The sequence below is a fragment of the Rosa chinensis genome, chromosome 7 (genome assembly GCF_002994745.2).
Source record: "Rosa chinensis cultivar Old Blush chromosome 7, RchiOBHm-V2, whole genome shotgun sequence".
Taxonomy (NCBI): Eukaryota; Viridiplantae; Streptophyta; class Magnoliopsida; order Rosales; family Rosaceae; genus Rosa; species Rosa chinensis.
In genome coordinates this window covers 6907876-6979964 of record NC_037094.1, presented here as the reverse complement: position 1 = coordinate 6979964, position 72089 = coordinate 6907876, and the positions used below count along the sequence as shown (strand labels likewise).

At 37.0% G+C, this 72089-nt stretch overlaps 2 protein-coding genes, 1 long non-coding RNA gene and 1 other non-coding gene across 5 annotated transcripts; 2 read left to right on the top strand and 2 right to left on the bottom strand.

Moving 5' to 3' along the window:
• The first annotated feature begins 15376 nt into the window (after positions 1-15376).
• Positions 15377-16938, top strand: LOC121050376. Its single transcript, XR_005802789.1, has 3 exons — positions 15377-15496; positions 16540-16605; positions 16903-16938. It is a non-coding gene; the product is annotated as an uncharacterized LOC121050376 (long non-coding RNA).
• A 22783-nt stretch (positions 16939-39721) lies between these two features.
• On the top strand, positions 39722-42428 carry LOC112180550. Its single transcript, XR_005802980.1, has 3 exons — positions 39722-39772; positions 39866-39969; positions 42328-42428. It is a non-coding gene; the product is annotated as an uncharacterized LOC112180550 (transcript).
• Positions 42429-44636: 2208 nt separating this feature from the next.
• LOC112180575 (transcription factor MYC2) lies at positions 44637-46603 on the bottom strand. 2 transcript variants are annotated; one of them, XM_024319128.2, is made up of 2 exons: positions 45699-46603; positions 44637-45390 (listed from the first exon to the last, which is right to left on the bottom strand). In XM_024319128.2, the coding sequence occupies exons 1-2, from the start codon at positions 46462-46464 to the stop codon at positions 44753-44755; spliced, it is 1404 nt and encodes a 467-aa protein (XP_024174896.1). In that variant the 5' UTR covers positions 46465-46603; the 3' UTR covers positions 44637-44752. The 2 variants fall into 2 exon arrangements, with proteins under 2 accessions (XP_024174896.1, XP_024174895.1); XM_024319127.2 differs by having other exon boundaries at positions 44637-45393; positions 45699-46602.
• Positions 46604-64621: 18018 nt separating this feature from the next.
• LOC112180334 (aldehyde oxidase GLOX1) lies at positions 64622-66563 on the bottom strand. The gene has a single exon (XM_024318866.2). The coding sequence runs from the start codon at positions 66470-66472 to the stop codon at positions 64835-64837; it is 1638 nt and encodes a 545-aa protein (XP_024174634.1). The 5' UTR covers positions 66473-66563; the 3' UTR covers positions 64622-64834.
• Positions 66564-72089: the final 5526 nt, after the last annotated feature.

Genomic DNA, 72089 nt, shown 5'->3' with positions numbered 1-72089 from the left:
TTATTAAAAGCTACTTCTGCAATTAAAGAGAGCATATTGACCTAGTTAAAGAAAGCTACTGATATAGTTAGAGAAAACACATTCACTATAAAATCAAATTTAATGGATTCATGCTCTCTGCTACTGGAAAGCTATGCTAGTAGCTTCTTGTATCTCTGTCAATAGCTTTTTAAAACTCTAGCAGTACCTTTCCACAATCAGATCAGTAGCTTTGCACATTTTGTTATTAGTTTTGTGTCTTGACTGTGGTTTTTTTTTTTTTGTCAAGTTGATAAAGTAGATGTTTGCTAGCATGCTATCTTCAATTTTGATCACAAAAATCAATCTTGATCATATTTTAGTTGCAATCAATAGCTATGCTACTAGCTTTCTATAACTATTCTAGTTGAGTTGTATAACTGTGATAGTAGCCTTCTATATTTTGATTTTGACTTTGATTTTTGTTTTTGTTTGCCTAATTGAAGGTCGCTAGAGAAGACATATAAAGTGTGGTTGGTGTAGTGCTGTGGGCCGCCAAAACAAGAAAACATGTACAAAGCAAAACTGGTAGTAGCACTTCAACAGTTGAAATAGCTTTTTACAACATTGGCAATAACTTTCTACAATATTGGATAGCATTGGTAGTAGCTTTGTACAGCAGTGGCAAAGTTTCTTACATTGAAAAATGATAATAGATTACAACATTGACAGTAGCTTTATACAACTATTGTAATAGCTTTTCACAACAATGGTAGTGACCTTTTACAACTATGAAAGACAGTTAGTAACTCTCTATAACTGTTATAGAGGCTTTTCAACATAGTGATAGAATCTTTCTATGTCTATGTTAGTATCTTTTCAACATGATGTCAATAGATTCTATTTTCATTTTCATTATTTCAAGTTAGCAACTCCGTGTAATTGTTCTAGTGACATTTCAATATCGTGATAGTAGCTTTATGTGTCTATGTTAGTATATTTTCAAGCTACTGTCAATAGCTTTTTTTTTTTTTCAAATCAGTAGCTCTCTGTAACTATTATAGTGGTTTTCCATCATAATGATCTTAGCTTTCTGTACCTATGTTAGTAGCTCTCTAATGTTAGTGAGAGTAGCTCAGTGTTGGTGACAATAACTTTTGTTGTTGGTGAAAGTAGTTTTTGGTGTTGGTGAGAGTAGCATTTGTTGCTAATGGGAGTAGCTTCTGGTATTGGTGACAGTATCTTTTATTGGTGGGGATAATAGCTTTTCGTTTTGGGGAGCATTGGTTTTTTGGTAAGGAGTAGCTTTTGTTGTTGGTGATAGTAGCTTTTGTTATCTTGCCGGAGGTTGCTGGAAATCTCACCAGCGTAGCTTTTGTTGCTAGTAATAGTAGCTTTTATTGCTAGTGATAGTAGCTTTTGTGACCTCGCAGGAGATTGCCGGAATTCTCACCAGAGTAGCTTTTGTTGCTAGCGACAGTAGCTTTTGGTGTTGGTGATAGTAGCTTTTGTAGTCGCCGGAAGTTGGCCGGAGGTCAGCCGGAAACCCGCCGGAGTTGGCCGGAGGTCGGCCAGAGTTGACCGGAGACTTCGCCGGAGAGAAGAGAGAGGATGGTTGTTGACTTTTTACTCTAGTGGCATTTATGTAAATATATTATTTTTTATATCCAAAATATAATACCATTTCAAATCTAGTGGCCTTATGAGGGAAAAAAATTAGTTGGTGGCCTTATGGCTAAAAAAACATTCCAAGATGCACTTATATGTAATTAACTCTATTATTTATTACGTGCTATGGTTATTACTTGTTTAGAATGATATACAAAAAGAATTGCGTTTTGCCATGATAATGAAAGTTCATGCGCATTACAAATACACACTTACTGTGATAAAGTATTTTCACATAGCATCGAAAAATGTGACCATTACGAATCTCGGTCTTGAAATCTAATTCATACGTTTGGAAAATAATTCACGTTGATGTCTTTATGACTGCGTAATTTATATCTTCCCTCTTGTTTTATGTAGATGGCTGATCCAACTCGACCTGAGTTTGACATTTAGGACTCAGAAGGACTTGAGTACCATCGTTGGGTTTCTGATATGGAAACTGCCTTTGTGGCAAAAGACTACACTACCACCATTACTGACCCCAAAGATGATGAACTATCTAATAAGGTGAAAGCAGATGCCTTAATGTTTCTGAGGCGACATATTGATCCTAGCCTACGTTGGGAGTACCTTTAGTTGAAGACACCCAAAGAACTGTGGGATGCCCTTAAAGGACGTTTTGGGAACATTCACGATACTTTGCTCCCAGGACTGGCTGTTCAGTGGAATGGAATCCGCTTGCTTTACTATGAAAAGGTCAATGACTTCAACAAGGACATGTTGCGCTTAAAGGCACGTCTCAATTTCTGTGGAAGGGAAATCACAGAAGATGATATGATCTACAAGACTCTTACCACCTTTCCTACTTCAGCTTTTATACTAGCGAACCAGTATCAGTTGGAGTATGACAACAAAAGAATCACAACCTTCAATAAGTTGATAAGCCTACTGCAAGTGGCTGAGAGACATAATGAAATTCTCTTGAATAACAATGCCAGGCCCACTAGGACAAAGAAAATTTCCAAGGCTAATTATGGAAAAATGAAAGGTGAAAAGAACTCCAATGCAAAGGGGTTTAGACGTGCTGATCCCTACCCACGTGGAAACCATGGACCACGTGGAAAGGGATATGGGGATCATGGAAACAAGATGCAAAAGGAAAGAGTTGACAATGAACCATGCTATAGGTTCATTAGGCATTGGTACAAGAACTGCCAAGCAAACAACAGAGTAGCAGCCAATGACAAGAGGTATAGAGAGTCTAAAGAACAAGAGGCTCACTATATGGAAGAAGGAGGTCATGACCTAGACGTCAACCTTACAATTGCAGACTTCAATGGCAAAGAGGAACTTGCTAAGTCAATGGATGCTCTCAATCTTGACTGATCTACTTTATTTATTTTCCAAAGACAGTTGTGAAGGCATAATGCCTCATTTTTAATTAGACTATTGCTTGTTTGGTCTTAAAGTTTATTACAATAGTGGTTTGATGAATTAGAACAAGAGCTTGATTTGATTATCGTTGGCTTATTAATAAATTTTGAATTTTATTCTGAAGCACTGAATTTATTCAAATTTATTTCTATACACATATTTACATGGTTCAAAATAGCACTATAAAGATGTAAAGCAATACATCTAGAAAAGAGAAAAATTATTAGAATAAAAAGAATACCATTCTACGCAAATAGAAATACTCTAAAGAATATGAGTTATATTTTCTAAATACCTCCCATTTATTTGTAGGAATGAATGGAGGAGAACTTGAGTGCTTAGATGATAGTGAGACTACCCACACAATATTAAGAAATATGCAATTATTCATTGAACTAATAGCCTATAATTCCTCTATGACTACGATGATTGGATTATCACAACTAATAAAAGGGCGAGGAACTGCCAAAAAATTTTGCTGCCTAATGGCACAACATTTAAAGTCACAGAAGCTCTATATGCACCAAGAGCTAATTGAACCTTGTTAAGTTTCAAAAATATTCGTGCCAACAATTATCATATAAAAACACACCGTGGGAATGGAACTGAATATTACCTGTAATGAATGTGGAAGGAAACATGTAACGCCCCAAGCTGCACCTCACCAGCTTAAGCATGTCACAGTGCCGCGAGCCTCTAAAACATAAACCGATCGCTCGATTTACATTCTAGAGAACCGCTAGGCATTTTGTTTGAAAACTTTTCGTAGAAACACAACGGAAGCTACAAATATTTTTGAGGTGAAAATAATTGAGTTGCTAAAATTTATTTCATTCGTCTAGAACTTGAAATGAGTTCTCACACAAGAGGTACGAACTCCAAGGAAATGAGAACTCAACCAACATTGACACAAGGCTAACTATTAACAAGTCTCGAAATACGAAGTTCGAGAAATAGAATTTAGAATAAGGTACAAAAGACGATTTACCGAACTTGTTTCCGCACACCCAGCTCCTTCCGCTATTGTCCAGTCACCAGTGCACAGTACCTGCATCCACTCTGTTGTAGGGGTGAGCTTTCGTCCTCGCTACTCAACAGGAACTCTATCTCGACTAGATTTGAAAATCAATAAATAAATTATTGAGGCCTCAGTATGAAAACATGTTTTAACCAAATATTTCAGTGAACGACAAAACTTTTTAATAATGCTTTCTGACTCACAAATCAATGCAAGGTACTTAAGTAAACATGCGCGCTGAAACTTACCGGATGGCCGGTCCCATAGACCCACTACACGACCTTACCTCAACTAATCTGTAAACTAGGTAAGCGTAGCGAGAGCGTCCACTACCTAGCTACACACACGTACCAGGCCCGTCATTACGATCGGAATACCCGGACGACTGGCGTAACTAACCCTCCGGAGGTTTTAGGGATCGAACCCAAGGAAGTCAGAGCCACCCTTCGCTCTCAAGCCATCACATTTCTCACATGGTTTGGTTAGTATGCATTGCATTTGAACATAACCAAACCATACCAACTAACATGCATCATTTAATAACAATATAAGAAAATCACTAACCGAGGAGAGTCCTGAATCCCCTACCTGGATTTCGATGCTTTCTCTCACTTACTCCGAGAGTCGCGAACCTTCCGTTCCTCGAGTAACTGGAGTCCTAGATTCCGACATTTCGACCGTTAATATCTTTTGAACAATTATACGAAATCTCGACGATTAACAAATCGTACAACCAACTTTTCCTAGTTTGACCAGGAGTTGACCAACTTTGACCATTGTTTGACCAATCGAGATAGGTTCGATAATTAACTCAGATTATCGAACATTCACTTGAAGTTACGTTATCCACCAAACATATATTGAGTGCACCCGATTTACTAAGGCCACCCAATACATGTATACACATTAATTTCTTTTCTTTACTTAACGATTGTGTCGCACAATAATTCGACGGAATTACTAAGGACACCCATACACTACTTTAGGCCACTTTCCCCATATAATTTCACTTCAACACTAATCCCAAATACTAGTCTTGAATAAAAATGCATCAACAATATCGTTCAACCAACAGCCAAGACAATGCTAACAAAACATAAACTTGATCATCCAAGTCCATTCAAATAAATACACAACAACCCATTCTGCCTATGCACTCAAACTTATAACCAGGATATCTCAATCTCAACCATAGCACAACAATTCATTCAATCTGTCCTCCCAGTTCAAGCATATTGTCAAACCACCAAAACTACACAATTCAACCAAAACCAACCAGCAACAGTAACCAAAATACCAAGACGGAAATAATTCAAGAACCCTTCAGCCCACAAGTTCGAATTCGTCACAAGAACAACCTTTCAATTCCAGGTTTGAAATTATACCTTCAAAACTCTACGCTGATCAAGCTCAGGTTTACAGAACCTCTTGCCGGAACTGGAACGTTGCTGAGCTGAAGATTTTGATGCCAACAACCCAGCAAAACTCTTAATTCCTCGTCTACGGGTGAACTCGAGATGGAAACTAAGCCCAGAAGTGCCCGAAATGTCTCCGGTGTCGAAGAACACGGCGGAGCCGTGGCTACCCAGAAACGAAATAGTCAAAACTTGATTAAATCGAAAAAAATAATTTTACTAGGGTGTTGAGCATGACGAGGAGGTGAGTTTCCATACCAAATGCAGCTTAATCGGTCGCCGGAAGTTGCAGAGGTGGCCGGAGAAAGCTCGGGGCTTCCCGTCGTTGCTGCTCCGTTCATCATCGGTGCATGGACGATCTGAAGAGGTAGGGAGGTAGGCGACGCGGAGATGAAGCAGATGGTGGTCGTCCGTCAGTGATCGGTGGCCGGAGGAGCGGTTTCCGGTCGGACCCAGTCGCGGGTCGCGTTCCCGGTCGGAGAGCTCTGGTTCTCTCTCTTTGTCTCTCGATCCTTCTGGATCTCCCAACAGAGCAGCACCTAGATATATAGACTGATCCAATTAAGGATGGACGGCTAGGATCTAGCGGTGGGTGAATCAATGGTTGGGATTTCACCACCTATTTTCTATTTTCTTAAATGATTTCCAAAATCTCAAAACTTCATAAAATCGATATAAATAGCTCGGGTAACCGGAAAATTCCCCGAAAATTTCCACGAACTCGTCGTGTCGTGCACTTTATCATTCAATCCTTAAATCGAGGATTTCACTTTACGAAAATTTCTGAAAATTTTCTCGAGCATCTTCACCTTTATCGAGATCGTTGAATAATTTCTCGTACGATCTCCGCTAGGCTCGATATATTTTTCCGGGGCTCACAAAACACATTTTAGAGAAACTTATGAGTCAATCTAGTGGACTGTACCTCACTATGATTCGGATCATTGAATCCTATATTGTCACCAACAGTGAAATGTGGGACACTGACTCATACAGGCTTTGGCATGACCGCCTAGGGCACCCCGGTCGTGACATGATGATCCGTATTTTAACGAACTCATATGGACATCCCTTCTTTCGAGTGAAAAATAAAATGGGACAAAAATCCTTCACACTGCACGGTGTCGGTCCTAGTATTGCTCAAATGCAGTCATTGCCTTCTAAAGTACCAGAAGCACTACCACTCTCCCATTATGCCTCATGGACTATTTCAAAGGCACATCACTCGTTTTACAAAGCCTGCTCTTTAGCAAAAACAGGATCGAGACCTTCCTATGCTAAAGATATAAAATAAAACATTCCATTCTTACAAAAGATACAAAGAGATGTCTGTGGACCTATCCATCCAGAATGCGGACCATTCAAGTACTTTATGGTTCTGGTGGATGCTTCGACAATCTGGTCACATGTCATTTTATTGTCCACAAGAAATGCTGCAATACTCCTAGCACAGATTATACGTTTAAGGGCTCACCACCCTGATCACCCTATCAAGTTTATAAGGCTTGATAATGCTGTAGAGTTTACATCAAAAGCATTTGATGATTATTGCATATCTATTTGGATCGATGTAGAGCATCATGTACCCCATGTGCATACACAAAATAGTCTCGCAGCAGCCACCATCAAAAGGATACATATGGTGGCTAGGGCATTGGTTATGCGCACCAACCTGCTTATATCTACATGGGGTTATGCAATATTGCACGCAGTTTTACTTATTCGTTCCAGACCCACAACTAGCCAACCATTTTCTGCGTACCAGTTGGTAACTGGATATGAGCCTGACATTTCACACTTACGCATATTTGGTTTAGCAGTATATATGCCTATTGCCCCCTACAGCGCACCAAAATGGGTCCTCAGAGACGATTAAGTATTTATGTTGGATACGAATCCCCAACAATTATCCGCTATTTGGAAACCTTGACATGCGATCTCTTTACCGCTAGATTTGCGGACTGTCACTTTGATGAGACAGTCTTCCCATCGTTAGGGGGAGATAGGAAAAAGGATTTTCCAAGGGAACGACAGGAATTGTCGTGGTTTGTTCCCACTCTGTCTCATTTTGATCCCCACACTTCACAATGCGAAAGTGAAGTGAAAAGAATAATCGATCTTCAGAACGTAGCAGATTCAATGCCTGATGCGTTTACTGATATCGTAAAAGTGACGAGATCACATATACAAGCTGCAAATGTGCAAGCAAGGTTAGAAGTCCCCAACAAGGGGCACGGTGCCGCAGATAGAGGCACTACAACCGCACTTAGTGGAGGTGTGGTTGAGGCCGTGGCTGCCCAAGGAAGAGGGGGAGGTCACTTGGTTCGATTGACACTCACCCAAGGAAGAAGAGGGTGAGTAAGGCACAAACCAATCATCAATGTATAGAATCCCTCTCATGAGATTGTCTCTGATTATAGTTATGTCCATTAATCAATACTGGAGGACGCTCCGATGTTTGACATGATTCCAGAGAACAAAGAAATCTCAAAGGATTATAAGAGTGTGTATGAGTTGATAGAAAGATCTTCCATACACATTGATGATATATACTGTTGCTCAAGGAATCGTAGAGCACGATGATATCGAACCACGCTCTGTTGAAAAATGTCAACAAAGAGCAGATTGGCCTAAATGGAAAGAATCAATCCAGGTAAAATTAGATTGTTTGACAAAGAGACAGGTATTTGGTCAGGTAGTGCTAATCTCACCAAGTGTAAAGCCTGTAGGAAATAAATGAGTCTTTGTCAGAAAGCGTAATGAGAAGAATGAAGTCCTGAGGTACAAGGCTCGCCTTGTGGCGCTAGGTTTCTCACAATGACCAGGAATTGACTACTAGGAGACATACTCTCCCGTAATGGACGTTATAACGTTCCGCTACTTAGTTAGCTTAGAAATTTCCGAAGGACTGAAAATGCAGCTCATGGATGTGGTTACTGCATATCTCTATGGGGATCTAGATTCAGAGATATATATGAAAAGTGCCTGATGGTCTTACATTACCCTAGTCAAGTGACTTTAAACCACAGAGTGCGTTTGCAATTAAGTTGAAACGCTCACTTTACGGATTGAAACAATCTGGGCGGATGTGGTATACCCGTCTAAGTGACTACTTGATTGGGAAGGGATATAAGAACGATGAAGTATGCCCCTGCGTATTAATAAAGAAAACAAGTTCCGGATTTTCAATTGTTGCTGTATATGTCGATGATATGAACATAATAGGTACTCTTGATGAAATAAGAGAAACCGCGAGCTACTTGAAATCTGAATTTCAGATGAAGGATCTTGGGAAAACTCGATTCTCTCTAGGCCTTGAACTAGAACACCGAGTTTGTGGAATACTAATCCACCAGTCTGTGTATGTCCAAAAGTCAGGTGATATAACATGGACAAAGTGCATCCTGCTAGCACTCCCATGATCGGTCGATGCTTGGATGCAAGGAAAGATCCATTTCGTCCAAAGGAAGATGACGAAGAGGTGTTGGGAGCTAAAATTCCCTATCTAAGTGCAATAGGCGCATTATTGTACCTAGCCTAATGTACTCGACTAGACATTGTATTCTCAGTGAACGTGTTAGCTAGATTTAGCTCAGCGCCAATGCAGCGTCATTGGAATGGTATCAAGAACATTTTCCGATATCTAAAAGGAACCATTGACTTGGGACTATTCTTTCCCTACAGAGAGACAAGAGGGACCGCAGATGGAATTGCAATCCCTAAAGGAAATGTTGATGGCAAAAGTGCCACTCACTACACCGAAACGCTAAATGACGTTTTGGCTGGTTCTGCTGATACTGGGTACCTCTCTGACCCACATAAAGGTCGTTCCTAAATTGGTTATGTATTTACCTTTGGGAACATGGCGATATCTTGGAGATCAACCAAGCAAACCCTTGTGGCTACCTCCTCAAACCACTCAGAGATCATTGCTCTACATGAGGCGGTTTGTGAGTGTGTATGATTAAGAGCTCTCATCACACATATTAGAGGGACTAGTGGTTTGAATTCTACCACTGAAGAGTCTACTTGCATTTATGGAGATAATGCAGCTTGCATCAAACAGATGAAGCTAGGATATATCAAGGATGATAATACAAAACACATATCGCCAAAGTTTTCCTACAATCAGCAACAACAGACCCTCCTCAAGATTCAAGTGAATCAACTAATGTCTGAGGAGAATATGGCAGGTTTGTTCACCAAATCACTGCCTAAGGTCACATTTGAGAAACATGTGAAAAGCAGAGGAATGCGAAGACTTTCCAAAGCTCCCTTGATTAATGTAAAAATCAGGGCTAGTTGTAGACGTCAGGGGGAGTCTAACACACACATGTCAGCCTCAAATGTAGAAGGTGCGTTGTGCTCTTTTCCTTCGACTAAGTTTTATTTTTGTCCCACAGGGTTTTTATTGTTACTTGGCAAGGTTTTTAGTGAGGCAACAACTCATGCACCGTTTCGTCTTTGACTTTGCACAAGGGGGAGTGTTAAAGGAAAATCACATTATGTGCCTTCGTCAAAGAAACAGACAAAGAGGAAATCAAGCAATTACAAATCACAGCTCAATCAGCATTTAGTATCATCAATGTAATTGATATTTCCGTTGTAATCCTATCCCTATATAAAGGGGTTATGAATGAAATGAGTAGACCAATTCCAATTGTCATTTTACTTTAACACTATAACATAAAAGAGAGAAAGAAAGAAAGAAGATTGAAAACTCATAAGCCTTACCAACAATTATAAATAACATTATTGAACATACACTACAAGAAAAACGGCCTTTTGCAAGGAATTTTTTCCTTGTAAAAAACTGAAATAATATTTGCAAGATCTTAATAATTTTTTCCTTGTAAAAAATGGTTTCAGGAGGATTCTAATGACCTTAATGAGGAAATACCTTTTATAGCAAAGCAATCAGGATCAATAATGAGGTTGTTGAATGATCTTTAACTCAATTAGGTGTAGCAAGCCCTGAGAAATTAAAAAAACCTTTCTGTTAAACCATTAACAGAGAAAGAATAAAAGAAAGAAAAAGAAAATCAAAGTCAACCATTTTCAGTCTACAATGTATCATAATTTTAACAAGTCAGCTGAACTAATCAACATAAGACCTTATATTAATTACATATTTTTACCATATCATATACACATAACCAAATGGGCAAGCACTAAACTACAAGGCTTACCTCATAAATAAAAATTGACCAGCAACTAAACTCCAAGGCTTACCTCATAAATAATCTAGCAGGCCTGGAGCCTTGTCGTCCAATTAGAAGCAGTAGAAGCAGTTAAAAGGAACCTGAGGAAACACAAACATATATCATAGATACTCCATACTTCTTTCACTTCTTTAACTAAGACATGACAAAATTGGCTGAGATACAGATAATTGAAGTAAAAGCAATCAAAATTATCTTGATTGAAATACCTGAGCTCTTTCTGAAGGAATTAGCACTTTTCCAATAGCAGTAATCAATTCATTCTTTTAAAGATGATGAAAACAGGCATTGCATAAAATCAATTACCTGAACGTGCCTATGATCTTATGATCTTAGGTGCTACATAGCTCTAATTTTACCATCTATAATGTAATCAACCACAGCACATACGGACACTTGGCATTTCAGCAGATCAACCAAAACAAGATACTAGATAAACACTTGGAATTATGTTTATGAGTTGTGCTTCAATGGATTGAGAATGCTTGTTTCAAATGTCTCTCGAGTGAATTTAACTTTAGCTCATCTCTTGTCAATTACAAACCAAATTTTACCTCAAAAAGATACTAGATACCAGTTTTCTTGCTAGAGACTTTAATTGTTCATTTGCAATTTACTAAACCAATCATTGTAGCTTATGTCTGGTTTCAATAGACTTACTTGACTCCAGTAGGAGGCCAGTACTAGCCTAAGAAATTCGAGCACCCAAACATGCATTTTAATCATTTTCAAGCAGACAACACATTAAACTTAAGAAGAGAAAATATTCTACTCCCCATCTGATCCTTCCACCACTTTCTTCTCTGGCATTCCTTTTCTGAAACATCAAAGAAATTCAAAACAAAAATAAGAAAATTGCAACCAGAATAATACATCAAAGCTGGTTTGATAATGAACATTGGTGAGACTTACATCACCATCTTCAGCATCATCAGCTTCAGTCTCTAAGTCTTTTTGTACTCAGCTTTAAGCTCAGCAGTTTTGTCCGTATAAGGCTTCTACTCCTAAACACATGATATGCAATGAGAATGAGAATTTACAAGATTGAAAATTTCCAGTCTGAATAGTTTTGAGGCCAAGGAATTAAAGGAATGAACAATACCACCCTATCTTGCACAGCAAATCATCAAATCCAACAAGAAAAAAAAGAGGCACGGGATCAGGGTGAGTTGATTTGAAAAAAATCAAATGGTGTTGGTGCTGTTATTTATGATCATTGCTGATTTGGGGTATCTATATGTCTTGGTTGGTCATCATAATCAAAGAAATCTAGTACCCAAAATACCACAAATCGACCAAATCTGGAAACAGGCCCGAAGAGAGTTGTTTCGATCTGTTACTACTTGTTCTGCAGGGGACGCATATGAGGAAAAGTAAGAAGTTTAGAGGAGAGAATGAATAAGAAACGCAGTGATTCGAAGCTTGCAACAGCAATATACTGTAAATTTGGGGAGAGATGGAGAAGGAGAGGACTTACAGTGAGTTTGATTCCCTGAAGAAAGAAACTTTCGGCTCAATTTGCTGCTGAGTTTGAGAGAGAGAGAGAGAGAGGCGGTGAGAAAGAAAATATTAGTAGGCTTTGAAGATGTCGGAGACGCAAAGACAGATCTCTCGAGCAAGGAGAAGATAGTTTTTGCAAAGGAGGCTGGGAAGAGTCAAGAGAGAATGGATACGCTAAGCAACCCTATGTGAGGTCAATGTAATTGTTAGAAAAGGATGAGGATAGAATCAGAAATTTGGTAAATTTCATTAAACATGCACTGTTCACTCCGTGTTTTTCACAGAAGTAGCTTCAAAAGTTGGCTCTTGGTTGCTTCTCACTTTCAGTTTTTGGGAGAAGCTATTTGGACCAAAAGCAGCTTCTAGAGAATTTACCAAACACCATATCATAAACCCAAAAGCAGCCCCAAAATCAATCCCAAACTAAGCCTTAAAATCCCTTAGGACCTGCCCACGCATTCGATTTTTCCGACGACCTCTGTTCTTTCTGAAACCTTTCTCCATCCACGAAAGATGAATAGCATTTCCTTCCTCAAATGAGTATCGTCGGATCTTGTATCTCACTTGCAGCGATTCGTGCATAGCTCGACCTCCATGGCCATCAAAGGCGTTGATTTCAAGTGGTCAGTACCCTTCTTCTTGCTCCGCCTAGGTTTACTGTGCCAAGTTTCTGATTTTGAATTGTGATATTTTTTGCTTTGCAAGGTACGATGGATTCTTCTTGTCGATGAATTATAAAAATTTAGTTTTGGTTTCTTCAATTTCTTCTTGAAGATGATTGAAAAGTTGCAATTTTACTATTGTACTTTATTGCTTTACAATTGGGATTGATTTGGCTCTGTAGTTCTTTAATGATTAGGGCTCAGTAATTCTCTATTCCTTTTCATGTGCTTATTGTATTCCTTATTATGGCAAAGTTTGAAATTTTTTTGGAATAAAATTAGGTTATTTTCTTCAAAGTATTTGTGTCTTGTTCTAGATACTGAGAAAGTTGGAAATATTTACGACTGAACTTGTTGATTGTTCTTCAGTGGGACTCTTGCATCTTCTATTTTTGGTGGTTCTTTCCTTGTCCAACTTATGATGTGTTCCTGTATTCAATGTTGGCAATTGTGGTTTTTATGTTATAATAAATTTGGTACAGTTTTGAATAGTTTTTATCATAAAACAATCTGCTATCTGGCAATTGTATCTGTTTTGTATATATCTTACTACCCGACTTGATGACACTGAGGAAATTAAAGCAAGACTTACTACCTGCCCTAATGACACTGAGGAAAAAGTAAATTGGCATCTTACATTTTACTCCCATGTTCTTTATACAAGTTATCTGAGACTGTTCCCTAAACTAGACTCCATTTTGTCTCAAGTGCTGAATGATAAAGAAAAGAAGAGAAAAGTAGGTAAGCCTCTTCTAGATCTAAGTACTTTATAAGTTTTCCCTAAACTAGATGATTAATATTCTAGAGGGATGGTGTTAAACCATGCTATGAGGTATTATATCTGGAGATGAGTTATTCTCATATATCAATGCAACCTTTTTTTCTCTGTCTCTCTTGAAGGAGATTGATGATTGGTTTCTGGTGACTATTTTTGAAGAGAACCAGAATCTAGTATCACTCAAATTTGAAAACTTACTTTAATTTGGCTATTTGTTTTGTTTCAGGAGTAGCTTAAGTCAGTCATCTTCCATCCAGGTAAATTTTGGCTATACTGTGCAATTTTCCATGGTTTTCGATGTCCAGATTATATTCAACTTTTGGATCAATAGTTTTTGTATCTCCCACTACACCAATAACTTCAACACACAACACTTTTTGCACAACGAAAAAAAAAATTGTTGTGTGATGAGGGAAAGTGAATCACACAACAGGTTTAAAAAACTTACGTTGTCTAAGACTATTAAAATTCAGAAGTTTTTAGCTACAAGGTCATTGTACAACACTTATAAGAATAGTTTGTTGTGTGAATGAAAAAAAATGAGCGGCTGATTTTCCGTCTACTGGATTCAAATTTAGCTCTAAATGTGTGCTACATTGTACAACAGAATAGTTATATCTGTTGTATGAGTGTAGCTTACAAAATACCATACAACAGTTTTTGTTTTAATGTTGTATGCTCTAGGAAGATATATTGGGAGGTTGGATCTGACTCCAATTGCCGCTCATTTCCCACCCAAACTGAAATTTTGATTGCATATAGCGGGAGCTTCCCCGCCTTGCTGCCTCAGCTCAAATTTAATGTGTGTAGAATCAAACGACAGAACTTCACTCATGTGTTGTTTGATTCATGAATACAAAATAAAAAGATCAGACTGCCCAGCCTTTGACAACTTAATTAAGTTAAGGCTAGCAACTTTGTTTCCCACTTCATTTATTTCCAGTACTTCAAAACACAATGAAAACGCAATTTCTTCATCAGTCTTCTTTTCTCCCCGAAACATAAGCACCTTCTTCTTCATCAACAACCAACCTTCGTCCGACTCAAAAGCAAATCCCTTATCCAATCGAAGCGCTCAATGGATTTCACCTTCTCTCCAAGGAAACCTGCATCCCTCAGATCCCCAATTGTCAACTCCTCAACTGATTCACCACTCCCTCGTACTCCAATATTGAAACCCTAACTCGCTCTCTCCAACTCATTCGCGAGCCCCTCGTACACCACTGCACTCCAACACAATTCCCACTTTGTGGCCTTAGCCTATCCTTTTTAGACTGCGCCCTTATGTTCATCTCTCTCAGATCTCAACTCCATCCCCTAATTTTTCCCCAGTGGTTATTTCTCTCCCAATTCAGAATAATGGCAAAGCAATCTGAAGCCAGAAATCAGAGAATCTGGGCCAGGGCACCTTATCCAGATTGCCTTCCTTGTCAACCAGTATCTCTCCGATAACAGGCTAGATGGAAGCCTGCTTCGTTTTCCAAACTAAAGCCTCCTTGCTCTTCTCCTAGTCTTCTATTCGAGAGGTACCCACTTCTTTTTTCCCAATCAATTTAGACTAAAATCTTTAAAAAATATATATATATATATATATATAAATTCTAATTCAAGGTTTTTAATTTTGGGTATTTAATTTGTTTTAGGTGTCAAAGAGCTTGCTGAGTTTGTCTGAGATTCTGATCAAGTACATAGCATTGAAGGAGTAGAAAGTGTTGGACCATGAGAAGGTTCAGGTGGAGCAAGAGAAGACCAGGGTTTAGAAGTTGTTGAATGGTTTGCAGAACTCGATAAACATTTACAATGCCAGTGGAAACCCCCAACTCTCCAAAGTTTCGGATGCGGCACCGAAACAGATGCACATGCTCCTCAGTCTGGCCTATCTAATGGGTCTTCTACAGGTACAATCCTAACCCCATTTGTTTGTATTTGAGAAAATGTGATTGAATTGAGAATATAGATGATGTTGATTTGGGCATCCGAGAGCTAAAAAGTACCAATAGAACTTGTAGATGCTTCATTTATGCATAAAGAACCTATTTGAACCCATTCATAATCAAATAACAGAATTTTACAAATCCATAAGTTACTATCTGTCACTTGGTGACTTGCCTGAGAACTTGAATTTCCATATTACTGGATAGCTGTTGTATTAGGCCGGGAAATATGAAAGTAACATTTCTTGAAGTTTAGTTGTGTTTAGTCTCAACAAATTTCATGAGGCAAATAAGTTTTAAGTGAAATTTCACTGCATTCATTTGTTTTTGTGCCTTGTTTTCATCAATTTTTTTGTTGTTACCAAATAATTTGGAAAAGGGCAATAATTTCCTAAACAAGAAGAGGAAAAAAGCCTGGTAACATGAAACCATAAATGTAGTACTTGGTAGGGATGACAGTGAATATCAACGTATGAACCATGAATTGGTGAATCCAAAATTGTTCTTGCAATGAGTCACATGAATATAAGAAAATAGAGGGATTGGTTATTGGTTAGTGAGACTTCCTGTACAACATATGTATAAATGGTGATTATTGTAATAGCTCAAAATTTAGTCTTGACTTAATCAACCCCGTTGTGAATCTGTTATCTCAATGTTTAAAGCAAATTAGCTAGTATACTAGTTCCATGCTTCCTGTCAACTTGGAAAGACAAACTCCAAGACGGGTGTCTTGCACAACATGAACTTAAAATGGCTTTAAAGAAAAGACTCTGGAATTATTGCTGCTACAATAGTCAAGTTTCTGTTTTCAGATTACATGGTCTTTCTTTTTTTACCTTTATTTTTTTTTCGATGAAATAGACTTGCCGAATTGGCATGCATTGGATTCCTCCTCTAGTTTTTGTTTATACCATTTTCATTTTGCAGTTTAGATATGTTCATTAGATGATTACATATAATAAAAATGAGACATATTGAAAATGTTTTGTTGGGCCCTGAGGAAGGCAAGGTCAGGATGGTGTTGAAGGTGGAACCTCTTCCAAATGGATCTGGCCATTTCTTTAACCTCAGTAATCCTCTTTCCTTGAGATCTTTGTTGTGAACATTACAAATTTACAATAGCACCTCATTTTTATTGAACTTATGTAACATAATAATGTATGTAATGCACTGGCATAATAATGTATGTAATGCACTGGCAAAAGTTTGATGTCACTTCATCATTCTGTTTTATCAACTATACATTCTATTTTCGATATGAACTTATGATTATTTGGCATTTATTCAAGGTGTTCAAAACAAGTTTCTTGCTGAACTATATACATTCAAGGGTTTTTTTAATGTCATTATTTTTCAATTTCGTGCAGCCCTTGGGTAGAGCTTGAGAAACTCTTAGATGACTCGAGTATTCGCCATGAACTTGAGAGGACATGGAAGGTCAATGACAGAAAATGAGACTGATAGCATATTTTAATGGTGCATGTTGGCCTCAGGTTCTTCCCCTCCTGCAATTGTGCTTGTTGGCCACAGGAAATAGCATTTTTTTTCCAGCAATTTAGTGAGGGTGGGAAATATGAGAAAGGATGGGAATAGCAGCATTCTTAACTATTTGTAAACTGTTATGCTTGTTACGACCGGACATTAAATGAGTTATTCAATTACAGGGTGAGGATATTACTGTGGCAGCTGTAAGGGAAGTTAAAGAAGAAACAGGAGTAAGTTATCAATTTCCATGTATCTATATTATATTTACTCCTTGTAGTTTATGATACCAATATGAATGGTGTGATGAATTCCACTGGTTTGCACCGCTTCAGATTGACGCCAAGTTTTCAGAGGTATTAGCATTCAGGTACAAGTTTCCAAAGTCTTGAATTCATGCATTTTTTTTTTTTACATAATGTTATTTTAAATCAACTCAATTATAGATGGCAAAACTAAATCATGTGTGCCAAACAAGTCATGAAACATGATCTGGATGCAAATTATACTGGTATCCTTAATTGTTGACCGATATCTTTGATTGATTCAGGGATGTGACTGAAAGGTGCTTCATCTTAAACATTTTCCTAAACCCTAGTCACGTGATTATAGGATTAACTTTAGCAATACCATCATGATGTAACCTGCTTTTGTCATTTGGGTGAATTATATCTGCATCCACCAAGTGTTCTCCAACCATAAAACAATGTCAAAATCCGAGTTTTTCAATACACCATCCATAACCTTACCCTTATGAAAACTTGTTCTTTGTTCTCCTATGCCAACACCAGTACCAGTGGGCAAAGGCCAGCACTTGGGTGCTGGTCATATCTTGTTGATGCTTAGATGTTGACCTTCAATTATGAAATTTTCACTGTAGAATTATAGAAAGGAAACAATTCAATATTTGCTAGGCAAACACTACTAGAATTATAGCCCCAGACATCGGTCAAAAACCGATGAGAAACAAAAACCCAACCGATGTCTTTGTGGGTGATGAGAAAGATCCGGAAAATGCAGACATCGGTTTTTAGCCGATGTCTAATATTCGGGTAGACATCGGTTCCTTATAATAAACCGATGTAAAGAGGTTTAAATGATAACAAACTTGCATGCTTTACTATTGTTAAACCTACATTTTATTGTATTTAAAGCTTAAAGAAATATAGATTATATAACACAAGTTTGAGTTTTAACATCGTTATTGATTTAAGAACCGATGAGTAATACTGTTACAGACATCGGTTTTCATTTTGGAACTGATGTCTGGCACTCGGTAGTATATCGTTTCTGACAATGAACCGATGTGTGGATATGTTAGTAACATCGGTGTTCATTTCGGAACTGATGTCTAGCACTCGGTAGTATATCGTTTCTGACAATGAACCGATGTCTGGATAGTTTAGTAACATCGGTTTTCCTTTCGGAACTGATGTCTGGGACTCAGTAGTATATCGTTTCTGACAATGAACCGATGTCTGGATATTTTAGTAACATCGGTTTTCCTTTCGGAACTGATGTCTGACACTCGGTAGTATATCGTTTCTGATAATGAACCGATGTCTGGATATTTTAGTAACATCGGTTTTCATTTCAGAACTGATGTCTGGCACTCGGTAGTATATCGTTTTTAACAATGAACCGATGTCTGGATATATTAGTAACATCGATTTTCATTTTGGAACTGATGTATCTGTATTACTGGACATCAGTTTTTATGGCTAAAACTGATTTCAACTTTATATCTAAACATCACATTCTATAAAGAGGATCTGTCCACAAAATAGAACTGTGATTATAAATTGCAAATTGGGGTATTATATCCGACATTCATCATCCTTCACAGTTTACAAAATGAGCAAAATAAAACCCCAATTCATGCACCTATATACTACAAGGCTAGCCTAGCAATTAGTATTCTTGTTTGTTCATAATTGCTACAAAAAGTTAATTAAAAGCTAGCCTAACTCAAAATCAAGAAACTGGTCAGAACCTACAGCAAAGTTTGTAAGTAGTCGGCTACTTCAATGCGGAACGTCAGAAATATCAGAAGTCTAGTCTTGGTGGATCTTCTACAGCCACAAAGCCCAGAAACCCAGATCACAATTCACGACTCTCATCGTTCAAGTTTGGATCTTTCCCACAAAAGTACCTTTTGCGCTGGCTGCATAGCCAACCATGAACAGCCCTCAATGCAGCTCCAAGAGAAACTGATACCTGTTGAATAACTGAACATTGATGAAGGAGAATATCTGTGTGAACACCTTGTGGACTAAAAAAGGAGGTACCTGGAAAAAGGAACAAAAAATGTGTCTGTGAGACTGTAAAAGAAGGTCCACTGGTTAAAATTTTCACAAATCATGCACCTTTGAAATAAATTTGAGAGAAATCGAGCGAGTAAGAAATCTTTAACATTAATAACAGTAATCTCCTTTTTGATGTTTATTCAACCCACAAAGGGAACAGTCAGCATAGATAAAAATGATCACAATTTATGTTAAGTAACAAAGGGGGAAAAGAAGAGTACTGACATGGACACGGCTTGTTGGCGCAATATTTGATTTTCTGATTCTAAATTGATAAGCTTCTCCTGATTCTAAATTGGTAAGCTTCTCCTCTAGCCTAATGAATGAAGTTTAGATTTCATGTCAACCATGTACTGCAAACTAGAAATGATAATTCGTTTCTCTCAAATAAATACTTACTTCTAAACAATAGGCTTCCCTAGCTTCCCATTATATAAGCACTAAGAAATTCAGTTAACTGGTTCATAGTGAAGCATTGAAACTAGTTGATGGGTTCATCATTCTTAAGAGCATAACAGAAGATTTCTTTGATAAAAGGTTCATGAGACCTACTCTACTATCATTCAGCCAAGAAATGAGAATATAGTTTACCATGCCTCAAGATGTTATATTACCTGGTCATATACAACACTACAACAGTACAACATCATTCACAGTCAAACGAGGATATAATACCTCAGGGTATATCATAATACATACTACCCAAATACAATAGGGGTAAGCCAGTATAAATTCAATGCAGATCAATATTAAACATGCCATAAATGAATGATCCAATCCATTTCATCCCTAATACTGGAATTTGGACCCTTTATGACTTTATCAAAAAAAGTTTCCAATTTTGTAGCATAACCCTCCAAAACCCCACCTCATTAAAAAGCTGCAACTTTTCACCATTGCATGATATAAACAACCACACAAGTACACAACCTGACAACCATACAAAGCTGTCATTTTAACATAGCCTTAATGCCTTAATGTCATAACCAACGGTTCAATCCATTTCATTCCTTATACTAAAATACAAAACGAGAACAACAAGCTTCCAACTTTCCACCTTAATAACCCTTCATGCCAGAAACAAACGAACCCACCTCATTGAAAAAGCTACTAAAGTAAAGCATTTCATTTACTGCAGAAACCATTTGTAGACTTTAAACAAAACTGCAGAATATCTCTAAACATTAACAAACATCCAATCATATGAGATTATTTTGTTTAATGAAAGTTGATGAGATGTGTCTTTCCAAATCCATAAGTTTCTTTGAAATTTCCAATACTCTATTTCTAGCGCTCACCTATATACACTATATACTGAAACTGATCAAACAGAAACAAACTTAACTACATTGCAAAACTGTTGCACAATACACAAACAATATAAAACTAACCCAAAATTTTCAAACAAAAAAACAAAACACACTGAAAACTCTATCTTCTAATTTTTTCAATCAACCATCAAAATTATTGCAAAGCCCAGGGGAAATAAAATACTGAAAAGATCAAAATCTGTATTTGTCAAAAGGCTAAGCCAGTACCCAAATGCAGCCAGTATCCTGATATCCTCAGATGACTGAATTCCTGCCCCAAGATCACTTCATGGAGCAGCTTAGCCTTTGATTTTGCCACTCATGTTCACCTCACCTCCTCATACCTGTATGAGCTAACAAGAGGCACCAAAAGCTGGAATGAGCAAACTTAGGTAGTAAATCACTATCATGTAAAGAAAATAAAATCCCAATTAAACAAATTTTGATGTGACAAGTTCATAAAACTCATTTTTCCCAGCAAGATTATACACACAACATCACAATAAAAGTAAGGGATATTATTGTATATACATTCAGGAGGAGGGGATTGGCAGGTTATGAGAACAGAAGTAATCCTTAAATCAACAACCACGAAATGAAATAGAAAATGAACAACAGTAAATAACTGATAATGAAAACTGCCAAAAGAACCACTAATGCCTACATTACTCATCCGAATAATTACGCATGGATCACACAAAAACCTAAAAAAATAAGCACCGATGATACCTTCCCCTTCACGTCCAACATATACAATTGTTTGTACTTGAAACAATGCTAGAAACAACAGGTTTTCCTTCAGTGAGGGTTCCTGTCTGAAGGTTGAAGCTTCGAGTGAGATTGCAGAGATAACTTCACATATGAGCAAGAGTAAAATGATTCATCTCTTTAGAGCCAGTACAATGTGTATGAGTGAGCATGATTGTGTAAATGCAAATCTACCTTGTCTAAAGCAATATGATCTATACTGGCCAAGCGTTCTATTACATCTGCTCCTCTCACAAGGAGTCCTTGCCTTGCTCCTGCTCATTTTTCAGTGCAACAAAAGTAATATTAGAACTCTCCAGAAATACCTTAGTGTTATAACTAGAAAGAATATTAAGCATGCTTGAATATATGATTGAACCTCTCAAACACCAAATTAACAATATTAAGTAAGGTTGACAGAAGTATGACAATTATATATCCAATACCCAGCACGAGTTTCTCACAGATATACAAAATCAAAGTGAATATAAATGAAGATGGTAGATGGTGTTTTGACATGTATGCAAGACCCAGTGCACAAGGGCAAGAAACTACCTGCAATAGAACACGAATACTTCATGTTTTGACATGTATGCCTTATATGAGATTTCAATACGAGATCTAATTTTATTATACTTTTCCTTTTGTAATAGTTTGACATGTATGCCTTATAATGAAGAACTATTTCTGGTATTTACATCATTACATAAAAATAATTCATCCCTAAATTAAAACTCTTGCAAATAATTAATGTTTAACTATCATAACAAGACTCACCGAGCTTGCAGAAACACCGAATCCAAAACCCAGAAATCGAGCTTGAAGAATCACCACTTGAACCCAGAAATCAAGAGTGAAGAATGAAGAATCACCAAGCGTCGAGGTTGAAGAATCACCGAGCTTGAAGCCTTGAACCCAGAAATCCAACCCAAAATCAAACCCAGAAAACCCTGAAAAGTGTGAACCCAGAAATTCGATTGAGAGTAAAACCCAGAAAGACTGAGAATAGAGTTTACCTGCGAGCTGGAGAGCTAGAGAGCTGGCCGGAGAGAGACTGAGAATCGAGTCAATCGAATGATCGAGAGAGAGCCTGTCGGATAGAGAGAGAGCGACTGGCCGACGGCCGACGGAGCGTGCAGAAAAGAGAGAGAGAGCGATGGAGCGACGGAACCCAGAAGGGAGAGCGACGGAGCGTTTTAGAACCCTGGATAAGGGTAAGGTGCTGCTCAGAGGCGGAGGAGGAAGACGAGGAGGTCGGGTGAAAATGAGTTAGGGTTAGGGAATGACTCAAAGTCGATGCAAGTGGTGTGGGAAAAAAAACAAAGTGTCGGGGGAATGAAATTTTTAGTCCCCGCGTTTCTCAAATTTTTCAACTTAGTCCTCCCGCGTTTTTGTAAATTTTTCATACGAAACTTTTCTCATCGGTTTCTTTGGTGACTGATGTCCATAATAACAATAGAAATCGGTTTCTTCACAAACTGATGTTAACATGATTTTTAACATCAGGTGCAATCCTGACCGATTTAATAGTGGTGATGTCTAATGACATTATTCTAGTAGTGAAAGTAGCAGATTTTCATCTCTGAATGAGTAAACAGCACCCTCTACTTTAGAATAAGTAGATGGTTCTTTTGCTCCCATTCAATATTTGACCCTTTTCCTTCAAACTCATATCTCAAGCCCTCTTTCTAGTAAGACAAAAATGCTCAGAGGAGTACCTCTAGAGAGATTCTGAAATCACACAATTGATTGCATAGCGTTTTTTCTTTCTTTATTGGCTCCAACTTTGATTCTCATTAGCATGGATTTATAGAATTTCAAATCTTTTCTTCTACTTTACAGACGTAAACCATGGTGTAGATTCTAATCCTACATACTTTCTTGTTTCCTACCTATAGGCAAGCACACAAGTTATTTTTTGAGAAGTCGGATCTGTTTTTTGTGTGCATGATGCATCCTCTATCCTTTGAGATCCAAAAGTAAGACCTAGAGATTGAGGCAGCTAAGGTAAATTTTTGTTGAAAATACGTTCTGATCGACATTACTTCTGAAATTAATTTCTGAAAATCAAGTTATCAGTACAATTTGTCCACTTTATCAGTTATGTTTCTTATACATGCCTAAATTCGAATGGTCTCATATATTTTAGAGTGAATCAAGTAACTGCATAAGAAAATTGACCATAACTTTGTGGCATTGTTTTTGTTTCACGTAGTGGATTTCACTCAAGGAATTCGCAGCTCAACCAGTCACCCAAAAACATGGGCTCTTCAAGTGCATCCATGAGCTTTGCTTGGCAAAAGTAAAGGGGAACTATGCTGGATTTTCTCCACTGTCTATAGAATCATTTTTGACGATAAGTTGAGTTATTTTTAATGAAGGCTAGCTTTATCATAGCAATAAGTAATTCATAGCAATTGTTATTTTTAATGACAACTTATCAATATTAATCAAGGTATGTTAATGAAGGCTAGCCTTATCACTAGACAACTCAAGAGCTATAAATATGCTTAATTAATCAGGTTGTGAGTTGCAGTTGTTATATTTGATCTGATTATGAGTATGCAACTGAGAATTGGGAATTGCTGTTATATAGGCATGCATGTCTGCTTATATTTATAGGCATGAGTTGCAAATCTCAGTTGGAACTTAGTCCTTATCAAATTAGTCTCACTGTTATTAGAATTCTTTGGTTTCACATTAGTCTTGAAATTAGATTGTCAGTATTGATCAGTAGTGTGTTCCTTGAATAAGTGATAGATAGGTTATTTGATTTTCGTCTTTTGATATTGAGATTATTCTGAAAATCAGAGGAAGTTATGTTTGAAGAAGAAAAAACTCAGTACTAGCATTTTGTTATTATGTCCATGCCTTATTCACCAAAATGATTAACTAATCTTTTTGATATGATAAACTGATTTCAGTGGGAGAGGAGAGGCAGCCGCCAATACATTCAAGCCGATATTGATCAAGTGCGAAATGAGTGGAGGAAGTTTGTTGTCAACACGTGTATAAACCATGAAGTAGCATGCTGGTTGGTGTTATATTTTGTTAAGGAAAGCATCTTTTTTGTGCTTCTCTGCTAGTACATTGTCATACACCATGCGTGACATGATTTGGAACAATAGATATATGTGTATCAGCTTTTTGATGTCCCAAGTAGATAGGCAGACACTATAATTCTTTTCTTGTTTAAAATGTTGGCTTCAATGATTGGAAAATACACTCTTTTTTGCTCTTGTATTGGTTAGATTTCTCATTTGATGGTTTGCAATGTTTGTATTTAATGACATACTGTTCGTTTGGTAAGTGGACCAAATGAATGCACAATCTAATTCAGGAATGGGATGTTCAAATGATTGCACAACATATTAGATATAATGATGACTGCCTGTTGTCTGAATGGCCAAAAATGTGACAGAAACACATGGTAATCATTCATATCACACATCGATTTTTAATAAATCAGTGTCTTCTAACTTCTACTCAGACAACAGAAGCAATTGAACTCTGTTGTCCAAAAGTTAATCACACAACAGATATAATCCAAGAACTTAAGTTTGAAGATCAATCAGACAACAGATAAAATAAAAATATGTTGTCTGACACACTTAACATACAATAGCTTAAAACTGGCACTGTTATTTGAAGACAGCGCCTCAACTGTTGCGCAGCTGCGCTTGGCATCTGCCTAGACATCTGGGCGAGCTATCACACAATAGTTATAACACATACCTGTTGTCTGTTTCTTTCTCACACAACTGTGTTCCACCGTTGTCTGAATTTTCAACAGACAACGGCTCGGTCTACAACTGTAGCCCTCCAAATCCCACAACGGTTTTCTGCCGTTGACGGATAAGGTTTTTGGTGTAGTGTCCTTTTATATTTTGCTTTTGCAAATTGACAGAATAACTGGAGGGGAATTCCTACTAAATTGAATAGCATCCCATACTCTAGTGACATCAGGAACTATTTTTATGATGAGGTACTGCAAGCCGCCAAAAGATCTATAAATGATGGAGGAATTCGGTTAAAGGTTTGCTTTTGTTTCTACTTAAGATGCATAAGTGATGTGTGTGTCTATATTTCTACATGTCTGCATCCATGTTACGATATTGTGCGCACATCTCTTTGTCAAGTCATGTGGTTATTCATGTAATGGGGCTAGATTAATTTGGCTTCATGTGTCATTCCATATTGGCAGGTGGAGATTAATATTCCAGAGCTGAACCCAGAAATGGTAAGGGACCTTTGCCTTAATTTTCCTAAACTTGTTTGGAGTTAACTGTATCTTATGATGGACAGGATGTTTATCGAATAGGCACCTTAATGGAACTTGTTCGAACTCTAGCTCTTTCATTTGCTGATGATGGGAAATCTGTCAAGGTAATTTGATCCTGGTTTCTCTTACTTAGACTAGTGCTTAATGGTCATGTGAACTTTGCCTGGCATCCAAAATTTTCATTGTCGGGTTTGTGTGTTCAAGTCTCTAAGGGGGAAGGTGCCCTTGCTGGAATACCATTGCAGCTTGCTGGGACTCGACATGCCCCTTGTTATTTTCTTATGAATTGAATGATTTGAGCTACCAAGTTAAATTTTTGTTGTGATGGTCTTTCAATGATATCCTTTATTTTCAAATTATCATCTTGAATTCAGATGTATGATGTGTGCTGCCTGGCATTTTTTTAATACAACTGGTTCTTTTGTCTTATATATTTTGTTTATTTACTTGTTTGTATGGGTGCTGAATGTATGATTCTAGGCAATAGAGTTGGTACTCCATATATGGCAGGCAACATGATCCCATCAAGCTTGGCACTCAAAAGGTGGGATATGCAAAAAATATGGAATCAACAAGGTGTGTTTCCTAAATTTACTTTCTTATATTTCCTAACTTTTGTCAAAAAAAAAAAGAAAAAAAAGGAGAAAATAAGAAACATTAACATAATTTTGCATCCTTTATGCCTTCTGGAGCATTCTATTTAATTGTCATGTGTGAGCCTTTGATTTAAGCTTCATCTTTAACGCAAAGTGTCTATTTGAACTCAATTAGCTGGGACTAGGGAAACTGGAATTAGTTAATCTGGGTAATCATAGTTTAGGTGTTCTGCAGCTTCTGCAACCTAGCTATTAGATGAACAGCTAGGGTGTTGGACTTAACATCTCTTGATTTGATATGCTCACTACTAGAATTTGGGCCATAGATCACCGATCTGGGCCACTATTTAACGTTGGTCTCCATTGTCAGTTAATATGGCACCATTGCCTTGGATTGGTGAGTCTTCACGACCCAGTCACTGAACAACAGTGCTCCATAATTTTATTCAAATATAGAATTGGGCCTTGTCACTAGTTGAGTTTTTCACAACCCAAAAAACTATGTGATTGGAGACTTTCAATATATTGAGCAAAAGGGAAAGTAGGTTTGCCGTTCTTTTCATTTTCATATAGATCTCTCTCTCTCTCTCTCATGTAGATCTGCCGTTGTTTTCAACGATCCGTGCTTAATTGGCTCGTAGATGGTTCGATATTGGTTCGTTTCCAATTTGGTGCTCGTAGATCTTCCGGTTTTGGTCCATTTCTTCACTCACTGTGCGACATGTTTCATCTTCAAACCGTAATCCATCTCCCCTCCTCTTTCTTCACACCATTTTCCGATCAGGTATATATGTGCTTAATATGATTTGTTGCAAGTTTTCTTCTTTAATTTTTTGAGTGGCTTTCACCTAGCATTAATTGGTTTTTATGTATCTTTCTTCTCTCTGCATCTGCCATAGCCTGTTTAGGATGATTTGCTTTCCATGCCTACAAACCATTACGCCTCGGAGGCAACGGTCTATTATACTCCTCAAACTCCAAACATAACCTTTAATGGATTCCTTTACAGGTGCAAAATTGGCTGACTGCAATATGTTTTTATGGAATTTATTTTCTTCGTCACTAGCAGGTATGATACTGCTGCAACACTGGAGCTTTCTCAAGCAGAACATAAGGAGCGGAAAGCAAGGGCCTTAGCTGCAGCTGCCATGGAATTGGAAAGACTTCTCAGAAAGGAAGATTTTGGTAGAATGAAGGTTGTTGATTGCATTAGCTGATTTTTGTGCACTACTTTCGGTTTCTTGATAACGGTATTTATGTAATGTTCTTTGTTTCCAAAATATCCTAAACTCTATCCATTGCCTCCTAAACTTACTGTGTATGAATTGGCTTTCTGATTATGTTAGATTGTACTTGACCTCCAGTTGTTTCCTAACTCTTAGGTGATCGGGCAATTTAATGTTGGCTTCATTGTTGGGATTTATAGTAGATCATGTATTTTTCTAGCAATGCTTCTCAAGTTCTCATTAAGTTTTCTATTGGTTGATGTTAATTCTTCCTTCTTAATTTATCCTCTTTATTACCACGGTGAACATTTGTGTTTGGAACTGATCGCCAATTTGATTGGAGATTTTTTGCTTAACATTTCTTTTCCTCCTCTAAGAAAGACTAACACTGTTTTACTTCCTGTTCGTTGATGAAATCAATGGAACTAATCCCTTCATAAATCATTTAACCTGCAGCTGAGCATTCTGATATAAGAGATCAGTCAAGAAGTCAATGGTGATGCACAGATTGTGAGGTATGAATTCTGACAATTCATAAGGTTTTTTACGTTTTCTAGAATTTTAGTTGGAGTCACTTTACATTAATGCACTCTTTTGTCTTTCTCTTTAATTTTTAACAGGACTCAGGAGTTATGTGTTCAAAATTATGGGAGGCTGTGACAAGAAATTGTTTCCTTCGAAGCAAGGAGTGTTAACCCCAGGGTGTGTTTGCCGTTTGCTCCACAGGGGTATGTTAAAGATTTTGTGGGGGAGGGAGGGAGAGAGAGAGAGAGAGAGGAAAAGGCAATTGATTTTAGGATGTTGGTTTTCTGTTTTAGTATCAACTGCTTTGATTTTTCTTGACCATTGTTTGATTTTGCCATTGATTTGTGCATATTATTTTAGGAGCCTCATGCTTCCAAGGACATGGAAGGAGGAATAGTGAATGAAGAAGGAAGTCTGTTCATGGATGCATTATTAGTCCAGACCTTTTTGTGTTGAACTTGGTCATTGACTCATTGTTAAGAAAGGTGACTGTGACCTTCCTGGACTGACTGATGTTGAAAAGCCAACAGTGAGAGGTCCAAAGAGGGCTTCCAAGATCCGCAAGCTATTTAACCTCACCAAGGATGATGATGTTAGGAAGTATGTCAACACTTAACACATAAAATTCACATCCAAAACTGGTGGGTTTTGATTTGTTAATTCACTGTGAAATAAAGTATTAGGGTGTTAGTTTTGATCTAGGTGCTAGTTTTGATCTACTATTTGAGCATTGAATTTTACTTATTGTTGACTTTTACTTTTGTAGGTTTGCTTATATGTAGAGTGAGTTGCAGACTTAGATGGTGTATTGAGTTACCTTACGCCTGCAAACCAGTGTGGTAACTTTACTGACCATAGACTCATTTTGTAGGTTGGTTAATGATAGCTAAACTAGGAGAACTTACCAGTATACTTTTATCATGCTTATATTGTGTACATATTTTGACTTGTCCGGTGGAAATCACAGCAACAATCATGAAGCAGTGTTATGTTAAGCCATGTGCAGGGGTGATGTGATAATGATCTAATGTATATGTAGATATATGGGTTGTCGCCACCATGTCTCTAAATGCAGGTAGTTAACTTTCTTCTCTTATATTTTTGAAGTAACATATTTTATTTTGCTTTTCACTTTTATCATATGCGTTAGAAATCACAATATATATGAATGGAGTTAAAAAAGCATCTTGTTATGATTTACTGTATTTAATCAGATCAGATTGCATTGCCAAATGAAAAGCATCGAGATTATGATATTTCTAGTATTTGTATTGGAAAGGGATTGGAATTGATCTATATCTATGTATCATAACTATTATAATCAATCATTATGTTTGGGTGATACAGTTTCTCTTCTATGTAGAATGAATTGTGGGTGATGGAGTAATGAATATTGTATTTTTGGTTTGTTAGCAAATTGTTGTGATGTCAACACTGTTAGTAACTTCATATTTAAAACTGCTGAGTACACATGGTGGAGATGGCCTATGTATTAATTGTACCTTCTGTTTTTTTGGCAGATATTGGAAATCAGAACTGCATGTGTTGTGTTATGCAACAATTGTGCAAAGGTTGCTACATAAAATCAATTTTTTTGCCCCTCTCTTTTTCCCTTTCCTACATAACTCTATTGATGTTTGCAAGTTATATTCTGTAACAATGAAATTGGCACTTTGACTATGTAAACCAGTTTTGCAATCAATGTATGGATGTTGAAATCATTTAGTTTGTTCATAAATTCATATTGGTTATTCCAGCCGCTTTCTATTAATTGTAATGCCACATGGCATGTTGGTGGATGAAGAAGGGTGCCAAATTTGGCATTAATTTTTTTTTAATTAAAAAAATTAAAATATCTAGTTTTGCCACCGTAAGATATGTGCCAAATATGATTTGACATCTGACAGGAGTTATGGGTGATGATGGCACCATTAAGCAATTGGTGCTCTATGTCACATTAGAAACGGGAGCAAAGGGGATTGACACAATAAGGGTGGCTGCCATAAGTGGCTAATGTGATGAAGGGTGTCAATTGTTGTCAATTCACACCAATACTAGATGGTGTCCTATAGCCAGATTTCTAGTAGTGGCTAGAGATTGATACGAAATGTTTCAGCCTTTTCTGATCTTCTAATATTGTGTGCAGGAGAAATTTGATAAACTGCGGAGATGTCTCAAATGCTCCTTAAAGTGTGTAACGTGATATAAATCATGTCCTAGTGATTGCTTTTTTCTCTTTTTTTTTTTAAATTCTTTGCAATATAATTGTGTAGCTTGGTGTTTTTATTTGTGGTTGAATTATTTCTTAGATTTGGGGAAGTAAGAGTTTTTTTTTTTGGTTTATATATATGTGTGTGTGTGTGGGGGGGGGGGGGGGGGGGGGTAAAGCTATAGTATGTTAATATTTCTCATACATCAACTATTTTTACCCCTTTAAGGACTCATGTTACCACTTTGAGGACTAATATTACTATTTTGAGGACTCATGTGGTAACTAAGAAAATTTACCACTTAAAAAACTCATGTTACTACTTTAAGGACTAATATTACTATTTTGAGGACTCATTTTACTACTTTTAAGGCAATTGTATGCATGTCATACGTTAACACATTGTAGAATTTTCCGTGGGGAAGTTAGAGAGTTGTTCATGTGGATTAAAGTCTTGTATCTTCTAAATGCACCTTGAAATTGGGGTTATTTGTTTTGACTTTTACGGATTATTCTTTTGGATTGATTGAAGGGCCAACTTCACTAATGCCTGTCATTGCTTGTCTTTGTAGGCTGTATGATGTACGACTTCTTTATGGAAAATGGTTGACAAGTGGCACCATATCAAGCTATAATTACCTCCTTCAAATACTTATGTAATCAATCTGTAGACAATTCTAATCTAGCTAGCATGCTCTATATTTGAAAACCAGTTATACTATGATTTTGTAATATGAAGTTATTTAATTGATATGATTTACCTACATCAGTGCGTTTCTTTACTATGCTTGAATGAAAAGGTTTAATTGAAAGTATTGTCTATTAGAAGAGTGAATGAAGACATCTTTTACAACACCCAAAATGACATTTTACGACACGCAAAATGGCATTTTACGGCACACAATCAAAGTTATAAAACATCTTTCACGGTGCACAAAATAGTGTTTTACAACGCATAAAAAATGTTTTTTACGACGCACATTTTGTGTGCTCCGAGAGAAATTTGTCTTTTACGACATGCTTCTTGATGCGGTAAAGTTGTCTTTTACGGCGCACATTGTGTGTCGTAAAAGACCAATTTTGCTGTAGTGTTCATTTAGATATGCCACTGTTGTTGCCTATAGTACTACTTGAAATTGAACACGGAAATTGATAATTGATTAAGACTTGCACCAAAGGAAAAGATTTACTTCTCCATAGAGCCGGCCTTGGGGTAGGCTTAATAGGCTCCCCGTCTAGGGCCCCAAAATTTGTGAGTTTCTATATATAAACTTTTTTTTGAAGAATAGATAATTTCATTAACTTATCCATGGCCAGAAGGCACGTATATCAGATGCTGTCTCACACCAAAATCATAAATGACCCAATCTATCAAGTAAAGGACAGGTGACCCTCACTGTTAACACATACGCTCACTTATTGAGCATAACTACAGGAAAACAAATCCTCATTACTAACCTCTCTTTGAATAGTAAACCTAGTCGCCTAGAGACCTCAATTGATGTACAACTAGAGAAAACTAAGATGAAAGTAGTAGAAGACCAAATTTCTAGTAATAAGTAAGAAGACCAGGAAAACCTAAAGCTTTCCTTTGCCCTTATCATGAGCCTCCAACTGCAACATAATGATCCTCCGGGATCCTAAATACGAAACCCTGAAGAAACATAGCCCCTTCGCATGGTCCATCAAAGAGCCCAATTCCAACAGGTACTCAGAACAGGTTTGAACACTCCAGGTCCATTTGATTTTAGCCTCAAAACGGATTTGGGCCACCAAATCCTTTTGGGCGTCCAAAATGATTTGGGCACCCAAACTAATTTGGGCCAACCAATCCATTTGGGCCCCTTAGATGATTTGGGCTTGCCGCTACTTTGCCAATCACGGCAGGTGCCGCAGCTACCACTCCTTTTCCAATCTGGGCAGCATATGCAGCCTCCACCATCATCTCAAATCCAGTCACTCCACTGGCGTGCTATGCTTTCTCCAAAGCCTGGTACACTTCATGGTGCACGACAACTATCTCCGCCACTTCCACAGATTGGAGCATAAAGGCCTGCATCGCCGTCAATCGAAATTTTACCGCTTTGATCTAGGTCCAGAGGTTGCTCGTCTGCCAAACAGAGCCTCTCATCTCTTGGCTTCTTGGCTTCATGCGCTAGTCATTCCCAACTGTGTACAGCCCAGACTTGAGCCGGCCTCGCCTCGGCCTAATCTGACATGGCCATTCTTCTGCCCAATCAGCATTGAGTCTGATCGGATCGGAGCACCGATCCATATCCCTCCCATCAACTATTTCCTTCCGGCACGAAGAGGTGATGAATAACCTAAGGCTAAGTCGGGTGGTCGCTGCACAAGATCGGCTCTTGAGTGTCATCAGCAGATGATGTAGAAGGGAGACCAATACCGACCGCCATGGCTGAGGGCTAGGGTTTAGGTTTCCCCAAAGCCCCATTTTTATATATAATATTCTATATATAAACTTTGATAGATAGAAATACTAATGTACTACTAGTCTACTACATAGATCAGTTTCCACTGCATGGGATAATTAAACAATAATTGTATAAGTAAAAGACAAACCCAACTCAAGTATTAGTTTTAAAGTAGACAGCCTGGTCTTTCAGAAAGACTATAAGTAAGTATATGAACTTTTCTCACCATCGAAGTCTTGGAAGTCTAAACTTTTCAAGCATTCGTACCAACTCAGCAAGTATTGCTATATTACATTTATATAATTTCAGATTTGATCTCGTTGTTAACATCTTGAGTTCGATATACAATTTTCTCTTATTACTCTGTCTTTAAATGTAAGGTTTTGCAAATACTTTGATGGAATTACTTTATTGCACTATATGATTTTTAATTGTTCTCATAGTGAGTCTTAAAAAACTAAATAATCACTAAAAAATATGGGGATATATATATATATATATATATATATATATATATATATATATACAGATCCTATCTAGAGCGATGCCTCGCTCTGAAATTTCATAGCAAGGTTAGAGTTTAGGGTCACTTTTTGGTCACATTTCCACATCTCGACCGTTTTGTTTTTAGCTACTAATGTATAGATCATCTCTGCAAAATTTCAACCAAATTGATGGTGGTTAAGGCATTGATAACTGCCGTAAATCTAGTACGGTTTAGGTTGGACAGATTCAGTTCGTCCACTGGTTTAAGTGAGTTAGATACCTTAAAGATCATCAATTTTGCTGAAATTTTTCATAGATGATCTATACATTAGTACCTAAAAACTGAACGGTCGAGATGTGGATATGAGACCAAAAAGTGACATTAAACTCTAACCTCGCTCTGGATAAAATCTGTATAGTATATATAAATATATATATATATATATATATATGAACGTCACGAGCCTCATTCTATGACTCGCCTCGAGCACCAGAAACCTCAAAGTTAGCCCCTGCTTCTCCATTTCTATTTGCATTCGTGATGAATTTCTCTTGAATGGTAGTTTCATCTCCTATATTTGAATGGTTGAATTCAATGCTTGTGTTTCACGTACAAAAACAATGGAACGTACTAAAGAAATTAAGTTGTTGAAAACAAAATTTCGCTTCATTGAGTTCAAACATACATTGCGAGAGAGTATATATGTTAGCCGACCAATTAATCTTGTTTTTGATTACAAGGATAATTGTGTTTGTTTTGAGGGTTAATTACATTTAAGTGCATTTTTGAATGTTTTTTTAGCCATAAGGCCACCAACTAGTTTTTTCCCTCATAAGGCCACTAGATTAAAAATGGTGTTATATTTTAGATATAAAAACTAACATATTTATAGAAATGCCACTAGAGTAAAAAGTCAACAATCATTCTCTCTCTTCTCTCTGGCGAGGTCTCTAGTCAACTCCGGCGGATCTCCAGCCAACTCCGGCGAGTCTCCGACTACTACAAAAGCTATTGTCACCAGCAACAAAAGCTACTGTCGCAAGCAAAAAAAGCTACTTGGATGAGATTTTCAGCAACCTCCGGCAAGGTCATAAGAGCTACTGTCACTAGCAACAAAAGCTACTCTGATGAAAGTTCCGGCAATCTTATGTGAGGTCACAAAAGCTGCTATCACCAACACTAAAAGCTACTCCCACCAACAACAAATATTGCTGTCACCAACAACAAAAGCTACTCTGATGAGTCCTTCGGCGAGGTCACAAAAACTACTGTCATCAGCAACAAAAATTACTGTCACCAGCAACAAAAACTACTCTCAGCAACACTAAATGCTACTCCCACCAACAACAAAAACTGCTTCACCAACATCAGAAACAAAAGTTACAATCACCAGCAACAAAAACTACTGTCACCAGAAACAAAAACTACTGTCACCAGCAACAAAAACTACTCTCGCCAATATCAACAAAAACTACTCTTACCAACATCAAAAACTACTTTAACCATCACTAAAAGTTACTCACAGCAACACCAAAAACTACTACCACGCAAAACAAAATCTATTCGCAAGATTGAAAAAATACTACCAGGGACTAACAAAACTACTATCACCGACTGAAAAAGCTATTACCAACCAACACAAAAACTACTATGAAACATTAAAACAACTATAAATTTAGAATGTCGAAGGCTTGCAACAAAAACTACTATCACAAGCAACAAAAGCTACTCTGATACGAAATCACAACAAAAAGAAAATTGAATTTCATTGAGAATCATGCTTGACACCAGCTTCTGACATCAGCTTGAAAATATACCAACATAGACATACAAAGCTACTATGACTGTGTTGAAAAATCACTATAATAGTTATAGAGAGCTATTGACTTGAAATCCATTAAAATGAAAACAGAAGATACTGACATTAGCTTGAAAAGATACTAACATAGATATAGAAAAGCTATTATCACTGTGTAATAATGAATAGGTACAGAACTTAAACGTAGAAATCAGTCAAACAGAACAAACATAGGCACATAACTTGGATTAGGCACAAAATCAGCCAAACAAAGCTTTGGTTATGCTCAGATTCAGCTAAATGAAACTCTGATTCAATCACATGTACAACTTGGCCAAAAGATTGAAAAAGTGAAGAGAAACAGAGAGCGAAGGTTCACTGTTAGCTTCACATCACAATAAGGAGCTGCAAGAGTGGATCATCCATATTTTGCGAGCTTCAATCTCCTCCCTGGGTCCATTGATGCTCCTGTAATTAGCCTGCACAATATGCCCAAATCACCATGAGAAACTAACAGAAAGAACGCAGATTAAAATTCTAACTATATGAATATTGTATCAAATGCTAAGCTTAATCAAGTAGTTGCCCAGCCTATTATTAATGTCTTCCTAATATCATTCATTCTTATTCATTGGTATTTTATTAGTATCTGCACCAACTACTCGACATTTATTCAGGATTATATTACTGATCCATTCCTATCTATACAATATTCATATTCGAGAAGCCATTGCACCACCAGCTTCTCTTAATTGAGAACTCTTGCATTCTCTATTCATGACTATTACATGATACAATATCCATGGGCATTCTCTTAATCCGATCAAAAAATTCAAAACCCTAGAAAATCAAAATCCCCTAAATTCCACCACCAATCTAAGTGAATCATCCTAAACAGTTGCAAATCAAATAACTCCAAACACACAAATTGCACTAAAAACATGATCATTCAAGAGAGAGAGACAGAGGCTTACGAGACACAATAGCTCTTGATTGATTTGAACCAAAACTCAGATTGAGATTCCACTGGCATCTCCTCCCGAATATGACCTTATCGTAGCCACTCCGAAACTGTCCGAAGCTCGATGAGTAAGGTGTCAAAACCTAAATGGCGGTGACGTTGACGAGGCTGAGAGTCGAGTCCTCACTTGAATTCAGTTCCGACATATCGAGAGTGCCGGGAAACGAGATCCGGTGAGCATTAGTGAAGATAGATTCAATCTATGGCTCGGGAAATGAGATCCGGTGAGCATTGGTGAAGACAGATTCGATCTATGGCTCAATTTGGGAATGAGAGAGAGAGAGAGAGAGAGAGAGAGAGAGAGAGAGAGAGAGAGAGAGAGAGAGAGAGAGAGAGAGAGAGAATGGATCTAAATCACCGAAGTGAGAGATCAGAAAAATTTCTTCTCATATTGGTGAAGGGGTATAATTGTCATGGTTGAAAATAGTTTAAGCCCTAAATGGCCTTATGTATACAAAAAAGATTAAGTGGCCTTATGACTAATTAAAGTTTCGGAATGACACTTGTGTGTAATTTTCTATTGTTTTAATCATATTCAACCTACGTTGTAATTTTTTGATAAACTATTGTAATTTGTAAATATCCCAAAAGAATTTTCTTTACCCTTTTCTTTATAATACTTTTTTTTTAATTAGAGGAGATTAGCGTTAGAAAGTTAGCAACACACACACCCTTCGGGGGGTATCCCAGTAGTGCCGGACTAATCCCTTCCGAAAGCCACGGGGCATTAAGCACCCATTAGCTGGCCACCAAAGCCTCATGGGGATTCGAAGGCCAGACTTGGGGGTTCCAGACTAGGACCTTCTACTGTTGAGAATATATACATCCCACATGAGAAAAATGAGACATTGCCTATGAGTTTATAAGGGTTTGGGCCACTCCATCTATTGCCAATTGGTTTTGGATGTGAACCCCAGATTATTTTATCATGGTACACTACTAGAATTTTGGCCTTAGACATCACGACAATTACATCGGTGAGGAATTCACGCGATGTAAAAAAATGTCATTAACATCGATTCCTCAAATACCGATTTCTATGCATATTACTGACATCGATTTTTACTGTTGACCGATGTCTATATTTTCATTTTAAAATTTTCAAAAACGCGGAAATACTAAGTTAAAACTTTTCGGGAACGCGGGGAACAAAATTTTCATTCCCCACACTTAATATTTTTCCAACTCACTTTCTCTCCTCTTATTCCCCGAACCCTAGCCCTCTCCTCCTTCCTCTCCCACTCTCTTTCCACAGCCACCACCGCTCACTCCCGCTATTCTCTCTCTCTCTCTCTCTCTCTCTCTCTCTCTCATTAACCGCCTCCACCCCCTTGCCGGCACCATCACCTCCACGAGCAAGCTCTCTCTCTCTCTCTGATCTCGGATCTCGGAGGACTAAAAGAAGGCAAAGAACCTTCAGTTTCAGTTCTCAGTTACCGACATTCAGAAACCGGAGATGGGATCTGGTGCTGGAAGTTTCCTCAAAGTTCTCCTTAAAAACTTCGATGTTCTTGCTGGGTATCAACTGCTATTACCCACTTTACCAAAACCTTTTTTCTTTTTCTTTTTCTTTTTCTTTTTTTTGGTTATGTAATCTGATTTGGGGGTTTGTTTCTTGCAGGCCTGTGGTTAGTTTGGTTTAGCCATTGTAAGTTTTGGTTTAAAGATTATAGCTTTATGAATTCTGATCTTTTTTTTTTCTTATGCATTGTTCTGTGTTCATGTTAAATCCTCTGTAATCTGCTTAACTGATTCTAGGTTGTTGTGGAGTATGGCTTTGTTCATTTCCAGAAGAATCGTACGTTCATTTGGTTCTGGTTTAGCATCAGGCCATGTTTCCAAGGTATTTCTAGCATTAAATTTCAAGGTTTCTAAGTTTCTTATACTAGTTTATATTGTAATAATCAGATCAATGATGTAGAATGTTATTTATTCATGGGTGCTGCTGATTTATGTTGATGCTTTTTTTTCTTGTATATATAACTTCCAATGTAGGGTGGATCAGTGTTTTGTGCTTGTCGAATGCTTTCGACATTAGTCTTGAACCATGAGTCCAGTGGAGGTGCATTTTGCTCTGATTCATTGTCCTTAAAGCCTCCCAGGGCTTCGGAGTGCACTACAGGTATGTGGAACAAGATCAAAACATAACATGTCACAAGTTTCGGTTTATATGTATTGAAAGTTACCTGCAAGTAGTTGTTATAGAATAGATTACAGAGGATTAGTTACTTTCTATTTATTTTCGTTGTTAATTTAGTTATATATCTGATTTACCTTTTATGGTTTCTGTGTGAATTTCATTGTTGTTTTCTTTTTTCAGATCTAACCTTAAACTATATATGAGTTTGGATGTACTTATCAAATTGGACTAACACTTGTATAAATTATTTAAGAAACTACAGTTTCCAGACCCAGCGACCTGTTTCTGTAAAACTGTAATTTTATGTTAATAATTTGAAGTTATTTTCTTCTGAGAATTTGTAGTGGACTTGTCAAAGAGTATTTGAGACTTGGAATCTCCTAAAAAAGATTTTTCTATAATTAGTTATGATTTTTCAAAGTTACAGGTCTGTTGCAGGAATTTCTGAAAACAGTATCACTGTCATGTTCTTTCTTTTTCTTTTAGTATCTTTTTATGTACAATCTTGCTTCAAGAAACTAGTACTTCAAAAGTAGGCATTCCCACCTTTCATATGAATCCAGCCTGCCTCCATTTGGAGTTCGTATGAAAGATTTATATCACGACAAATTTGGCTTTGTGTATTAGCATTTCTGCTGCACAGTTTTACTTTACAAATCAGATCTCAAATAACCATTTCTAGATGTTCAATGTGTGCTATAATCCAATATTTCTATTGTATGATAAAGCAATTAGTTTTTTTTTATTTTATTTGGGGGGCTACAAGGTGATATCATTGTTGCAACCTTGAACCTTAAAAATGATGGGGTTCCTTGAAAAGGAAACCACTTGGGAATTTTAAAAATTTAGCTGCTTGTTCTACCATATTGTGGAGTGCTTTTACATTCTTCTTGTCTAATAATGTACATAAATATGATATTTATTGGTTCAGATCCGCCTTCTTTTGGCTATCAGTTAAGACATAGGAGAGGAAAATTAGAAACTACTCGTGCTTAGAACATAAACACAAGGGATGTGAGGTTTGTCTATGTTTTTCTACCTCCTGCAATGCTAGGCCTAGAAGTAGCACCAGTTTGGTTCTTAATGGAATTTCCTGGGGCACATTGTTTCAGGTAGGCTGACAATAAGCACTTGGAATGTTGCTGGAAGAGTTCCGGATGAAAACCTTGATATTGATGATTGGATTTCTTCAGAAGAGCCATCGGATATCTACATGTTCAATCGAATGGCAGAACTTTCGATGACTATAGCCAAGCTTCCAGTGTTTTATAAGCACAGAAAGCTGCTCTTCTTTCCACCATGGGCATATGCACTTCCGGCATGGCTCCTCAAGATCCCTCTCACCTGTGTTGAAGTTGGTGTTTGGGTATTTATCACCTATTATGTCATTGGCTTTGATCCAAATGTTGGAAGGTAAAAGTAACATACTAGAAGCAAAATTGTTGATCACTTTCTCCTGAACATTTGTTTTCATGTTGGTTCTGACCCCAAATCATATACTGTCATGAACGTGTAATGCAGATTGTTTAGGTAAATACCTTCTCCTCCTACTCATGAATCAACTGGATATTTCCGATTCATTGCTGGAGTAGGTAGAAGCTTGACTATTGCTAATACATTTGGCTCATTTACACTAGTCATGCTTTTCGCTTTGGGGGGCTTTGTCCTGTCAAGAGGTAAAAATCTAAGTAAAGATACTTGACGTCTGGTAACTAAATTTCTGTATCAATTAATTCCATGTTTCTCAATTTTTTTGGTTGACTCCACAGAAAATATAAAGAAATGGTGGATATGGGGCTACTGGATATCACCTTTGATGTATGGGCAGAATGCAATTGTAGTTAATGAATTCCTTGGCAAGAGTTGGTCACATGTAAGTGGTGTCGCCTTTAGCAAGCACACAATTTAACCCTGAAATATCGTTAGTAGTATAAGCAAATAGGGATCGTTCTATTCCGGGGATTGAGGGTACACCTGTCATTGTCAAACAGTTAAACAATTAAAATTACAACAAAGTATAATATTCACAAAGATATTCACAAGTATAAACATTATTTACGAAAAAGGGGGGATTTTGTTTTTGGTTTTTCGAAAATAAAACTAAGTTAACAAAACAATTAAAATGCAAAAACATAAAAACACAAATGGAATGAGAGAACAAAGGTCAAAAACCGAAACATATGATTAAAATTGATTCAAACCCTAATATTGTTCATCTAAGTCATGAGAAAGGAGTTGATCATGTGAAACGTTAAAAGCAAACGATTTCCCATATTTTACTTTTCAATGCTAATTAATCTAAGTGGAAGCACAAAGACTAATCCTATCAAACATGCATTCAAGCCCTAGAAAGCTAGTCAATCATAACATGTTCAACGCATTACACATAGAGAAAGGCTATCAACTCAAGTGTACAACTTAGTATGGAAAAGTCCACCTAATTGCAATTCTCTTTAATTAAATTCGATCTTTGTACAAAACCTTTACTACTTTGATTCAAGTTTACACAAAACGAAAAGTCGATTTCATGTTCTTAAACCTAGCAACAATCATGCATAAATCCTATAAGTGTCGACCCAAATAAGATTAATACACAAAGGATATCTATAACGCAAATTTAATTAAACAAACCCACATAAGCAACTCTTGAAGAACAATAATATGAATCTGAAAATTCTCAATTAATCATAAAAATTCCAGAAATTAATATTTGTTCATACATATATGTCAACTAGAACAAAACCAACGAAATCAAAGCAAAAGTTACAAAGGAGAATCGGATTACACCGTGAGATGGAGATGGTGATGAACGATTGATGTGGTGGTCTCTTGAATCTCGAAAGCAAGCTTCAAGGATGGTGATGGAGGATGATGCTCACGGCAATTCTTCTTCTCCCTTGGCCTTGCTTGAACTCGTGGCTTGCTCTAGAGGGTGGAGGAACTCACGGCTATGCTAGAGAGAGTTTTCTGATTTTTTTTCTAAAGTGTAAAACACAAAGGAGGGGGACCCTTCTCAACGTCAAAGAGGGGAGTATATATAGGAGCACGGCTAGGGTTCACAAAGCAATCAGAATTTTCCACATAGCTTCAACCAATGATAATTCGCCAAGTAAGCTTGTGATGTGGTCCAACCAATCATAGAATGCCAAGTAAGCCTTGTGATGTGTTCCCACCAATCAAAATTCTCTAAATTACCTCCCTAATATTTAATTTCTGAATTTCCTTGAAATTATTCTGATTTTCTTCATGAATCTCGGCCAACATTCCTTTAGGGAATTTAGGGATGAATCTAGACGCCTTTTTAGCTTTTCCTTCGTGCACACATATTTTCCTTCCATAAATATCTCCCTTGAATCTCTCTTGACGTCATCTCCTTGATTATTTCTGATTTTCACGTTGGCAATCACACCAAATTATTCCTCCAACAATATTTCTTTCCATAAAAATAGCCCTAGAAAATCTCCATCGAAATCTTCTTTATATTTTCTGATTTTTTACGCCATCTCCTTGTTTCTCTCTTGACTTTGGACGGCAAACATCTCTAGGGTTTCTTCATTGCGTCACAAACCCTAATTGCATGGGCTTTTGTGGGCCTTTGATCCATTTGCCGAAAATCCACTTCATTCTTGAGAGTTCTTGGGCCTTGTTGCTTCTCATTCAAGCCTTGTCACCTTCCAACGTCATAACACTTCATTTTTCCATTTCTTTCTCATAATAACGTTGGAAACTTCATTGGTAAGCTTTCCTCCTTTTCGCAGGGTTTCCTAGTTGAAGCAGGAAAACTTCTTTTCTTCATTTCTGCTCATTTCTGTGGCTCATTGTTCCTCATTTTTGCTCCCCTTGGTGTTCGCAAGCTCCTCTTTCCATTTATGAGTTCATTTCCACTTTTTAGCTCGGAGATCCTGAAAATAGAAACTAATAAGAAAAATAGAAACTTTCCTAAAATGAAAAATGGCAACTTTCCTAAACTGAAAATGGAAACTTTCTAAAAATGGAAAATAGAAACTACAAAACGGAAACTTTCTACAATTAGGAACTTTCCCATTCGAAGAATGGAAAACTTTCCTAAACAGAGTTTTATTCAGGAAATAACGCAAGAAATGTAGGGAAATACAGTTAAAACGTCGCATTAAAATGCTCCTATCAGTAAGTCCTTCATTGAGCCATTTCAAACATTTTGTAGTTGTTCATCTCTAAGTAATTCTCTGATTTTGATCTATTACTGTTAAAGGTTCTTCCAAACTCAAACGAATCATTAGGAGTTGAAATTCTGAAATCTCATGGATTTCGTACGCATGCATATTGGTATTGGATTGGCGCATGAGCATTGGCTGGATACATGCTCTTATTCAACATTTGTTACACTCTGGCTCTCACTTATCTAAATCGTGAAGCAATCTGGATACTTGATGTTTCAAGAAAGGTTGTAGTTTTACTCAATTTTTGATGTACTTAAGGAAATAAGATGTATTGATTTGATTTTGGAGTGGTTTGTATGTCCAAAATCTGTTCACTGACTGATGCTTTAAGATTGTGTATAATTAGATTGCTTGAATTAATGCAATATATGCCCCATATTTAAGAAGCGATGTTAAAAAAACTAATGGACGTCGATGTAAACTACAGGGAACGATGTCTAGTATCAATATGGATATCGATTTACAATTTGAAAAATGATGTATAACATCAATATGGACATCGATTTACAATTTGGAAAACGATGTCTAGAATCAAAGTGGGACATCGATTTACAATTTGGGAAACGATGTCTAATATTATTATGGACATCGTTGTTAACCTAAAACCTGGTGTAATATAGTAAAATGGACATCACTTTATAAAAGGAAACGATGTTTATTATAATATTGCACATCATTCATACAATACTAAGAAATGTAGATTGAATCTTAAATAGTAGGATATATGGAAAATATGCGTGAACCTCACAAACGACATGCAAAACGAAAAGAATCCGATGTCTAATACCATATAAAACATCGTTTCTAATATGAGTAACGATGTTAAAATGAATACTTCTGCTATTGGACCTATACTTCATTAAGCATTAAATGCCAAAATATGAAGATTTAACAATATCTAAACACACTAATATGTCATCGTAATAACGGTTTTACATCGGTTCCATAAGCTTATTCGTTGTCTATTGTTGAACTGGACATCGGTTTTTGACCGATGTCTTTTTGTTCGTGATCTTTAACATCACCCACTAAGACATCGGATGAATTTTTTTTAACATCGGTTTCTGGCCGATGTCTAAGGCAAAAATCCTAGTAGTGGTATCAGAGCCAGGTTATCCACGTGTGCATGTCAAACGGCCACACGGGCTCCACGTCACCCAAAAGTTGTCCACGTGTATGGCTTGAAAATTCGCCACACGTGCGGAGGCGTGTTGAGAATATATACATCACACATGAGAAAAATAGAACATTGCCTATGAGTTTATAAGAGCATCTCCAATGGTATAGTCAATTGGAGTGTGTTAAAATTGAATTTGAAGAATGATGTGGCAATGTTATTTTTGTTCAACTCCTTCTCCAATAGATGTGTCAAATAATATTAATATTTTATTTCTTTTTAAAATTATTTTATCTACAAATAATTCACTTCCTTTTATCTCTTTCTTCTCTCATCTTCCTTCTCAACTTCTTCTCCTTCTGGTTCTTCATCTCTTTCACCACTTCTCCTTATTAATTCCTTAACCATCCGCTCCTTCTAGATTTTGTTTTTGGTTCTTTCACGAGAAATCATATGCCCAGAAAGATCAGTGCTTCCTCCTCCTCTTCCTCCTTCGTCGTTGCTGGTGTCTGCGCTTGAGGTGATGGTGGCGTCTGGGTGACTGATCGGGTGATATAGGTGAGATTGAAAACTGGGTTTCTTGCAAACTGGTCATTGCAATAAACTGGATTTGTTGCAATTGGAGAAATGGGTTTTTCGAAACTCAAATGTGTTGTACAGGATAAGAAGCTTATTGAGATTGGGGAAATTGGATTTGGCATGGGTTTTCTAAGAACAAGGAGCTTATTGTGTTTGTTATAATTTGTCACTGTAAAGTATTGGGATTGCAAGTGGTCATTGCATTTAAAGGCTGCTATCACTCTGGAAGTTTTCTCTAATTTGGTTCTGGGTATGGTTCTGGCCTTCTTCTGGGTAAGAAGAAAGGGAGAGTGACGAGAGAGAAGGAGATAGAAGGAATAAAAAAAGAAAAGACAGAAGAGGTTGAGCCTGTCAAATTTGACAGTAAGAATTGAAATGTCAAATCCACGTAGGATTTGACATCTCTGTTGGAGTGAATTCCTCTTTCATTTCTTACCGTTGAGCATTCCATGTGGCAAATGACCACTCCATTGGAGATGGTCTAAGGGGGTTTGTGCCACTCCATCCATTGCCAATTAGTTTTGGATGTGAACTCTATATTACTTTATGATGCCACCCCATTATCCTAGTGGTTTTCTTTATAATACTTTTAGTTATAATAATTTTTTTTTTTTAAAGTACAAACAAACGTACGGATGCTAATTATTAAACTTAAGTCGTCTTAAACTTTGAGCAACGAAGTACCACTACCGAACAAGAACAGTGAGATAAATCCCACAAGAAGTTTATTGTGATCAATCTACATGAGCCAGCAAGGGAGACTAGTTGGAAAATCTATTTATAATAGCAGTTCTCATAGCCTCCTCGCTTGTGAATCCATCAGGAACTCTTGCCACAACATCTTGAAGCATGAAGTCGTTCACACTTGATATGCTTGCATGATGAATTTGTAATTCAAGGTGTTTGAGTGCATTCATCAATCTAGCATTTGGATAGTCCTTATTATCTGGACATCGGACTCGAATCATGGCTTCGGAGCCTACAATCTTCACATCCACCTCTGTAGCAGCAGCGGCTCTATAAGTTAAGGAGCTCGTGACTTGACTGTAGTCAAGAGTATTGTCACTCATGATACTTGGTTTGGGTTTCTTGGGTTGTGCTTGAATTTTTGCTTCCAACTCCTCAATCTTTGTCTTAAGATTATTGATGTATACAACTGCATCAGAGAGTAAAGAAGCTTTATCCATCTTCGATACATTAGGAACGACGGATCGGAGGGCATAGAATCGGTGATTAAGCTTTTCCCGTCGTTGTCTCTCGGCCTCCACATGGTTTATTGGTGAATCTCGCTCGCCTTTGTCTGATCTTCCTCTTTTTCTCAATCGAGTGTTTGATGTATTCTCGGAAGGCCCGGAGTCAGATGATGATCCACTTAAGTTGACATTTTCTTTCCTACCACCTTCTATAGACATGGTGAAAGTAAGTATACAAATCAACAAAAACTAATGAGAGTCGCAAGATATATAATTATGAATGAAAAAACACATACTAAAGACATTTAAACAAATCAACAAAAATTAATGAGAGCCGCAAGATATATAATTATGAATGAAAAAACGCATACTAAAGAAATTTAAGGTGACAATATATAAAAGAGAAAAAGTGATTGAAAAATACGTATAGAAAGATAGAAAAACATAGCATTTTCAGAGATGAAATCACCGGCCAATGTATATTATGTTAGAAATATAAATTTTGATTAATCACCTTGTGTCGTCCACTCCTTTTGATCTGATCGTGGAAACATAGAGTTTTGCAGCTGAGGAACATGAACATGATCCTGCTTTGAATTTGAGACGCTGCCGCTGGCTGTGATTATGTCGGATCCAAAAATTGACTTTGAGTTCTGCACAAAACCCCAATCTTTTTTAATCACTTCCAAAGAAGCAAGTTCAATCACCCCATAGGGAGTTGGAATACAAACAAGTGTTTGAATTCCAGACATGCGAGCCTCCTTAACTCTCTCACACTCATACAACTGAAGCTCCTGATCTCCTGCCAACCACACAAACGCGCCGGAAGAAAATGAACGGCCAAGAATATTGTTACTCCCATGGCCTGCAGCAAAGGACTGTGTCAAAGAAAGGGTGTAGAAGTAAAACCACTCCGAATCAGTCACATCTCCATTAATGTCCACCAGTCTCTCCATGTCCATGTCTTCCTGGAACAGAGCTTCGACTTGTCGGTTGATCACCTTCTTCGGCCTCTCCAGATCCAACCCAAATTTGAGCTGGTAATTGTTATCCAACTTCTTGGATGAGAAGTCTCGGATGCCTCTGAAATGGCCACCGGCCCATGACAACGAAACACCGCCGTTGCGGTCTTTCGTGGCTTGCCAGAAAATAGAGTAGACCCAAAATTCCGGCCGATTTTGAACTATCAACTGGAGGCGTTGTTGAAGTGTGTTTACAGAGGTTTCTTGACAAATACTATAGGGTGGAGAACAGGACGGAATAATATTAATCTCTTCCATGGCCCAAGCTAATTTGTTGGAAAAAAAACAAGCTAACAAAGAAACTCACTATGAATAGCAGAAGAGAGACAAAGGATATGTGAGGCAGAGGAAGATGATGAGCCGGGTGTGATTTTGATTCTGGGAATTGAAAAGGCTACCTATAATATGAGCTATCTCAGTCACAGTACGTTGTACTATAGTTGTGCCACGTGTTGTGAATAAGACTCATTTTACCTCGTGATAAACACGCAACAGTAGATTCGCTGAATGTGGGCTGTGTTTCGGCTTAGGGTTTACGATTGCTGCTCTTATGTTCTGTTCTTGGGCAATCTACTCGCATATTTTCTGGAAACACTTTGGATTTGTCATTACCATGTTCTCGTTGATAAAGTAATTTGCGATTCACACATTAAAAAGTCATGTTTAAGTGGTATCAGACATTGTAAACGGTCCAATACTTCTGTCTGTTGTAATCGTCATACTTCTGACATTGTCTTTTGTTTACGCCTATCTAAATAGGCTAGTCCAATTGAGTAAGATGTGTAGAGAAATATTTTATAGAAGTATGATGTCTAGATAAATATTTTGTAGAAGTATTATCGAAATAACTTTATTATAAGGTATTTTGAGATTATCTTTCATATCTCTCACTAGGAGCTCCGTACGTGTCTTTGAACTGTATACCTCCCATATTGTGTGTCATTCATTCATGCACCATATCTCCCTACCCAAAATAAGGTTTTCGATATTTTCACCTCTATTGTCGATTAACATACTTTTACTTAATAAATTTATCATTCAACAGTCCATATCTTAAATTAGCCTTTAAATATCATTTCTGTAAAAAATCAATCGAATAAAAAATCGTTTAATTGTCTAATTGAATCAAACAAATGGATGGTTCTAACAACATTTACTACTATTATGATGAACCGTCCATGTATTTCATAAAAATGAATAAATAAAAGATCTTCAATTTGATTGATTTTTTACAGAGCTAATCTTTGTATGATGTTAGGCAACATGAATAGTTGGATTAGAAAAATCATAAAATTAAAATGCATTAATCGTAATAAAGGTTGAATATGCTCATTCACCTCAGGAGCGAACCTAAGAATTGTCCTTATGGTTCTTTTTATATCCAACAAAGTGGTATCAGAGCTCCCAACAAGTGGTATTAGAGCTTCCAACATAAGACAATAGATTGAGTGACCCAATTCTTATATTCATAGGGTTTAAGTTATACACGTCGATAACTTATATTGGGTGACAGAGAGCTCATGTGGCCACGAGGCATGCACAAGAGGGATGACCCACTCTGATACCATGATAAAGTAATATGAGCTTCACATCCAAAATCAATTGGTAATTAATGAAATGACTCAAATCCTTATAAACTCATAGACAACTAGGTCCTCGTTTTTTTATGTGAGATCTATAATATGAACACTCGTGCTTGCTTGTGTTTTGTTTTTTCTAGTGCTTGTGTATTTTCTATCTCCGTCTCTTTCTCCCTCATTATAAATTGAGAGGAAGGCCTCACTGTTTATAGAGCACGCCAATCTTATGTTTTATTCTTTCAACCAGAAAAAAAGAAGGGTGGCTCTAGTTGAACTTCTAAATTTGATATTTGGACCTTCAACTTTTTTCAATTATTAATAGATTTTGTCAAGTCATATGAAAAGACAAATAAGGACAAAGAGAGAAAAAAAAACGAAAAAAAAAAACTCTTCTTATCTCCCTAAATATAACATTCAATTAATTTTTTTTTCCAAAATTTTCTTATATTGCCCATGTAGTTTTATAATTTACTTAAAACAATTAACTAAAAATAATAATTATCATTTAATACAAAAGTAAATCCAAAACAATCTTATTTGAAATTTTTTTAAACTAAATTCATTAAATACTATGATATAGTTATTACTTGATCTTCCAACCAAAAACCATTGAAATACTTCTTTTAGCAAATTCAAAGGGATTCCAAATTTCCAATAACATTTCAAGATTAAGAATCAATCCCTCTATTAATTTTGGTGGAGGAGAGACATACTCATAAGAGAGTAATATCATGTGTTTTGATTCATTCTTCTCGTTTGAAGATACATATACAAATTAAGTAGAGTAACCGATTGTTGTATTTCATGTTCAAATGTGTTTTAGTAAACATAAGGAGGTCTACCATTTCAAATATTCTAAAAAGTATATTAGAGGTGTACAAAATATGAGATGTCCAAATAGTAAATTTAGATGTCCAACAAGAACCACAAAAAAAAAAAAAAAAAACTTATGTTGGTTAAATGTTCACCCGACTAATTAACATACTAATGATCCTAAGACTAATTAACCCATTGAACCCAGTGCACTAAATAAGTCGCTCCCCATAATCCTAATGCAATCGTTAATTAACATAGTATTACATAAATAGTCGAGGTCAATAACTACGTAGTTTTCCAAGACCCCTCCAAGTTCACTGATAACTCCTATAAAAATCAATGGAATCTTGATCAAACCCACAATCGGTTTTAGATTTTTTAAGTCAATAATTCATGCAAGACTTTTCAATGGCCCTGTCATGTCGTAGTTTTTAAGGATATGAGGATATCATGCCCCTGAGCAGATTCCAGGTCGGTGGTCGTTGTAACTCTCTTAGTCTTCTAGAGCTCTCAACTCTTTGGACAGTATGACTAGAATATCATGTCCTAAACCCACGTATAATTGATGGAATGATTAAAAATAGGAGAATTTAAATCATTATAATTTTGATTATCTCTTCGATCGTTTATTTATTTACATTACACTCTGACTATTCTTCAGATTCTTTTCAAATTTAGATATAATTTTTCATCAAATCAAATATAATATAAAAGAGGAAAAAAAAAGCCAAAAAAAAAAAAAACACAAAAATTTGGCTGTGGTTAATTTTGACTCACTCCCTAAACCCTAAACCTCATGTTCAAGCCCCACAACTAATATATTTCTCATGTTGTGCTAGGTAGGTTTTAGGCTTTTAGCGATTAACGTCCACATGGAATTCTAATAAATTTCTTTGCGGGGATGGTACCACTCTCACTTCGAGGGCACAATATATACGTAACCATTTTTTTGGTCCCTATCATCGTAGTGTTCATTGGCGTAATGCGCAAGGTTGTCCTGATATGTTCATTGCACTTGACTTTAGTTTCTATCATTTTTCACGTGTCCACGAATGAGAGTCACACCTCCAAAACCCTATGCTACTCAAAGTTATCTTTCTCGTACTAGTTGGTGAAAACTGGAAAGTTACATAATATAAAGGTAAAAATATCATTACTAATCACTGAGTTTTGACATGTTCAATGCTTAACTCACTGACTTTTCAAAAATATCACTTAACTCACTCACATTCAACATTATTTTACAAGTAATATACTGTTGTTAAGTCTTTCGTTAAAAAATCATTAAAGTTGAGGATGTTGTAAATATTATATATATGTGGTTGTCCACTGTAAATACTCATTAATTATATCCTTATGATGTAAACACTACTCCTATATAAAGGGGTCTAATGATAATGAAACACACACTTCTACCTCCTCTTATATTCTGTTTCTCTATTCTATCTCTATTTTATTTTTTAGTTTATAACATGTTATCAGCACGCATTTGCTCTTTTTTTTTTTTCTTCTTCTTTGAACTCTATGATGATCCGCAAGCCTTATGATGCAATATAGTTGCATATGACCAAGGCTAATGATCTATGAGTTTTTCTTCTTTCTCTCCTAGATGAACATCAATTATTTTTATGCGACCATGTAATTTCTAGATATTTGATGTATAATTGTTGAAAGTTTATATTTCATATACGATATTGAGAACTACATGTTCCAATAGTCAAGACTCGAGTCCGCTGACCGAGTAGTCTTAGACATATGGCTCTACAGACATCACACAAATGTTTTTCTCGTATTTTCCTTATGGGATCCATTGTTCATATTTATGAACACTTCGAAACCTCTGTTTCGTATATGAATTTTCTCTCATTGTTCATAGAACATATAGTTCTAATACTTATGGATCCTGATATATCTTGTTTTTTTTTCTATGTAGAAAGATGACGCATCTGACAAAATTGGACTTTGATCCTCTTGAAATTTCTGGCAAGAACTATTTGAGCTGGGTTCTTGATGCCAAAATTCACCTTATGGCTAACAATCTTGGAGATGCTATCAAATTTGACAATAAGACATCTGTGGAAGATCGCGCCAAGGCTGTGATTTTCTTGCGTCATCATAAAGATTAGTGCCTTATGGTGAAAAATCCACTTGAGATTTGGCAAGCATTGGCTAATCGATTTGCTCACCATAAAATCATTGTTCTACCAAGAGCACGATATGAATGGACGCATTTTGCGCGTTCAGAACTTTAACCCTGTCACTGATTTTCAATTCCGCTAGCATCAGATTACCTCCCAACTAGAATCTGTTAGTGAAAATAACAAGCTCAACGTCTCTGTTTTTTTGTTTTTTTTTGTAGACAATGGAAAACATGTTGATGACATGATCAACGGTAGTGCTCTTGACACCGATTAATTTTAAGCCTATGTTTAGGCATCTTTTTTGTCTATTTATTTTATTTAGTCATTTTAAGCCTATGTTTTGGTACCGATTAAACGTAATTACATTTCATTATCTTTGACTGTTTGAGATAATGGAAATCCATTGATAATCGCATGCCAAGAATGCCATTACATACCCATCCGTTGACACATAATAATGATCGGACAAAAATTCGTGGAGGGGCCACAGTGGTACATAGGATAGACCAACTATATTCGAACTTATCGCTCATATATCTAAAATGAGCCTATAACTATGACATAATCTAATACATAGTGTATAGGCATAGAAACATAAAAGAAAGCCAATGTCACTTATGTCAAACATAAGCGAGGCTGTTTGAATCCACCCTCTAGGATCCCAAATACGATACCCTAAAGAAATCAGACACAACCTTGTAGTCCAAAACCAGGCCCTTAGCCAATTGGGCCTCCAGCCCCCTTTGGGCTTCCAATCTTGTATGGGCCCCTGAACAGATTTTGGCACCCAACCAGAACTGGGCCCCACTGCCTTTCTATCACCAGCGTTTGTCATGTTCGCTGCCACCATCGCCGTCATGCAACGCTCACGAGTATCAGACCCCTTTGGTGAGCCCGCAGATCGATACCTTGAGACCACTGTCTTCCGTATCAGATCGACAGCAGCAGCCAGTTCTAATCGCAAACCCGAATAGGTAAGCCCCTGATCTGCACGTCGGTTTTCTGTCACCAGTAGAAATAGGTCATGGAGGAGGTGATCATCCCCTGATCTCGCTGTGTATTCTCCTCCACCAAGTCTTAGATCCGGTTTGAGTCAAGCCCGACATGGGTGAATCCAGAAATCCGTCTCTCCGGCAAGGCCCACCAAACTAGCCTTCAGTCGCTTCTTGCCTAGCCGGAATCTGACCAGATTTTCTGCTATCACACGCGATAGCCCAGCAAAGGCAAACCCCCCAAACTCATCTCGATCATTCTCAGCGATGAGAACAATCGATTGGACATGCGTCGCCCAAAGTCGGTGTTGGATTGCTTTAAAGAGACAGCGAGAGGCAGAGACAGTAGATCTGCGTGGTGTTGGCACCGTGCTCCAATGAGAGATTCCCAAGCCGTGGGGGCTAGGGTTTAGCAGAGAGAGAGAGGCGGAAGGCCCTTATGCTCCATTCTTATCTTTGACTGTTTAATTACATTTATTACGTTTAAATTACCTTTATTATAATTCTTTCATAACTGAATTTTTCATGAGTATTTGTTGCAATGATAATGTTTCTAATTACCATTATCTGGTAGTTATTGTTATTAATAACTCATTTTATTATCAATTTTATTACCATTCTCTGGTAATTATTGTTATAAATAACTCATTTTATTACCATTATTTGATACTAAACATGATTATTTGTTTTATGTGAACATAATGTCTTATGATTATTTTTGTTATGTTTACCTTATATGATTATGTCGTTTGTGAAAAAATAACAAAATACATTCCATTACTAAGAATTGCACCCGATTCCTTCAGGTAAAACCCAAATGTCCTGACCATATCGACTACAGCAAATTTTTTATTATTTTGTTATAATGTTATGTTAATGCATGTATTAATTATTAACTCTAAATGAATACCTCTCTATTTTGGCATTTGGTACTCACCAATTGATATCAACAATATTAATTATGTTTCCAACAATCGAGGTATGTATTTTCATAAGTTCGGTGACTTCATTTTGATTTCTTCCTATAATCTTATCTAATAATTTGATATAAAATTGTCAATTTATAATGAGATTGAAACTACATGTTTCTTGATCCAATTATATGAGGACTTAAAATTCCTCCACTGATTGTTATACAATCAAATAAATCAAAACTTCTTATTTCTTGACCTCCAATTATGTCAGGACCTTTGCCCTTCTCTTTACGAGTGCATGTGAACTTTTATTCCTCTACTTTTAGAACATGCTTCTAATTGTGAAGACTCAAACTAAATGTTTTGAGTATGAGGGCTATGATCCCTAAATCTATTATTTATTAGAGTACACTTATACTCACATGGACCACTGTCCCAAACTCAAAATTCGAGTATAACATTTTGGCATTTGTTTTTAGTGTCAAACAATAATATGAACCACGTGTTCATCAATAAATTCAAATTGAACTATGAATATTCATGATAAACATAATGACAAACATATTTGTCTTGTATATAATGCAATTCTGGACATGATCCCTTGCAATTGTTGATAATTTTTCACAATTGATGCTTCAAAAAGCTAAGGTAACAATCATATCAAGAGCTGCAGATCTTGACTGATGGCTCTATCTGAGCTTATATTATGTTACCTATATGGAATACCATTGCATATATTGGTGATGAAATTTCCACCTACTTTATGTTGTATTAATCAACTATGAGTATACTACTGTATACTATATCATGAACTAAAATTTTCATTGAGCCATAAAATTATTTTGGCGTGACCAATGTGTCTTTATTTTATCTACTATGTCATGTAGACTCATCTACATACATACTTTACATTATTGTATAATACAACAACAGTTAAAAACCTTCCTAACAAGGACATTATAATTTATTGCATAATTGCGAGTTGTCACTATAATGGGAGAATCATTCCGCAATTAAGGGGAGAAATATTGTTCATGAAAAATGTGAATTGGTGTGAGATTTTATCTACCATGTCTCATTTAAATTTTCAGAAAAAGTCTCAATTCATTATCTTTTTTACCTAAAAATTGGTTTAGACCTGCCACCGACCAATGGATTTTCAATCTAATATTTATGAACACAAATTTTGTGGGGTCAAATCTAATAGTCTTCCCGCCGTTAGTGGAAGATTATACAAGCCCTATAACGCTCTTCATGAGGTTATACAAAGATCCATATTCTTTAATTAATTTGTCCTTGAAAGACAACAAATGCCCTAAAAGAGGCAGGGGTACCTGATATGAATAAGTTTATTATATCTAACGCATGCATATATTTTGAATGTATGATAGATCTCTAATTGATTATCATTGATGATATCTCATCTATAGTAGCTACTAAATATCGATCATCAACGGCTGTATACTATACCACGTTTCGCTGTGTCGACAAATTATAATATTGGCCAAATTGGAAAGAGGCAATTCCAATGAATTTGATTATTGGAAACGTGGTGAAATATTTGGACTTTATAACTTTTAAAATATAAGAGGGTGTTCATTCCAGTGAATTGGAATCACTATGACACAAATCTCTCTTTATAGAGGAATACGATTATCATTCTTCTCGATCTAAGGGACAACTTTTCTGTAAGTACAGTGTTACATATAGCTGTTATATTGATGAGAGGTTGATAGCAGAATTGTCATGGTATCAGAGCGAGGTTACCCACGTGTGCATGCCTCATGGCCACACGGGCTCCACGTCACCCAAAGTTGTCCACGTGTATGACTTGAAAATTCGCTACACGTGTGGGGGTGTGTTGAGAATATATACATCCCACATGGAAAAAAAATGAGACCTGACATATGTGTTTATAAGGGTTTGGGTTACTCCATTCATTGCCAATTAATTTTAGATATGAAAAATTTAACTATAATGAGTTAAGTGTAAGATAATGTTGAATGTGAGTGAGTTAAGTGATATTTTTAAAAAGTCAGTGAGTTAAATGTCGAACAGATAAAAACTTGGTGACTATTAATGATTTTTTACCTAATATAAATTTGGAGCGAACATATCCAAATTCAATTCGATGGATCAAGTCTTCAACTAATTAAATAATTCACAACATGACAGGTTCTCAACCTCAAGTTTGTGATGTTTAATTATTAATTCACGTTTAGTTTCACATATTACATGTGAAGAAATGAGTTGGTAAGCTATTTCATTAGATAACTACTGAGATTGTGACATAAATTTGATCTTGTAACATCATTAAAGTACTTTTCGGATTGGATAGCATAAGAGGAGCCAAATACCAAAATGAAAGAGCTTGCTAGTAGTAGATAACGCAAAACAAGCTAAACAATGACAGTAACACCGTTCACTTAACATCAAACATTATAAAACAGAAAAATCCCGAAGAGACTGCAGGCTTGATCGAGAATTCCAGATTAGGAAGGAAATTAGACCATCTGCCATCGTAGGGCATAACTCCATATGGGGTATCATCACCTCCCACTGTAAGGCATCTCACGTTTTTCCAGAAAAAAATTTGCCGTTTGGCAATAGGTTCAAGCCATATATGGCATTCAACTTGGTAAGGTATAGCACTTCAATTTTTTATTATTTCTTATTTTGTTCCTTTTTTGTCCCTCTACATTGAACTCACCTTATTTTTATTCCATGTGTATCCTTTATTAATTTTAATTACACTTCTTTTTTCTTCTAAAATTTTTATGCTTATAAATTTGTTAGTAATAAAATTTATATCATTACGAAGATCACAATGAGATCTTTTATTTGAGTCTAATATTGAATATATTTGGACTAAATTATCTTAATACAATAATAAATTATACCACTTTTTTCAATTATGCCTTATGGCTTTTGGCTTACCATGGGAAACTTTTGCTATGCTATTTAAAGGTTTCAAGGAATATTCCTTGATGGTAAGCCATATAAAGTGATATAGCAGGCTAATTATAGCTTACCGTGGCAGATGCTCTTAGGACATTTGTATTTGTGCACGTGCGTAATCTCAATGGTCCGTCCTTGTTTCCAGAAGCTATGTGACGTGTCCTGTCAATCCATTCATGACATCAAATTCAACGTATCATGGATTCATTGATATCGACAAGACTATTGATGAACCTATTCAAGTGAAGAAACCCTATCATGAAAAAAAAAAAAAAAACTGGACTGGAAATCTGGGATTCAAAGCACCTGTTTACTTATCGTACAGTTGGAGCTTTGTACCCATTCTGCTGAAAAAATGCGGGGCAACACGGCTTCTTCCTCCACTTATTACATGCAGATCGATTGAGGATGCATGAATATAAAAAAAAGCAGGTCTCCCTTTGTAAAGGCACCAACAATCATTGACGCACTGTTGATTGATTCTGTTTTTTTTTTTTTTTTTGTGGAATGTGATGTTGGCGTGAGTCATACTTACCTTATTTATGTAGATATTCTGTAATATTCCATGATCTGTAATATTCTGTGATATCTGTAGTATTATTAGGTTTACTACTTGCCTTAGGAGTAATACTTGTCTTATTGGGTGCAATTGTAATTTGTATATAATTCTTTCTTGTAAGGTGAATGAAATAACTGAGTTATTCAGTCAAAATTATCTCTTATTTTTCATCATATTTGACTTGGTATCAGAGCAGAGATCCGATCCTGAACTCTGACTCATTGTTCTTTGATCCTTGACCCTTGTTCTTTGATCCTTGATCCTTGACCCTTGTTATTTGTGCTTGGATTTGTTCCTTGTCCTTTGATCCTTTCATCACCGTTACCTTCTTATATTTCTAAGTAGTTTGTTGTTTTTTTTTTCCTTCCGCTGCGTATTCACCATGGTGAAATATCAAGACGTTTCTCCCAAGTTCTCCTCAAATCTGACTTGCAACTACTGCAAGAATCCAAGCCACATAAAAGCAAATTGTTACAGATTGGTTGGTTTTCCAGTAGGCTACTTTGATAGGCCCCGACATCAGGACAACAAACTCAAGGGAAAGGCTGTTGTTCATCTTGTTCAAGACCAAGATTACTATGCGGTGACAAAACCAGATCACACCAACTTTGCTGGTAAGGATACAGCAATTGTAAGTCGCGGTGGTAATGGTAAGGTTGGAGTTGCTTTAAAAATTTCTAGCTTTACTGGTGGCAATACTTGGATAATTGATTCTGGAGCATCTGACCATATGACCTATGATCATAGTTTCTTTCTTTTTCTCAATCCATGCACCCTCTATTTCCTACGTTGTCAATGCCAATGGTACGTGATTCTTTTCCTGTTTTAGGAATAGAGTCTGTTCGTCTCACCCCTTCTTTGACACTACATGATGTTCTTTATGTCCCTGATCTCTCTCATCATCTTATATCTATGCCTCAGCTTAATACTCAATCTCGGTGTTCTTTAATATTTTTTCCGTTGTATGTGATTTTTCAGGACCTCCTCACCAGGGAAATAATCGGCAGGGGTTATCTGAGGGGTCGACTATTTCATCTGGATTGCATGTTCGCCGGAATGAAGTCGGAGAAGGCAGTCCAAGCAGCTTTGATTTCGACTGGGGTTACTAATCAAGTTGAAGAATTATGGCTATGGCATCGGAGATTGGGGCATCCTTCCTTTAGTGTCATGAAGAAATCTATGCCATCCTTGTTTCTGGGCATTGATGAGTCTAAGTTGCATTGTGAGTCATGTGTCTTAGCTAAAAGTCATCGTACTAGTTATCCTTTGAGTACTACTAGGAGTTCTTTTCCTTTTGAGCTTATTCATTCTGATGTCTAGGGACCTTCCTGTGAACCAACTTTGTCTGGAAAACATTGGTTTGTTTTATTTATTGATGATTATACCCGTCTTACTTGGGTCGCTTTATTGAAACACAAATATGAAGTCTTCTCTGCTTTCCAAGAATTTTTTGCTCTTATTCAAAATCAATTTGGAGCCAATATTAAAGTCTTTCGTTCTGATAATGGGGGGAGTTTGTCAATTCTCAGTTTCACCAATTCTTTCATTCTCATGGGATCATTCATCAAACTACTTACCCTCAAACCCCTGAACAAAATGAGGTGTCAGAAAGAAAGAATCGTCATGTTCTTGACATAGCTCGGTCTCTTCTATTTAGTGCTCATATGCCTAAGTATCTCTGGGGAGATGCAATTCTCACTGCTTGTCATCTCATCAATAGGCTACCTTCCTCTGTTCTCAATGGTCAAACCCTCTATGCTACCCTTTCAAATCATGTGGCTGTCCCTTCGTTTTCTAATCTCCCTGCTTGTGTCTTTGAGTGTGTTGTGTTTGTCCATGTTTCTAAGAATCAAAGGTTCAAACTCGATGTCAGGGCATTAAAGTGTGTTTTTGTGGGCTATGGTGTTAATCAAAAGGGCTACAAGTGTTTTCATCCTCCTACACAGAAATTTTTTGTTACCATGGACGTCACCTTTCATGAGGATGCATGTTATTCTTCTCCCATCAATCCTTCCCTTCAGGGGGAGAAACACACTTTTTTGGAAGAGAAGTCTTGTGGGATTAAAATTCAGCCCATTGAAGCCAATGACACTCCTGCAGAAATAGAAACGGCAATTGCCAAACAGAGCATTACGAGTTCCAAAACAAAAAAGGCAATTGCTGAATCGTCTACCCTTCACCATGCAACTGCCGAAGAAAGCATTGCGAGTTCCGAAACAGAAAAGGCAATTGCTGAATCGTCTACCCTTCGCCATGCAATTGCCGAACAGAGCATTGCGAATTCCGAAACATAAGAGACAATTGTCGAATCGTCTACCCTCCAAGAAGGCCAAGCTCCTTCACCCCTCTTAGATACAGATAACCCTTGTCAATCAATCCCTGAGGAGCATCCCAATCTTGAGGTTAGTGGTGTTTCTTCTAACTCTGATGTTGGTGATAGTGTGTATGTTTTGTCTCCTAGGTCCACCCGTGGTAAACCACCTCATCAATATGAACCAAGTTTAGATGTTAAGTCTAAATATACCATAGCTAACTTTGTATCCATCCATCGATTATCCAAATCCCATGCTTCTTTTGTGAATCAAATATCCTCTGTATGTGTTCCCAGTGAAGTGCAGGATGCTCTCAAGGATCCCAAATGGTCTCAAGCAATGAATGAAGAGATGGAGGCATTGGAGAAGAATAATACTTGGGAGTTGGTGCCACATCCACAAGGAAAGAGAGTTGTTGGATGTAGATGGGTGTACTCTATCAAACACAATGCAGATGGTTCAGTGAGCAAGTATAAAGCAAGACTTGTTGAAAATGGATATACTCAAACATATGGCGTGGATTATGAGGAGACCTTTGCTCCAGTAGCAAACATTAATACTATTCGAGTGTTGATGTCTCCAGCAGCTAATCTAGATTGGCCTTTGCAATAGTTTGATGTGAAGGATGCCTTTTTACATGGAGAGCTATCTGAAGAAGTCTATATGGATCTACCACCAGGATATGAGGCAAGCACATGAGGTAGATTTGTCTGTAAGTTAAATAAGTCCTTGTATGGACTCAAACAATCATCACGATCGCGAGCTTGGTTTGGAAGATTCTCTCAAGCTATGCGTCGTTTTGGGTACAAGTAGAGCAACTCTGACCATACATTGTTTCTGAAACGCTGTGAAGGTAAATTAACTGCCTTGATTATTTATGTTGATGATATGATAATTACTGGTAATAATTCAGAAGAGGTTGAAAGATTAAAAGATCTGCTTGCATCAGAGTTTGAGATGAAAGATCTTGGGTTTCTTAAATATTTTTTGGAGAATGAGGTTGCCAGGGGGAGTTCAGGAATTTTCTTGTGCCAGAGAAAATATGTGCTTGATTTGTTGACAGAGACATGAATGCTAGGATGTAGACCTGCTGATTCTCTTATTGAGCAGAATCATAAACTGGCTGTGTACCATAATCAAACTCCTATAGAGAAGGCTCGCTATAAGAGTTTAGTTGACAGATTAATCTATTTCTCACATACTCAGCCAGACATTGCATATGCAGTTAGTGTTGTGAGTCAATTCATGCATAATCCAAGTGAAACTCATATGGAAGCTGTGATCCGTATTCTTAGGTATTTAAAGTCTGCACCTGGAAAATGCTTGATGTTTTCAAAGCATAATCATCTTTATATTAGTGGTTATACAGATGCAGACTGGGCAGGTTGTGTTACGGATAGAAAATCTACTTCTGGTTACTTCACTTTTGTAGGTGGTAATCTTGTTACTTGGAGAAGTAAGAAACAAAAGGTTGTGGCTAGGTCAAGTGCTGAAGCAGAGTATAGAGGTATGGCTCATGGAGTTTGTGAATTACTTTGGTTGAGAAATTTACTTCGTGATTTGGGATTTAAACCCAAACGAGCCATGGATTTGTATTATGATAATAAGGCAGTACGTGGTGAATATTGCTCACAACCCAGTTCAACATGACAAAACTAAGCATGTTGAGGTTGACAGACATTTCATTAAAGAGAAGCTCGATGCTAAGCTTATCTCTTTTCTTTTTGTCCACTTAGAAGAACAGTTATCTGATGTTCTCACGAAGGCAATATCGAGTAAGGCATTTCATGACTCACTTAACAAGTTGGGCATTCGTGATCTGTATGCGCCAACTTAAGGGGGAGTGTTGGCGTGAGTCATACTTACCTTATTTATGTAGATATTTTTGTAATATTCCATGATCTGTAATATTCTGTAATATCTATAGTATTATTAGGTTTACTACTTGCCTTAGGAGTAGTACTTGTCTTATTAGGCGCAATTGTAATTTATATATAATTCTTTCTTGTAAGGTGAATGAAATAACTGAGTTATTCAGTCAAAATTATTTCTTGTTTTTCGTTATATTTGACTTGTGATTGGTTTTTAAGATTTTCACATGAAAATACTTCAACTTTTAAACAAAATAAAAGGAAGAATTACATATATGATCACTGAACTATGATTTATCACTGAATTTTCAAAAAATATCACTTCTGTACTTCAACTTTGATACTATTTTTCACTTTAATCATTGCCTTTAAAATTACTGTTACAAACCGTTAACATTTGAATCCACGATGCCCGCACTGGAGAAATCAGGGGGAAACATATGGCTTATTCCTCCGCGTACTACATGCAGATCGATCGAGGATGCATGAATAATATGCACGGGTCCCCCTTTGTAACTACGTGGTATTAATTAGTCTAATTAAAAGATTTTATTTTATGCAGGACTTTCAAGTGGAATTGATCCTGCTTGAGTTACTTTTGGTCCTTGATTTATAATCAATTTCAACTATTGTGTCTTGCCCCAATAATTAGAACCAAAAATAGTATTATTATGTATAATATAACGAAGGACTAGATCTTAATCATTATTATTCCATCTCCGCAAGCTTTCACATGCGCGCGCGCAGGGTCGTAGGAAAGTAGACGACGGCAGCCAGCAAAATGTGATGAACGTGTGCATGCTTTCAAAGTCCACTATGCAATCTACAATAGTTTGAACATTACTTTCAGGTCTATTTTCCTCAAGCACGTATTCCCTTTTCCTTTTTTCTTGACAAATTGATTCCCTTTTCCTTAACCAAACACAAATTATTTTCTCTTCAAGCTCCCAAGGATTGGAAAAACTAATCAATGATGACCAATACAGTATGTTTTAATGTTTAAGGTAGATTTTGGGAACTTAATTACGTGGTCCTCTTATTGATAGGAACTAAGCCAAAAGGAAAATATGTTAATGGATTCCGCAAAGATACGAGAGCTAATCACTTCCTCAATGAACATTTAGACAAGTAAAACAAATTAGTGCGAAATTTTTTGTTTTTGCTCCAAGAAATTTAAAGAGTTACTGAATTAGAAGTGTATTCGAGTAGCTTCATAGGTTCAAATATAATAATGAAGGATTGACATTGACAAACAATTATTATTTATTTTTTTTAAGATTCCGTAAGTAGTGGTGAATGACCATTCTTAATCGAAGAAACGATTTTTTTTGGGTAATTTCATTGGCAAAGGATGTCCAATTCCATGCTCACAATTTTCATGTGCATATAATACGGGCATTCAAAGTTAGATCATTAGAAATATTATAGTTGGGTGGAATTAAATTCATGGAGGCCACTATATATATATATATATATATATATATATATATATTTCAAAACCATTAACTGTGGCTTAATACAATCTAAGGGATCTATAGATCCGGCTACTACATCAGACTTTCTTGGCCAAAGCATCTATAGCCTGTCAGACTTTCTTAATCATACGTACATCTCAATTGACAAATATGTTTGTTTTTCTTTGTTGTTGTTTAACGCGTAGTATTAGGTCTCGCCGTTTACCAAAATTAACTAGATAAATCTTCCTTTAACTATTAACGGTTATGCACCATTGCCCACTGATTTTTTTGCCAATAATACATTCGGGCAATAATAGGGGCCTCAATGAGGCTTAAGATTTGCAGTCTCAAATCTTAAGTATCATGTCATGTAAGTAAATATAAATTTTATTTTTAATTCCACAATCCACATGATATTTCTCGTTACATCATAATCTTGCAACACCAACATTATCCTTTTATATTTCCATTTTAAGGAGTGAATCAATGACATTAATGAATTTAATTAGGTGACAAAAAAAAAATTGCGTGTTAATAACAATCATTAATCATTTAAAAAAAAAATCATTAATTATGTATTAATTTAAGGGAGAAGACTACATATTATTTCACCAATATTTTTCTTTATTTAATTAAATTCTTTGCTATAATTTTTCTTTCCAAATAGCATTAATATATTGAATTAGGTCATCAAAAATAGGCTTGAACTTTTCTTTCTAAATATTAATTAATTTCGTTCAAAAAAATAGCATTAATAAATTGAATTTAGAAATTACATATGTCCAAATTAATTGTATTAAATTTATTTACAAATAATTTTTTAGACCACAACACACACACACACACCTATATATATATATATATATATATATATATATATATATATTCATATGCAAGTGTCCGTTTATTTTTCACATATTTTTTTTAGAATAATAGTCAACCATTTTATTAATAATAATCGTAAGAAAAATTACACCTTATAAGATGTCGAATCTACATCAAAATAGAAAATAATAAGAGAAATAATAGATGCAACAAAGCATCGGAAATAAAACCTAGCAAGGATACGAAGGGATGCAATTAAGCATTTGATGAGGCACCGGACTGAATCCGGGCTACGCAAAACGGTACCAATAGTATGGTCGACCATACTTCCACGGAAAGATATACGCAGAACAGAGGGTAACATTCTATGAAGGAAACCAGTGGTAGTGTGACCGATCTTGCCTACTCCACGCAAAAAAATGCACTGAATAGAGAGCAATCTTCTACCTAAGTAACCAAAGAAGCAATTCCAACATATAGAAAAATTTAGGGCCCAGAAACAGTCTCTCGGATCCCAAATGCGAACCCTAACAGCTTCGGGCTCATCACCAATTGCAAAACCCTAATTAGGTGGGTCCAACCCAATGCCCTACGTGAGCAGTCCAACAAAGCAAGGGCCCAGGACCAAGTTTTGGCACCCAAACGAACTCTGATCTCTGGTTCGATCGTCGCTCCACCGCCCTTCGTCGGAGAAGGAACCTCTCAGCCCCATCAACCAGACAACATGCACCCGCCGCCACCTATGCCACTAGCCGTAGTACAGATGCCACCCAAGACCCGATCGCTGCACCGCTCCCATCGCCTATTCAGCTCCCCGGAAGGATGGATCGAACACCGGCTCCTAAGCCTGACACCCACCACAGTCACTACCATTGGATGCCGATTAGCCATAAGAAGAATCTGGCTCGACCCAAAGAATGACTGTCTCTCCAGGCACAAACGCCCTGGATCCCAGATTTTCCAGTCACCAATAGTCCCCAATCCAAATGGACGACGAACCGAAGGTGACCTTAAGGCCCAGATCGAACCAATCTGAGGAGGAATGAACGAAGTCGCTTCAAAATGGAACGAGGACCTCAACTTCTTGGAGAATAACAGATAAAAGGTAGAGACGGCTTGGACCGTACTAGATGGCTGCGACACCAGCGGAAGTGCAGGAAATTTGCTCCATCGGAGATGGTGAAAGTTGCATAAACGCATACCCAAGGGCAGCATTCTCTCAAACCCTAGTAGAGTGTTTTTAGGACTGTGTTTATTTTTCACATTATATTTTCTTAATTTGCAGGAACCCAACAAACTTCAAATTCATATACATGAGTTATGCAAACCTATTGATCGAATTACATGAAAATTCTTCTATTCTTGATTGAAGAAAATTTTTGTTGTTTAAATCTAAACACGAGTGTAATGAAAAAAAAAAATCAAAATAATATTTTAAAAAAAAATTTAGAGCCATTATCTAAAAAGGATAAGATGATTTTTTTGTCAAAAATTATATTGTATGATTTAACAAATAAGTGATATGTTTATGTGACATGATATCTAAATGTCTAAAATTGAGGTCACATATCTTAAACTTCACTGAGGCCAACGTTTTCCAATTTAAGTCAAAGTTAGCTGCGAGGCACGATTCCGACCATTGCAAAATCCAAGAACCGCAATTTCCTGAACAATAATTATTAGCATAGCTCACCTTTATTACGGCAAATATTGAGCTACAAGTACAACGTGCACAGAACATTTGTTTCTGGGGTCAATAGTTTCACATGGATGAGATGTACGATGTACCACGTACATACAAAAATGAAACCAAAGGAAAGAAAAGAACGAAAATTCTGCTCCCAGAAAAGAAAAAAAAGAAGATGTACACGTAGAAGATAGAACCACGTAGTGGGCTAAAAATAATGGGCTCGGGTATGCATAAGGCTTTGTATTAGAACTGGCAAGAGCTTTCACCTCCATCAAAAGCCTCTAACAAGAGTATCATATCAAACAGAAGTCCAATCATTCATATACCTCGGTTCTGAAGAACCATCTCATTGCAAGTCCATTACATTTCATTTTTCAATATGGAACATCAACTATTGCATGACAATACTAGCTAGATATATAGATCGAATATGAGCCTGGCTCTTAAGCTTGAGCTAACAGACTTCTACGGACTGATTCAATCTTACATGAACTATTGCTGCTACCACTACTACTAGATCCGAACCCACATTCCTCTACTGGGTACACCATCACACACTACAAACAACAAATAGTACCCAGGTGGTGCCAATTCGGGCCTCGCAGGTGCATAGCTCTCAACAGTGTAGTAATGATTATATTTAGAACCTGCAGGTTTCTTACTCTTGCGCACGTGGCCCATGTCCAAAACCAACAACCTCTGGTTCATAGCAAACGAATGTGTAGTAAACGACGGAGCCACCATCGTCACATAGATCTTGTCCGTTTCGTAATTCAACCTAAACCCCACGTAAAATTTCTGGACATAACGCAACTCCAACCCCGGCTTCACGGAGCTTATCACCGGCCTGGACTTCGACAAAGGATTCAAGTACGGCGGAGAGAAAGCTTCGAGACTCAGCTCGGTTGGGTAGAGAGCAGTGAAGTTGTAGTTCGCGTTGGGGTTGCTGCCGCCGACCAGAACACGACCGTCGGATAACAGATGCGCTGTTGAATGATAGAGGCGAGGTATAGTTGTAGGAGTGAGGACCTCGAACCGGGATGGTTTTTTATTCCATGGTTTGTAGAGAACCGGGTTTAAGACTGGTTCTCTAGCAACTCCCCAACCGGCTGTTCCTTTTGCCGCGCCATTTATGATGAGGACATCTCCTGTCGGCAGCATAATCATGTCCCCCATTACTCTGTTTATCGGCATTTCCTCAACTTCCCATCTGGGGTGTTTCGAAGTGATTATTAAGCGGCCACAGGTTTTCGATGCGGGAACAAACACTCCTGCGTCGGTTTTGACATTGGCATCAGCCACTGTACCACCGCAGACCAAAACCTCTGCTTCCGCCGGAAAATTAGTACCACTACTCTTTTGCCCCACAAGACTAATCGGAAGCAAAGCAGATGACCCGGTGCTGGGGTAGTTTCTAGAAACCCCACCAGGAAGTACCGGAAACCTCTTCACAACAACATTGTTCACATAATCAAGCAAGATTGCCCTATCGTTTGCGAAAATGAAGAGATTCCCATTGGGAGCTAAGTGCACAAAAGGGTAGAGATTGTTGGGTACGAAAGCCGAGTACCTTGTTTCTTCAAGAAATGGCAGACTATATATCTTGCTTTTGGGGACGAACTCGTAATTGAACTGAAACCTCCCGCCAACAATCACGACTCTGCCATCGGGCAACACTTGGTTAGAAGCGTACCATCTTGGTACATTGAGGCCGTTCTGGTCTTCTTTCCAGTCGCAATTGACACAGGGCTTAAAGTGCCTTACGACTCTTTCTCCGAGACCATAGCCGCCGGTTTGAATGAGCTCGCCGTTCCTGGACAATGCACCGGAGGAGCACCAAGTGTCGGTGGAGATAGTGAGCGGTCGGAAGTTCCGGTTTCCAGGGTTGAATTCTACCGAGTGAGCGTAACAGATTTCATCTTTGCCGCATCTTTTTTGTGGAAGAGTGAGGTTGGAAGGACCGGCGTCCGTTCTGTCGAAGACGATGACTTTGTCGTTCGGTAACAATGCCATGTGCATTGCTGAGATTCCAATGCTCTTCTTCAGCAGCTTCCATTTGCCATTGTGACTGGCTTGGCTAGCAAGGCCGCCAAAAGTAAAGAGCACTGAGCAGAGTGACAGTACAAGCAAAACAGAGGATTTTGCTTCCATGTTCTAATTTCTATGATGAACAAGATGACCACAACCCGCTACCTATGTGAAAAAGTAGGAGTTGGGTTTGATTAGACTTGAAGGAGTTGAAGCATTACCCAATAAATATTTACTTATCCAGTGAGGAATTATAATTACTTGTTAGTGGGCGAATCAAACATTAATTAGCTGTGAACTAATTGCTTGACCAAATAATAGAAAAAACTAATCGGGCTTTTATATACATTAATGGGAGGATAACACAATGATTTTACTGAGATATAACTAGAAATAGGTTGTTAACACATGGTGCGTGAGTTCTGGGTAGGTCACTGGGTTTATGTAAAACAAAGGAGCTAGGGACCATGTACGAGGGCATATAGCTGTAAAATGTTAATGCATGATGGTGATGAGGCCAATTCAAGCATGAACCTATTTCAAAGAGGGTAAAGGAGACTAAGAAATAACTATATACGTAAGTATCGCTGTATAAATTCACCGACTTTAGCCATTTGTTGGTTCTAAGGGAAACCAGCCCATTGTTTTGATCAGGGAAGTGGACCAAAGATCTTCAGAATAATGCATGGACAATGAAGAGCATTTAAGCCAACGTGGGTGGGAACTGTGATCATTGAAGATCGTACTGGATTAATACGTGAAGTGGGTAAATCATAAAGGGAATTATGTTTGTTTTTTTGTGGAGGAAAACTGACGAGAGGTTATGTGACTTTCTGCAGAAGTTTCCCACTTTCGGTTCTGCGTACTATTTCTGGGGTCGTTGTGAGTCGTTGAGGTTTGTTTGAAGCTAGCCAAATGATGGAAGCGACTCAATTAGTTGAAAAGATGTCATAGAAGATGGACTCTGGGTGCCATAGACTCGAAGTGTCGGTGACACGGTGATCCGTGAATTCGAAGCTGATTTTATAGTTTTATACATATTAATGTAATTTGATCTGCTATACTTTAATGAGTAATCAAACAGTACATATGAAATGAAATGAAATTACCTATACTAAAGCGCTAACTCCGGATGAACAGTACCCTGTTTGTTTCTGATTTACGAAGCTGCCATCAGCCCTAGATGTAAATAGTCTGATCGATCTGTTTGCCTCTCTCTCGCCAGTCGCACTGAACCCAATCCAAATCTCTCTTGCTCTCCGCTCGAATCAACAAATTTCTCTCGCTCTCCTCGCACAGAAATCCAAAACCAAAGAGATAGAGATCGAGATTGAGCCAGTTGCACTACTTTCATCTTTCAGTTTCGGTTGTTAATTGACAGAGAGAGAAGATAGCAGAGGTTAGTTTCGATTGAGCTGGCGATCTTTTTTCTCTCTCTTCGTTCTCCGCTGAGCTTTGCGTTCTGTCGTTGATAGAGTGAGAGAGGGAGAGAGTTGTGGATAATAGGCTCTGCATGTCATCATCGTGTTTGTTTTCGTTCGCTTTAGGGTTTGTTTGTTCCTTGCATGTGACTGATTTGGGGTTTCGGTGATGCAGGCGTTTGCGGTTGTGAAATTGGGTTTTCATCAACAAGGAGAGGGAAGACGAAGTGTGGAATTACGTTGAAGAAAGCAGGAGAGCTGCGGGTCTGATACTCTTTCGTAGAACTTTGTTTATGGATTGGCGATTTTGACAATGTTGCGGTCTCTGACGGTTATGGTGGTAGCTCAGGTGTATGTGATCAGTGGGACTGTTGCTCAGTGGTACTTCACCAAGGAAGACTCGACTCCAAAGCGGGTTATTAGAAGTTCCTTAAGGTGAGTTATCTATTGCTGTATTCTTTTTTTCAAGTTTGGAGGTGGTGAGAATCTTTATCTGCTCTAAGTGGGCGAGCTATAATCCCGGTTGGCTTTTGAGTATCTGAGAATTTGATTGTGGAATTGATTTTTGTTTTTGTGGTTTATGTTTGTTTTGAGATTTGTGAATTTATTTGCACCAACAGGAGGGAGAGTGAGTGCTTAATGGTAAGTTTCATGAGTTATTTTCTTCTGTAATTTTTGTTTGAGTTGGGTGTTTGATAAGCTTTGCATCTTTTGTTTTAACTTAGGTCAGGTTTGAATAAGCTTTGTAGATCAATAAGCAAGTAGTTTGAATAGGAAAAAATGATTGGAATTTGGAAGATTTTTTTTTTATAAAATTTATCTGATTAGTAGTGTCTGATGTAATGGCTTTATGGGGTTTCCTTTTGCAGTGAGAAAAAGAGGAGGGCGAATCAGTTTGTGTTTCTTTTGAAAAAGGTACATATCAAAACTAGAGCAGATTTAAATCATTAAGGATAAGAACGCCTGCACACTCAACCATAAATATTGTGAAAAGAAAGAACCAAGCAACAAACATATACTGATATCAAGGTCAAACATGTAAAGCTACTGGGTATTATTCATTGGGAGCCGCCAACCATGAATATATCCATTCATTATACGATATCAGTATATATGATGGGTATTATTCATTGGGAGCCACCAACCATCATAGGAGACAGACCATGAATATATCCATTCAGTATATGATATCAGTATATATGCAATTTAACTTCTCTGATAAAACAAAGCATACATGAGTAATGATTTAACTAATAATTCAATGTTAAGAACAGATGAAGAAAACAAAGCATACATGAGTAATGATTTCAGTGCTCGACAGTCTAAAGTTCATTGGGAGTATTAGCAATAATTTTTTAACTTCTGTTGCAATGAATTTCTCAATTTGATATTATTGCTAGGGGATGCTGGGACCAAGGTTTCGATTATATTTACATACATGCATTTTTTCATTTCTTTCTCGGTTTGCACAATGACTTGATACAAATTTACGCAAGCGTACGTATCATTGTCAATATAGGGAAATATTATGCCTAAAGTTTATCGTACCACGGGGATTAGTGGCTAACCCACAATCCTTGGGTAATCGGAAATAAAGACACTTAGCAAACAAAGAAAAGAAAAAGAAAATAAATAAAAATGTTAATCTAAGGCACCAAGCCTTAGAAATGCTCGGCTTTGGTTTTCACCAAAGTCTAATCAAAACTAAGAGCCTAGTGGTGGATATGCACAAATGAGTCGAAATTTGTAGGGGGTTTTGAATTGGGAATCAACTAAATTAAATGCAACCGAAAAATAAACTAAACAACTAATTAACGAACTAGAAAATTAAATTTGGGTTTTCAAATTAATGGGAACATGGGAGTGTCGGGTGATTCACACTAACTATCTTGCAAATATCAATGCCAATTTTACAAATGCATGCATTTCCTATATGTGTCAAGTCTCGTATCTAGTACCGGTTATGGCTACTAAACCAATTATCCTTTCGGTGTATCGATTATGCCGGTTAGGGCCACAATCAACTCTCTAATTTAGGCATTACGCCGGTTAAGGCCGCAATATCTAAAATTAGAGGCCTAGAGTGCAAGATAATAGAGACCCAAGCAAGCTTAGCTACAATTAAGCTAGCTAATGGTTACCACACTTAAATCCTAGATGCCACAAGACCAATAAGTTGTCAATTTATCAATCTACTCATCACAATTGCCCACAACATAATTTCAAAGGGTGACAAAGCCTAGAAATATGCTTCTAAGGACCAATAAATTCGGATTTAAAGTATACACAATGGAAATTGCATTTATTAAAATTAAAGCATCAATATTTATACAAAATGAGTTAGGGGTTCACAACCCTAACTCCCAAAAAAAAAGAAATTACTCACAACCCATAACTATGAACATCAAAGATACAAAATTCAAAGAGAAAATATTATTGAAGTGTAGGAGAACACAAAGGTAGCCACAATTAGCTAGGAAGCTAATATGACTTCCCTTGAATTACAACTCCCACAAATACCTAAAGCTTGAATCTTGTAGCTCTTGATGAATCCTTGAAGCTTGTGTGAGAAATTCTATGAATACCAAAAAAAAAACTGAAACTATTATGAAAAATGAAGGAGAAGGAGGAGAGGAGAGGAGAGAGAGCAGCCCAAAGGGGCTGCCTCTATTTGGTGTGTGCGGCAACTCGGTGTGTCTGTAGTGTTCTCTCCTTTTTATTTCTGCCGAACTGCAAATATATATGGAGAGAATGGGTCTTGGGTTTTTATTTTGTGTGGCTTTGAAAGAGAAGGCCCATGATGGTGGTGCAACACGTGGCTGGTACAAAGAGAGAGAAAAGAATGGCGGGCTGACCTTTTCTTCGTGAGAAAGAAGAAAGGAGAGATATGAGGTCAACTGACATGTGGCAGCGTGCTAGTGGCCAAAGAGAAAACAATGAGGTGATGGTGGGTGAGCAGCACGTGTAGTGCATTTTGGTAGTAAAAGAGAGAAAGAAATGTTGTTCCTCCTTGAATGATTAAACCCCAATGTTTAATTGTATTGCCGCCACGTGTCAAAAGGATAATTAAGCAATGGGTGATTAACCCATCATTCCTTGCACATGCTGCACGTTTTGTTTTGTGCTTAATTAACCAATTAAATATAATTGCATTAATCAATTAACTTAATTGCTCAATTAAGATTTCCACAATTTCGTCTTTTTGCTAAAAACTCCGAATTGCTCCATTTCGTGTCATTTTCTCATCATTTCTGTAATTCCGCTTATTTTCTGGAAAATAAATAAAAAATAGATTAATTACATAATAATTTACTTGAGGATTAACTTATTTATTGTGTTTTAGATACAATTACATGCATAAAAATGCGTGTAATCACACCCCCACACTTAAATTTTGCTTGTCCTCAAGCAAACTAAATGAAATTTAATCTAAAAATCTAATAACTCACAAACATAAAGATAATGTAGTATTAGCCTTTCCAACCATAACCCTCAGAGAACTAATTATGTACATGATCATGAAGTTGACAAAGCATGACATAGAAATTATAAATTTGTAAGGCAATTAAGATGCACATGTAAGAAATGCTCAAGTATATGCATGTGTTGACCATATGTCACATCAATCCATCATAATCAAATAGATACATAGAAGACCCGATATAACTCACTAAACTCACATAAGTTCACTAAATATTTCCGCTCAAATGTTTAGGGGCTATATGTATTTCACTCAAAAGCAATTTCACAACACGCGTCACCATATGGTTGCTCTTCGATCTCATCTCCGCTAGTTAACCCACAACATTCAAGATTAAGAGGTCTTTTATTTGGTTGTAATGGGGCTAAAGGCGAGTGGCTATAAGAAATGAAGGGTAGAGAAAAACAAAGTCCATGTAAGCTCATGAAGCGATTCTCTCTTGTAGAGATATATGACTTTTGCTTTCAAATACTAACTCACTCACTCTTATCTCAATGTACAACCTACACTAAACTATGTACAATACTTTACTTTCTTTCTATTTTTGGATTTTCTTCTATTTGATTTTCTCTCTATTTTTTTTTCTTCTTTCTTTCACCCTTTTTTTTTTCGTTTCAAGACAACTTTTTTTTTCTTTTTTCTTTTCCTTTTTTTCTTCAACTTTCTTTTTATTTTCACAACTTCTTCTTCTTCTTCTTTTTTTTTTTTTTTGAGAACTTTCTTTTCTATACAAATCACTCACCCCCACACTTATTCTGTTGTAACCTCACACTTTTGACTTTTCTTTTCTTTTGAAGCACTCAAACATAAAGTCATTCTCTCGAATCGCTTCACCAAC

Bases quoted from the DNA above. Each gene is read 5' to 3' on its own strand.
- LOC112180575 (XM_024319127.2), bottom strand. From the start codon at position 46,464: ATGGAAGAGATTAATATTATTCCGTCCTGTTCTCCACCCTATAGTATT. The intron at 45,394-45,698 runs GTGATTAATCAA...CCATGTCTATAG, and splicing joins AAAGGAGTGGACGACACAAG to AAGGTGGTAGGAAAGAAAAT.
- LOC112180334 (XM_024318866.2), bottom strand. From the start codon at position 66,472: ATGGAAGCAAAATCCTCTGTTTTGCTTGTACTGTCACTCTGCTCAGTG.